Genomic DNA, 72,089 nt, shown 5'->3' on the forward strand with positions numbered 1-72,089 from the left:
TATATCTAATAAGTTCCAAACACTGTAGTAGGCATTGTGGAGCTATAATACTAAATCAGAGGTTACCCCACAATCTTATCAGTAAAGAGGTTAGGAAACATTTGCTACATAACGACATATGCAGGTTAGAACATCTAACGTCTTAAAAAGAAGTACAAATATGGGGCACCTGGGTGGCTCAGTTGGTTAAGCGACTGTCTTTGGCTCAGGTCATGATCCCAGAGTCCCGGGATCGAGTCCCACATCGGGCTTCCTGCTCAGCGGGGAGTCTGCTTCTCCCTCTGACCCTCTTCCCTCTTGTGCTCTCTCTCATTCTCTCTCTCTCAAATAAATAACATCTTTTAAAAAAAAAGAAGTACAAATAAAGTGGGAGAATTGAGACTTCATGGTCTTTGAGTTGGTCCTTGAAAAATAGATAGGTTTTTCGATATGCCCATATAAGAGCTAGCCCAAGAAAGGTGGCTTCGTGTGCTCGGGCCGCCATAACAAAATATCATAGACTGGGTAGCTTAAACAGAGAAATGTATTTTCTCACAGTTCTGGAAACCAGAAGTCCCAGATCGAGGTCATGTAGGGTTGGTTTCTGGTGAGAGCTCTCTTCTTGGCTTCCAGATGGCCTCTTTGTCCTCACATGGCTTTTCCTCTGAGTTTGAATGTGGAGAGAGAAAATGAGCTCCCTGGTATCTCTTATAAGGACACTAATACTATTAGATCAGGGCCCCATCTTTATGGCCTCATTTAACCCTAATTACTTCTTTGGAGGCCCCATCCCCAAACACAGCCACCTATGAGGGTTAGGGCATCAACATATGAATTGGAGGGGGGAGGCAGGGGGAAGAGACACAACTATTCAGTCCATGACCAAGGGACTGAGAGAGAAGAAGGAGAGAAAATGCACCCTAATGGGGAGAAAAGCATCAAGTAAGACAGCAAAGGGGGCAGCATTTTTGGAACACTGTGCAGTCAGATTTGCTTCTAAAGCCCATAAAGAACAATAAGAATAATGTTGGAAAGATGATCAGGCCAGTTTGTGGTGGGCTGGATGCCAAGTTTAGAGATTTAGATTTCATTCTGTAGGCACTCGGAGCTATAAAAAGTTATAAGTAGAAGAGCTGTATTACCGGAAGATTAACTGACAGCACCAGTGTAGTGATGCTGGGACCCTGCCAATGTAGGAATTCGGGGAACTCCTGCCACTCCAAGTAGGAAAAAACCTCCATGGTTTACAAAGCACTTTCCCATCTGCTACCTTGACTGACCTGCACAATTAGAACTAAAAGTACACCATTTTTCCAGGCACATGTAGGACAAAAAAAAAACAAAAAAAACAAAACAGATGTAACTACCTGGTGCCACAGGGAGTCCCCAGAATATGGGACACACCACCCCCTCTGTTTTGGAAGTCCACACCTAAATCACAGCTGTTACCACGGGGGTTCATGCGGTAATTATGAATCGTAGAGCAAACATGAGTTTTCCCAGGCTGGCCTAGATTCTTGATCATAGGTGAGATTTCCTGATACATTTTTCAATCTTCTAAAAAAAAGGCTGACATACAACAAACCTACAGAGAAGTGCATAAAACATAAATGTAAAGGAGCGGACCCTAGAATTTATCGTCCAAAACAGAACCTGTTGGAGACTGAAAAAAGGGTACTATTAATAATTCACCTAGTTTGAGGCTTAAACTGGGACAGTCCCAGGCAAAGATTATGTTCATCCTGTAATAAAAGGAACCACCCCTAGTTGAGAAAGACCCTCTAGCTCCCTTCTAGATCACACCCCTCTCCTCCAGCCTAGATGTAACCATTATTCTTACTTTTATAGCAGTCATTGTCCCTTTTTCATTGCTATATTTTTTTAATTTGGGAATGCCCAAAAGGAGAGCAAGGACAGACCCTAGAATATGACAGGATTATACTAGATCTCATTCTAGCATCGGTTCCAACACTTTTTAGGCTCTACTCCCATCATGCAAGTCATTTAAATATCCTCAGCCTCGGTTTTCTCTTGTGTAAAATTAGAAAAATCAGCATTGTAAAAGAGGTAAAAGGGAATTATTTTCAGTAAAGACACAACTTGGGGCATTTGGCATGGTTTATAGCCACAGTGACTCTTCCTCATTATCTCAAGAAATCACCATTTTTAAAGGGCTGCATCAGCTTTATGGGCTTCTCTTCCATTATTTAGAAGCAAAAAGAAAAATACCTCCCTCACAACATTTCCTTAGTTAGATCCAAATGAAAGAAATAAGAAGGTTAATAAGAAAAAGAAAATAAGGACAGTTAATAAAAGATTAACTACTAAGCCTAGAAGCTGCACAGATCCTTCTGTGCTTGCTGTGCAAACCTTTCCTCCCTAGCAACTTGACATTTTGAGGTTTTAGCTTTCCAAGGGATGTTCATTTAACATTCACAAAGAAAGTTATGTGATGGAGGCTTGTTAACTCTGGGAACGGAGAATAAACTGTCCAGATCACCTCACCTGACACAATTAGGCTCTGAGTTATATGTCAAATTACCATAAGCAGCCCCGGCACCCTGGTTCCCTCCTGCGAGCATCCCTGCGAAGCTCCACGTGCCCTTCTTGGCTTCTGCTTGTAATGAATTAAATATATAAGTCAGATTCCTAGATGAGGCCATAGACCGGCCGTCGTTTGAATGATCATGGGGATAAAGCCCTCACTGGTAACTTTTGTTGAAAATGTGCGCATCCTAGTCCTAAAACAGGCCACAAACTCAAAAGCCTACAGGGGTCGGTAAAGCAGATGGGACAGGGATGGCAGCAGACAGAAGGGGCACACTCTGGCTGGAGGGGAAGCCTCTACACTCTGGCCATGGCACCTGGGCAGAAATGCCAGGCTCGTGGGGCCAACATTTCTACTTCTCTGAGAGAAGTAGAAATTCATATTTTATGTAAAACTTCTGATTTATAAATGCGGGCAACAAATTCAAACAATTTCAAAAGCACTGTGACCTCTCCAGATTCTAGGTCCATAAATCTGTTTCCCAGCCTGGCAGGGAATGTAGAGTATACCAAATTCAACTCCCTTCTTTCACGGACGGGGAAAGTGAACCGCAAAGTGGACACACGATTTTCCTACAGCCAAGTAGCTAGTTTGGCAGTGGAGCCAGATCGAGAACGAATACCTGCTTCTGGTCTCCTGCATCAATTCTCATTCCACAAATGAGAAGAGAGTTAATGGCTGTAGGCCTAGTTAAAAAGTCAGTAGAGCCAAGTCTGGCTTACAGTGCCCCGCAACGGCATCGATATACTGTTCTCTTTTACTCTCTCGGGCGTCTAGACAACATATAGGAGGCAGGGTGCTATTACTATGAAGCAGTGGAGTAACATTAGAGCAGAACGTTTTTGTCCCAAATTGATTTTCCCCTCACCTGGAGCATACCACGGCTACAAGGCTCTGCTCCATGAAAGGAGGGGCTAGCATGTTCCCATTGGGGAAGGGGATTGGTACGGTCATCAGTCCAAGACAAGCAAGGCTCACGCAGCAGGAGAAGATTAAGTACAAAACTTACATTCACAGAACACTCCCATTAACCTCAGTGGGAGCTGTGCTTGCAGAAATTGCAGGGTCAGCAGCTGACCAGAGACAGGAATGAGGCAGTAAAGCTCAAGTCATAGGTTACTATTAGGATTGTATAATTCCAGCCCCATATTTGCAAAAGAGTTAATTTTTATCATCTAGTGAGATCTCCCTCTACTGACTCTCCCGGCAGAGTCTTCGAAAGAACCCTTGTTAAGACCTCATCTGTGCTATCTGTGTGGTTGAAGAAACTTGGCAAATCGCAGAAGTTAGGACAGGTGCCAACAACATTTAGAAAACAGGCTTAGCTGTTTTGGTCCTGCTGGCCCATGGGATTCATCATCTTTGATTATTAGTGATCTGGGCCTAGGACAGTGCCTGGTACGGAGTAGGTAGTTGTTAGTGAATAAATGAAAGACTGGATGGATAGCTTCACATTCCTTGCCAGGCTCCCTTAGGAGACCTCCCAATCTAATAAGGCAGAATTAGTCATCCCTTTGCTGCTTCCTAGGAGCCATCCAAGGCAAGGCCAAGAATCAATAAGAGAAGCAGGCTCTGCTGCTGTCTTGGCACAGAGCCATGCCCTTTTCAGCCATGTGTGGCTGGAGGTGGGGGTGGGGGTGGGATCCTGTTTAAGCTACTGCTGTGCTCCCTCCAGTAGGTAAGCAGAAAAGCCTCTGCAGGCTTACCTGATTTTTTTTTAAATAAAGATTTGTTTATTTATTTATCTATTTATTTATTTAAGAGAGATAAAGAGAGTGTGAGCAAGGGGAGGGGCAGAGGGAGAGAGAGAATCCAAAAGCAGACTCCCCGGCTGAGCGCGGAGCCCAGCTCAGGGCCCCCAGGCGCCCCTTAGCTGATTTTTAAATAAATTCTCTCCCTATGATAACGAAGGACTGAAAATACTATATTTGGTACAATAATCAATTAAGAGAAAATCTCCTCAAACCCTTTAAGGCCACTAACTTTTTTTTTTTAATGTAAACTCTACACCCAATGTTGGACTCCAACTCACAACCCCAAGCCTAGGAGCTGCACGTTCTACCCACTGAGCCAGCCAGGCACCCCATAAGTCCAGTATCTTCTGAAAAGTGTTTGTAACTACAGAAGAATCAGGCACTTGTTTCTCTGGCTCTGCTGTTTTTAAGTATAAAATGTATGAAATGAAAGTTAACAGGTAACCTAGGTGGTAGGTAAACAGGCAAGTCACTCCAATGTTTCAAACTTTTCTGCGTATTTGAAAAGGTGGTAATACAATGTTGAGGGGAAAGTTGTCTGCTGTCCAAAGAGCTACAGGCAGCTTCTTAAACCATGCTCTGGCAGCAAGTTGGTCTTCAGCTGGTCCTGCCATCACATGCTGGTGGCAACCATATAGATCCAAACTAATAACAATGTAAACCATGTGCCACCCACCCTTTCAAAGAACTTCATGCAGACGAGGGAACAAAGGCACAGAGATGTTAAATAATTTTCTCAAGGCCAAAATGCCAAGTGGGAAAAGAACCATCAAGTTTGCCATCAGACTTCTGCTCCTCCTCCTCCTCATTCCACACTGCTTCCCACGCTTAAAGGAGAGGCATCCTCTGTGAGAAGGGATGTCTGCTCCTAGTTGTCTCTCACCTATTTTGAATATTTAAATAACCACGTATGGCATTTTTTTTATGAACAGAACATGTCTACTTTATTTTATATTATGTAGTTAATATTTTGTCTAGATTCTAGATCACATACAGTTCTTACGATGTATATTTTGTTGGAAGATAATGTATAAAGTAGGTTATTCTTAGGAAAAGCCCAACACGAGTTTCCACATTCCAGTTCACACTCATCCCTCATCATCTTTTGGGGGAACTGAGAATTCAGAATGACAAGTAATTGCCTAAAACCTCCTCTCTCTAAATTTAGAAAAGCCTAATAAACCAATAACCAGAATGTCCTCTCTTTTCATCCTTTCCCCCTATAGTAGGACCACCTTGGGCTCATGGATGGTGAAGTATGCTTAATCCCACCTGTACTGGTCTAACTAATGCTGTCACTGAAGTAGGTTACGGCTGAGTAGATACTGAACTCTAGAACCATGAAAACACTGTTTTGAATCAAGGTCACAGAGATGAATAGATCTTAAAAGATATGACCCAGTCCTCTTCTTATTCTGTAGTAGTAAGTTAGTTCCTATGGCTGAACCCACTCAGAAATCTGAGAATTTCTCCATTTTTAACAGCTTTATTAAAAGAGGGGTCTGGAATATAGAATCCATTCCAATGTTTTACAAATATTCTCATAACCCTAATAAAAAATCTCTTGGGTCATGCCATTCCCCCCTTGTTATTTTGCACTGAAGTCAGAGCAACTGGCTGAGCTTTTTCTCATTAAAACTCTTCATGCTTAAAGGCTGTTATTAAAGAACTGATAAGCTCCTGATGACAAGGACCATGGCTTATATATGACTTACACCTTTCTGTGTCCCCTGACAAAGTCTTCAAGTGCAACTGGATTTAATTAAATAACGTTCTCGTTTCTAATGATGACATCATCCTGAAATAGTCCTCAACCTCATTCTTTAACTATGGAAGCTAGAACTAAATCTAATAGTTTCCTAAAAGTTTAACAGGGACACATTATAAAGGAAAAGAAAACCCACTGTTTTTATATCTCCTACCTCTCTTTTTAAAAATTATCACTCTTTTCCTGATCCGGTTAAGATTTACTACAGATAGTCACAATGTTGTCATTCTTTAGGATCTAATGAGGTCAAAGAGATTCATTATTCAATTGTTTTCTTCATTCAATTACAAAAAAAAGTGTTTGATTTAGAAGATATCTTAAGAGCACTCCTACCAAATTTGATTTTGCAATTTTTTTGGCATGATTAGCATGATTTCAGTTGGAGCTTTGTTTTATGAGCAAACACGGTGAAAGTCCAAAAGGTGCTATGCAGGTCAGAAGAAAGATGTTTTTCCTGAGACTCCTGAAGCCCTTCTTGCTCATTGGCCAAGCCCGAAGACTGTGTCTCAGTTCCAAATCTGACCACTAGGTGGCACCAGAACTTTGAATTAGCAAAGAGAGGAAAACCCGCCTTTATGTCATTTGCTACGAACCTTCAATTAATATCTTCCAAAAAATAATTCATTATTTTTAGCAATGATCTAGAACATAGTGGCTTTTCACCATTTATTCTTTCTTATGGTCTGTGCTATGGGTAAGAGGAGATTAAAGGACACGTAAGTCCTTCACCGCCTGCCCCTTTCTTCTGGTCAGCTGTAAATTACAGACAGCAGCCTCCAGCAACATCAGAAGAACATCCGGGATTTGCATTGTTGGACTCTCCTGCAAGCTTGAAAGGATCTGTGATTACACCCTGTCAAAAGGCAAACCAAAACGAAAGGACAAGTTAAAGGTGTTTTGATGTACCCCAATACTCATATTTCAGTTTGACTGAGGTTGGCTTACCTAGGAGGTAGATAAAATTTTATAATTCCACAGGATCCTTGGGATTCATCTATAAAGGTGACTGTCTCGTCCAGAAGCTTCTAATCAAATGTTTACTACTTTCTTTCCCTTTTCAAAAAATATTTTATTTATTTATTTATTTGCCAGAGAGAAAGAGAGCACAAGCAGGGGGAGTGGCAGGCAGAGGGAGAAGCAGACTCCCCGCTGAGCAGGGAGTCCGATGTGGTACTCGATCCCAGGATCCCGGGATCGTGACCTGAACCGAAGACAGACGCTTAACCGACTGAGCCGCCCAGGTGTCCCAAGTTTTTACCACTTTCAAGGTAAACTTCACTTAAAGGTTCGTAGAGGTGGTCCCTAGGGAAAAGTTGGAAAGTTGATTTTGTTTCATTTTGTTTTATGGGAGTCCCATTTTACGTGCCTTTTACCCTTCTGGAACTGAATACCAAAATGCTGACACTTCTTTCCTTCCCTTACTCTCATCTCTAGAAACGTGTGCAAGACAAGAAGGCAAGTCCTACACACCAGGGCCGTCATTAGCCACTGCTGATGTTCAGATACTGAGATTGCCAACAACAGCCAGCAAGATTTCAGGGCAGAGTGAGTGGAATTTTCAGAAGACAAGATGGCAGTCTTTATTTTTCTTCCTTTCACTTCCAAATGAGATACCTCCAACAGCAGCACCAGTGAGGCCAGAGAAAAACCAGGCACAAAGGCAAGAAATCAAGAGCATGAACAATCCACCTCAAATAATGATAATGAATTCACTGAACTTATAAATGTACACTCTTACTATTGATCATTGGTCACTGCAAATAGAAGGAAGGACAAGACAGGCGTGGACCCTACATTCATGAAGGACAGTCTTACAGACCACTCCCCTTACTGAAATACCCACTGGGGGCCTGGGCCTCCCTGACCTGCAGTTCATGAAGGACAGTCTTACGGACCACTCCCCTTACTGAAATACCCACTGGGGGCCTGGGCCTCCCTGACCCGCAGTTCATGAAGGACAGTCTTATGGACCACTCCCCTTACTGAAATACCCACTGGGGGCCTGGGCCTCCCTGACCCTACATTCATGAAGGCAGTGTTACGGACCACTTCCTTTACTGAAATACCCACTGGGGGTCTGGGCCTCCGTGACCTGCAGTTTCCACCTTTCTAGAATGAAGATGCCTGCCTGGATCTGGCTCCCTAACAGGTAAGCTAGCATCCAGCAGGGAGGATCTCCAAGCCTGGAAGAGGGCTAGCTATGCTAGTCACTGCTGCCAGGTCCTCCTGTCCACTGTTTATTTCCTGCTCTTGCTACACTGGAATTCCTGGTCATAAGAGTTAGCCTCTCCTCCTTTTCACCCAGGAAAATGATCTTCCACTCTTTTTCTTCCCATCCCATGTCCTCTCTACTAATAGGAGATAGTGATATCAATATCACTTCCTAATCCATGCTCCCACCCCTAAAAGATCCCAAGACTTAAAGGAAATAAAAGGTGAGACATGTTGAGAAACAGTCCTTTCCAGCACCAACATCCGGTGATTCTACGAAAAGTCTAGATACAGAGAGGTAGTACAGCAAATTGGGTAAGAATGTCAGCTCTAGAATCCAACATGGGTTCAAATTCACCCCTTCTAGCTCTGTGACCTTGGGTTAGTACATTAATCTACTCTGAGTCTTAGGTTCTTCATCTGTAAAATGAGAATAATAAGGGTTATTGTGAGGACAAAGTGACAGAGTACCTTGAACATGTGACCTGTTCAGTAAAGCCTAGGTCCTCTAACACTATTCCTAGTGTTGCTGATGTTGTTACTACCACTGCTATTAACTGTGGCAAGACACTGCATACCACAATTCTACATGCATCATTTCAGATCCTGCAGTGTTTTACTAATGTAATTCTCTTTTTTTTTCTGGAGGCTGCATGCCCAGTGTGGAGTCCAGTGTGGGGCCTGAACTCACGATCCTGAGATCAATCCCTGAGCCAAGATCAAGAGTCGGACACTCCAACCAACTGAGCCACCCAGGTGCCCCTAATGTAATTCCTTTAATAGCAAGACACCCGGGCGCCTGGGTGGCTCAGTCGGTTAAGCAACTGCCTTCGGCTCAGGTCATGATCCTGGAGTCCCGGGATCGAGTCCCGCATCGGGCTCCCTGCTCGGCGGGGAGTCTGCTTCTCCCTCTGACCCTCTTCCCTCTCGTGCTCTCTCTCTCTCATTCTCTCTCTCTCTCAAATAAATAAATACAATCTTTAAAAAAAAATAGCAAGATACCCTTTCCTTGTCAGGGTTAGAAGAGAAGTAGGAAGAGAAGAGGAAGGGGGGAGGGGGGAGGAGCAGGAAGGGCAGGAGGAAAGAGAAGAGGACAAAAGAAAGAAAAGAAGGGCTCTTGGAAACAGTCCTCACTGAGTCAATGCTCAGGAAGAAGCAGCAGTCCTCACCGGGGGCAGGTGTTGGGAAGATGCGAGCACCAGCAACCCCCACGTGCCACCTGCCTGCACTGTGCTCTCGGCCTTTATCGGACAGGAACGTCCCCCTCCAAGCACACAAGGTTATATTTCTAGGACACGCAGCTGTTTCATTCCTTAAATCTCCCTTCACTGTCAGTGATTGCCATTTCAAAACCTTGGAACTGATCTAAAGACAATGGCCCATCAGCACGCTGAAAGAACCAAGGTAGATGAGAGAGGAGGCAGGGGGGATAAACCAGTCCAAGTACGTGGCAAGTTATGATTGGTATGTGAGGTCAAGAGCCCTCCTGCACGCCCCGCGTGCACACTAAAAGGGAGGTCAAGGAGAGCCAGGCTGGAAGAAAGGGGTCTCTGCGGAAGCCAGCCCACTTAATGACTTTTTTTTTTTTTACAGCCAGAGTACACTGGAAGTGTTGTGGTTGGAGGAAACACTCCTTTTACTTATAACCGTAACCTGCTGACAGCTTTTCTAACTAGGATTCAGGAACCCAGGTTCCAGGAGAATTAGAATGATGAAAACATTTCAAAATACACATTGATTCTCACCAGCAAGGTTTGGTTATCAGTGAACTCCCAAGAATTTCAAACTACCAATAACACATTTGTGAAAGGTTTCAAGGACCGAAAGGTCCAAAGTCACATTTCTCTACTTTCCAAAAAGGCATCTGCTTAGAAAAACAGAAGAGTAACAAATAGCAGAGGGCTCAAGAATTTAATAAAGCAAAACCTAAATCACTCTTCAGCTCTAGAGGTGGCTCCTACATTTAGCTTGCACTTGATTCATGCTGGTAAGAGTGGCCAAACAAGAACACATTCGGTTTTTTGGCTCCAGAATTCCTGCCTCTTGTGTTCAATTAAACTTTCCCAACTATAAATTTACCATTTTGGAGAGTGATCTCTAAACAAGCTTTACACTTAAAGACTGCTTAAAATGTAACAGAAGGAGGAGAAAAAGGCATATGAGTTACTTGTGTCTCAATGTATGCTTGATGTATCCAAAGTTACTACAAAATACAAGCAAAAGAAAGGAAAAATTCATGGCAAAAGATTAGAGAATCTCTGGGCCCAGGAGAAAGGGTGTGTCAGGAAGAATGAGAAATCCTAGAACACGGTTCCAAGTGACCAAGAATCTTAATTAGTACAAATCCATAACTGTAACTACTTCTATTTCTTGAGTGTGTATTATGTGCCAGGCATCAGGCTAACATTCTCCATAGATCATCCCCATTGATCCTCACACCCCGAGTAGAAAAAGTGATTATTACCTTCCTGTTACACATGGAGAGACAGAGGGTGTAGGGAGGTTAGGTAATGTACCTGAGATCACACATGCCTGGTAGAGCCAAGATCTGAACCTAGCCTATCTGACTGCAAGGCCTGTATACATAAACCCCACGCTCTGCTGCTATCCTGGCGCAGCAATATCAGTATCTTATTTCCCGGGGCTTCCAACATTCAGTGCCTCAAGACACATCATTGGTATGACTTTGGTGAATGTTGTAAGTTCTGTCAGCCCAAAGAGACTTGAAATCCATCACTCAGCCTGTTCTAAATACAATATTATAAATTAATGAATGGATCAATAAAATAATTGACACCATGAATGGGAGAAAGGATTAAATATGTAAGAAAGAGGGGCGCCTGGGTGGCTCAGTCGTTAAGTGTCTGCCTTCAGCTCAGGTCATGATCCCAGAATCCTGGGATTGAGCCCTGCATTGGGCTCCCTGCTCAGTGGGAAGCCTGCTTCTCCCTCTCCCACTCCCCCTGCTTGTGTTCCTTCTCTCGCTGTGTCTCTCTCTGTCAAATAAATAAATAAAATCTTTAAAATATATATATATATATATATATATATATATATATATATATATATATATCTAAGAGAGAAAGAGAAAGAGGGATGCTAACCTCTATTATAACTACCCATCTGCCTTCTTCATTGGGTAGCTGTGGAGATGGCATGAGATAAACTGCGATAAAATGCTTTAGAAAATGCTATACCAATATTTCAGATACTAGAATAATTCCAAAAATGAATCTAAAATATTTTAGAAAATGATCACTTTAGAATATAATGGTATCCTGGCTCTGGTATACTTTCAAGAAATTAAGATATGATCAAAATTAGCTTTTCAAAACAGTGGGGAATTGATATAATAAATGAACAGGAAAATTTGAACTAGTTAATATTTGGAGAAATAGTCACACTGTACCTCAACATTTATGCTAAAATAAATTCCAGATGGTTTAAAAATTTTAATGTGAAACGCAAAACCATGAAAGCACTAGAAGAATCTGCATGACCTTGGATTAAGCAATGGATTTTTAGCTATGACACCCAAAGCACAAGCAAGCAAAAAAGAAAAAAGAAAAATTCAACTTCACCAAAATTAACTTTTGTGCATCAAAGGACACTATCCAGAGTGAAACGACAACACACAGAATGTGAGAAAGTTTTGCAAATCATATATCTGATAAGGGTCCAGTAGTATCCAGAATATATAAAGAGCTCTTACATCTCAACAATAAAAAGACAACCCAATTTAAAAATGGGCAAAGGATCCTAGGTGGCTCAGTGAGTTAAGTGTCCAACTCTTGATTTCATCTGAGGTCATGATCTCAGGGTTGTAAAATTGAGCCCAATGTGGGGCTCCATCTTAGGACCCTGGGATCACGACCTGAGCCGAAGGCAGAGGCTTAACCGAATGAGCCACCCAGGCACTTTTAAATTGAATTCTGTTTAAAAACAAGGTTTAGGGGCACCTGGGTGGCTCAGTTGGTTAAGCATCTGCCTTTGGCTCACGTCATGATTCCAGGATCTTGGGATCGAGCCCCGCGTTGGGTAGGAAAATTGAGTCCCATGTCGGACTCTGTCCTGGGCATGGAGCCTGCTTAAGTTCTCTCTTTCCCTCTCGCCCTGCCCCTCCTCCCTCTCTCTCCCTCTCTTAAAAAAAAAAAAATGGGCAAAGGATCTGAAATGACATTTCCCCAAAGAAAACATATAGATGATCAACAAACATGTGAGAAGATGGTTAGCATCACTAGTCATTAGAGAAATGCAAATCCAAACCACAGTGAGGTACTTCACACTGACTAGGATGACTACAATAAAAACTAAACAGAAAATAACACAGTGTTGACAAAGATGTAGAGAAATTGGAAATCTATACGTTGCCGGTAGGAATTTAAAATGGTGCAGCCACTGTGGAAAACAGTTTGGTGGGTCTTCAAAAAGTTGGATGTAGAATTACTATATGACTCAACAACCCCACGACTAGGTATAGACCCAAAAGAATTGAAAACCAGTACTCAAATAAGGACATGAAATACACATACATGCATGTTCACAACAATACTACTCAGAACAGCCAGGAATAGAAAGAACCTAATCATCTATCAAGCGATGAGTGGATAAACAAAATGTGGTATATCCATGCAATGGAATATTATTCAGACATAAAAAGGAATGAAGTACTGACATACGGATAAACCTTGAAAACATTATATTAAGTAAAAGAATCCAGACACAAAAGGCCTTATAGTATATGATTCCACTTATATAATAATGTCCACCATAGGCAAATCCAGAGACAGAAAGCAGATTAGTTTATTGCCAGAGGCCAGGAGGAGGGGAGATAGCAGAATGACTGCTTAATAAGTATGGGATTTCTTTTGAGGGTAATGAAAGTTTTCTGAAACTAGATACTAGTGATGACTGCACAACCTTGTAAACATACTCAAAATCACTAAATTGTACACATTAAAATGGTTAAAATAGTGAATTTTATGTTATATGAATTTTATCCCAGAATGTCTAAAGTATTAAAAGAAAATATAGGTGGGGCCCCTGGCTGGCTCAGTCAGTGCAGGATGCAACTCCTGGTCTTGGGGTTGTGAGTTCAAGCCCCACCTTGGGTGTAGAGATTACTTAAAAATAAAATCTTAAAAAATTTTTAAAGAAAATATAGGTAAATTCATAACATTCACCATGGAGAAGGTCTTTCTAATCATAACATAAGAGGCAGAAACCATAAAGGAATTGACTACATAAAAACTGAAAATGTCTACTCAGGAAAAATAAGCAAATAAAAAGATGGATGACATGCTGAGAAAAAATATTCACAACATATAACAGATAATTGTTTATAGGGCAATAAAAAAAAGGCAAATCCCACTCTAATAGCAAATGGTTAAAGGAATTATACAGGAAGTTCACATTGGATGAAATATAACCGGCCAATAAATATGCAAATGGTTCAATATATACAAAATAAAACAACAAATTATTTTCTGCCCATCAGACAAGCAAAGAGTTTTAAAAATAATACCCAGTATTAGTAAGACGGCAGGGAAAAGGTATACATTGCAGGTAGGCATGTAGACTTCTACAGTCTTTTTGTAGGGCAATTTGACTATCTCAATTAAGACTTACAAATGTTTGAGGGGCGCCTGGGTGGCTCAATCGTTAAGCATCTGCCTTCGGCTCAAGTCATGATCCCACGGTCCTGGGATCGAGCCCCGCATCGGGCTCCCTGCTCAGCAGAGACTCTGCTTCTCCCTCTGCCCCTCCCCCCCACCCCCAGCTTGTGCTCTCTCTCTTGCTCACTCTCTCTCACAAATAAATAAAATCTTTTAATGATGAAAGTAATAGATACTTTCTTGAGAAAATACACATACACGTATATAATTTTAAGGGATTCATGGATGCCCTGAAGTCCATTCATGGGTGCACCAAGTTAAGAGTCTCTGACTTACTATCCAGATTGGAAAATAAAGTTATGAAATTAATTCAAATCATTTTGTAGATACAAATATGGCTAGAAATTATTTATAGCGGCCAACTAAAAGAATAATGATTTGTTTCTTGTTTTAGCAGTCAGTGGCAAGGCAGGGATTGAAAGGCAAACAAACCTTTGATCCTAAAGCAGAACAGCCACTAGATGCTGGCAGCTTCTCTCCAATTGGTCTGATCAGAAAATTCTGGGTGAATCGGGAATTCTTCAAGATAGCTGCCATTTCTTCATCCACTTCAACAATTTCACCTTCCTGAAGGGTAGCAGAAAAAAAACACATTAAGAAATGCCACTTTAATCTTTTTTTTTAAGATTTTATTTATTTATTTGACAGAGAGAGACACAGTGAGAGAGGGAACACAAGCAGGGCGAGTGGGAGAGGGAGAAGCAGGCTTCCCGCGGAGCAGGGAGCCCAACACAGGGCTCGATCCCAGGACCCTGGGATCATGACCCGAGCCGAAGGTAGACGCCTAATGGCTGAGCCACCCAGGTGCCCCAAGATATGCCACTTTAATCTTAATAAAAGAAAAACATACAAAGGATTTACTAAGGAGTGACATTTCAGGATAAAAAGACTGTATCTTCAGAAACGATATTTCTGTTCAGACCCTGCCACTAGTTTCATGCTCATTTCAAAATGTAATTGACCAGTGTCATAATCAGTTTTTCTTTGGTGGCAAAGCAAAAAAAAAAAAAAAAAAAAAAAGGACACTCATTGCTCCAGTATCCCCTCTCTCCTCAGAGACAGATGTAGAAAACCACTGTTATCTGAGTTTCACCTTATTCATCATTAAAATGAGGGTTTAAATTAAAATAATAGTGTTAATGTGTATTTTTGTGAGTCCCAGGGTGCCTGGGGGGCTATATAAAAGGCTCATGCCATGGGAACCAGGAGTGAGTACAGGCGATTCTGGGTTATCTAACCCCTGCTCCCTTCAGATAAGCTCTGCATTCACCCCTTCATATACTGGGGTTACGTAAAGCAATGTCTGACACATAGTAAGTATTGGTTTTTTGTGGTTTTTTAAATTTTTTTTTTAAGATTTTATTTATTCATTTTGAGAGAGTGTGCGAACGAGAGAGCACAAGCAGGGGAAGCGGCAGGCAGAGGGAGAGGGAGAAGCAGGCTCCCCGATGAGCAGGGAGCCCAATGTGGGGCTCGATCCCAGGACCCCGAGATCATGACCTGAGCCAAAGGCAGACGCTTAACCGACTGAGCCACCCAGATGCCCCAAGTATTGTTTTTTTAAATAAGATCTCCCTTTAAAAAGGAATTCTGCTATTAAAGATGGGGGTTTTTTGAAAGCCACTATATCAGAGCGATGGGTTCAAAGGCCCTTCCCACTTTGATTCTGTGACCCTACAGAAGCAGGCAGTACACCAAGGGGCAGTGGATCAGTGAAAAAGCATCAAAAGCACCAGGGAGTAGTTAAGAACTTCGAAGATGCTATTCGGACCAAAAAAATCAGAGGTGGGAAACAGCTACCTTTGGAACAAATCATGATTATATCTTCTATTTACTGAGTTCCCAGTATGTACCAAGGTTCTGCTATATTATTGCTAATCTTTATTAAAATTTTATTTTTTAAGTAATCTCTACACCCAACATGGGGCTTGAACTTGCAACCTGGAGACGAAGAGTCGCAGGCTCTACTGACTCAACCAGACAGGGGCCCCTATATTACTGTTAATCTTTTTTTTTTTTCCTTATAGAAATTCTACACAGTAGGTATTATTACCCCTACTCTTGCAGTGGAGCAAACTATATCTCAAAGAAGGACTTATTCAAGTTTACCCAAGTAATAAATAATAGAACCAGAATTTGAACCAGAATAGAACCAGAATAAATAATAGAACCAGAATTTGAACCCAGAATTTGAACCCAGAATCTGATGCCAAAGCCTACACTTTTCCATTTTGAGGAAATAAAGAATGCCCTGCAAAGAGTAGTAGAAATATCAATATGTTGTCATTAAACAACAAGAGTTCCTTAATTCTATGATACAAGTGGAACCACTGAAATACTGTTGCACAATACTTCTATTCTTTTCCATACTGCTTCTCTGTAATTCCATTAATCTGATGTCTGATGGATACTTCCCATAAAAGATTTTCTTAGGTATGACAGTGATATTGTAGTTATGTACGAGAATATTTTATTCTTAGGAGATGCATGCTGAAATATTAAGGATAACATGTCACGATGTCTGCAACTTACTTTTAATGGTTCAGCAAAAGCATAAATATACACATGCACATGTCCCAACACCAGGAAAGGGAGAAGCAATGCAAGGTTAAGAAAAGGTACCTGGAGCAAATGTAAGAGTAGAAAGAATGTCCAAAATCATGGAAATTTTTATTTACCTTAAATGTGAAATTTGCATCAAATATTAGTTCTTTTTCGTGTCCCGTGATTCCTCCATTGTAAATCACTTGGCATCTTTTGGCTGGTCCTGTCTTAGGGAGTTTGAAGAGGCGAAATGTTGCAGAAACAAAACGACAGTCACCTAAAACAGAATTTACCCATGGTTCAGCTCCAGCTCCCAAATGGCTATTGGTTTGCTTAGTAGATGAAGAGCATAGAGATTATAATGGTGATTTCCTTCTTTGCATGCCACCAGTTATCTTTCTGGGCAGTTCACTTTATTTACCAAATAACTTTGAAGTGCTTTATTAAATACCAAACTTTGGGAGGTTGCTATTAAACAGAAGACAAGATGGAGGTTTCCAGATGACCCAAAGTCTCCTTCAATGAGACCCACTTAGTTACACTCTTGCTAAACACCACATTTGAACCACTCAAGGAGCAGTTTTAACATTCCCCACTGCTCTTTCTTACCTATCATTCTTTCTAATTCCTTGTTTTGAACTGTAATGAGATTGGCAGTGACCAAACGTGGAGTGCAGAAACCAATTTTTTGGGCAAGGATGGCAAGGTTCTTCCAGTATAAAGCACCACCCAGGCACTCACCTAAAAAAAGAAAAATCACAAACCAACCAAACAACTAGGTATTCAAGAAATTTCTCTTCTATAAAACTGATTAGGAATGGTATTAGTTGGGGCGCCTGGCTGCCTCAGTTGGAAGAGCATACGGCTCTTGACCTCAAGGTCGTGAGTTTGAGTCCCACGTTGGGTGAAGAGATTACTTAAATAAACAAACTTTAAAAAAAAAAAAAAGGATGTGGTGTTAGTTAAAACATATATCCTAGAAATAGAAAAAGGACCTGAGTGTCCCCCCAATATCTAGAAAGTCACAATTAAAATGCAATATGCTAGCTTAATGGCCTCTGGAAACCATTACTCAAGACAGTCACTAATGTACAGTCCTATCCAGCTGCAATCATATTTCTGGATGGATTAGGTCACATTCTGAAAAGCACTATGCTATGTGAGTAAAAACATATAAAGGATAATTTACAAAATTGCCTATTAGCTCCAGATTATCATAAATGATCTGCTACTAGAACAGTAACTACTAAGAGACTAACAGTTTTTAAATTTATTACATCAACAAATTAGAAACAACCCAAATGATTACCCATAGAGAAATGGTCAAATAAAGTATGGTACAGCTGTACAATACAGCTGTAGAATACACACACATTTTCAAAGATTTTAGGCTTAGAGGAGGAGGAGCAAGATGGCAGAGGAGTAGGAGACCTGGATTTCACCTGGTCCCAGGAATTCAGCTAGATAGGGATCAAACCATTCTGAACGCCTACGAACTCAACAGGAGATTGAAGAAATGAATAGCAGCAATTCTCTGAACAGAAAAGCAACTACTTTCTGGAAGGTAGGACGTGCGGAGAAGCGAGTCCGAGGCGATATTCAGGAGGATAGACAGCGGGGGAGGGGGCCTCCGTCAGCCGCTTCTGGCAAGTGATAGAGCCACGGAGCACAAAATCGGAACTTTTAGAAGTCGGCTCCGCGGAGGGACATCGCTCCAGTGGCTAAGCGGGGGGTGGAACCCTCGCAGGACAGTGGGGTCTCAGGACCCTCGGGGTCACAGAAAGACCAGGGGTGCCTGAGTGCGGCAGAGCTCCTGGGTATCAGAGCGGGGAAGCCGGCTGCAGAGACGGAGCTGAGGAGTGGACTCTCAGCTCAGGGTTGCCATAAACTGTGATCCACAGCAAGTCGGGCCACTGCTCCTCCAGCAGGGACCCAACAAGCGGCAGATCCAGGGAGACTCCCCTTCCTCCCCTGGGAAGAGTGGCACAGGAGTGCACCACAGGGATCTGCTGGGTTTGGAGACTCCACACCGTGTTGGGTGCCTGAGATAGAAACGCTCGGTCACAGGCCGGGTGAGCACGGAGTGCGGGCCGAAGACCGGGGAGACGGGAGTGACTGACTGCTTTTCTCTGGGGGCGCACTGAGGAGCGGGGCCCCGAGTTCTCAGCTCCTCCAGGGCACAGATTGAGAGGCCACCATCTCACTCTCGTCCTCCAAAGCTGTACAGAAAGCTTGCAGGGAACAAAAGCTCCTGAGAGCAAACCCGAGCAGATTACTTAGCCTGGACTGGCAAGGGCAGGGCAATTCCACCTCCGGCAAAGACATTTGGGAACCACAGCAACAGGCCCCTCCTCCAGAAGATCAGCAAGAACAGCCAGCCAAGACCAAGTTTACTGATCAATGAGAACGACAGAACTCCAGCACTAGGGGAATACTGCACATAGAATTCATGGCTTTCTTCCCATGATTCTTTAGTCTTTCAAAGTTAATTTTTTTTATTTTCTTTCTTTCTTTTTTTTTTGCACTTTTCTTTTCCTTTTTCAACCAACATCTTATCTTACCAATTCCTTTTTAAAAATCTTTTTTAATTTTCATCTTTAGTCATAGTCCATCCCTTCATCATATTTACCCTTATTTTTGTATATATATGTTTTTCTTTCTTTAAAATTTTGGGAGGCAGTTTCTTCTAACAGACCAAAATACACCCAAAATCTAGCCTGTGGCTCTGTTCTATTCACCAGCCTGGTCATATTCTTTTTTTTTTCCCTTTCTTCCCCTCCCTCCCCCCCCCCCCCGGGTTTTTAGTCTTTTCTGATTGGTTTAGCGTATATTTTTCTGGGGGCATTGTTACCTTTTAGCATTTTGTTCTCTCATTCATCTATTCTTCTCTGGCAAAATGACAAGACGGAAAACTCACCTCAAAAAAAAAAAGAACAAGAGGCAGTACCAACTGCCAGGGACCTAATTAATACAGACGTTAGTAAGATGTCAGAAGTAGAGTTCAGAATGACGATTATAAAGATACTAGCTGGGCTTGAAAAAACATAGAAGATACTAGAGAATCCCTTTCTGGAGAAATAAAAGAACTAAAATCTAACCAAGTCGAAATCAAAAAGGCTATTAATGAGGTGCAATAAAAAATGGAGGCTCTAACTGCTAGGATAAATGAGGCAGAAGGGAGAATTAGTGATATAGAAGACCAAATGATGGAGAATCAAGAAGCTGAGAAAAAGAGAGATAAACAACTACTGGATCACAAGAGAAGAATTCAAGAGATAAGTGATAAGATGAAGCAATATCAGAATAATTGAGATCCCAGAAGAAGAGAGAGGGGGGCAGAAGGTATATTGGAGCAAATTATAGCAGAGAACTTCCCTGATTTGGGGAAGGAAACAGGCATCAAAATCCAGGAGGTACAGAGAACCCCCCTCAAAATCAATAAAAATAGGTCAACACACCGACACCTAATAGTAAAACTTAAAAGTCTCAGAGACAAAGAAAAAGACCTGAAAGCAGCTCGGGACAAGAGGTCTGTAACCTACAACAGTAGAAACATTAGATTGGCAGCAGACCTATCCACAGAAACCCGGCAGGCCAGAAAGGACTGGCATGTTATATTCAGAGCACTAAACGAGAAAAATATGCAGCCAAGAATGCTATATCCAGCTAGGTTGTCATTGAAAATAGAAGGAAAGATAAAAAGCTTCCAGGACGAAAAAAAAACTAAAAGAATTTGCAAACACCAAACCAGCCCTAAAAGAAATATTGAAAGGGGTCTTCTAAGCAAAGAGAGAGCCTAAAAGTAACATAGACCAGAAAGGAACAGAGACAATATACAGTAACAGTCACCTTACAGGCAATACAATGGCACTAAATTCATATCTTTCAGTAGTTACCCTGAATGTAAATGGGCTAAATGCCCCAACCAAAAGACACAGGGTATCAGATTGGATAAAAAAAAACAAGACCCACTGATATGCTATCTGCAAGAGACTCATTTTAGATGCAAAGACACCTCCAGATTTAAAGTGAGGGGGTGGAAAACAATTTACCATGCTAATGGACATCAAAAGAAAGCTGGGGTGGCAATCCTTATATCAGACAAATTAGATTTTAAACCAAAGACTATAGTAAGAGATGAGGAAAGACACTATATCATACTTAAAGTGTCTATCCAACAAGGAGATGTAACAATTTTAAATATCTATGCCCCTAACATGGGAGCAGCCAATTATATAAGTCAATTAATAACAAAATCAAAGAAAGACATCGACAATAATACAATAATAGTAGGGGAATTTAACACCCCCCTCACTGAAATGGACAGATTATCTCAGCAAAAGATCAACAAGGAAATAAAGGCTTTAAATGACACACAGGACCAGATGGGACTTCCCAGATAAATTCAGAACATTCCATCCCAAAGCAACAGAATACACATTCTTCTCTAGTGCACATGGAACATTCTCCAGAATAGATCACATTCTGGGTCACAAATCAGGTCTCAACTGGTACCAAAAGACTGGAATCATTCCCTGCATATTTTTGGACCACAGTGCTTTGAAACTAGAACTCAATCACAAGAGTGCTCGCTTTGGCAGCACATATACTAGAACTCAATCACAAGAGGAAAGTTGGAAAGAATTCACATACATGGAGACTAAAGAGCACCCTACTAAAGAATGAATGGGTCAACCAGGAAATTTAAAAAGAATTAAACAAATTCATGGAAACAAATGAAAATGAAAACACAACTGTTCAAAAATCTTTGGGATGCAGCAAAGGTGGTCCTAAGAGGAAAGTATATAGCAATACAAGCCTTTCTCAAGAAACAAGAAAGGTCTCAAATACACAACCTAATCCTAAACCTAAAGAAGCTGGAGAAAGAACAGCAAATAAAGCCTAAACCCAGCAGGAGAAGAAAAATAATAAAGATCAGAGCAGAAATCAATGAAATAGAAACCAAAGAACAGTAGAACAGATCAATGAAACTAGGAGCTTGTTCTTTGAAAGAATTAATAAGATTGATAAACCCCTGATAAGTCCTGGCCAGACTTATCAAAAAGAAAAGAGAAAGGACCCAAATAAATAAAATCATGAATGAAAGAGGAGAGATCACAACCAACACCAAAGAAATACAAATAATTACAGTAACATATTATGAGCAACTATATGCCAGCAAATTAGACAATCTGGAAGAAATGGATGCCTTCTTAGAGACGTATAAACTACCAAAACCAAACCAGGAAGGACTAGAAAACCTGAACAAACCCATAACCAGTAAGGAAATTGAAGCTATAATCCAAAATCTCCCAACAAACAACAGCCCAGGGCCAGATGACTTCCCAGGGGAATTCTACCAAACATTTAAAGAAGAATTAATACCTATTCTTCTGAAACTGTTCCAAAAAATAGAAATGGAAGGAAAACTTCCAAACTCATTTAATGAGGCCAGCATTACCTTGATCCCAAAACCAGACAAAGACCCCATTAAAAAAGAATTACAGACTAATATCCCTGATGAACATGGATGCAAAAATTCTCACCAAAATACTAGCCAATAGGATCCAACAGTACATTAAAAGGATTATTCACCACGACCAAGTGGGATTTATCCCTGGGCTGCAAGGTTGGTTCAACATCCACAAATCAATCAATGTAATACAATACATTTATAAAAGAAAGAACAAGAACCATATGATACTCTCAATAGATGCAGAAAAAGCACTTGACAAAGTACAGCATCCTTTCTTTTTTTTTTAAAGATTTTATTTATTTATTTGAGAGAGAGAGAATGAGAGAGAGAGAGAGCACGAGAGGGAAGAGAGTCAGAGGGAGAAGCAGACTCCCTGCTGAGCAGGGAGCCCGATGTGGGACTTGATCCCGGGACTCCAGGATCATGACCTGAGCCAAAGGCAGTCGCTTAACCAACTGAGCCACCCAGGCACCCCAGTACAGCATCCTTTCTTGATTAAAACTCTTCACAGTTTAGGGATAGAGGGTACCTACCTCAATATCATAAAAGCCATCTATGAAAAACCCACAGCAAATATCATGCTCAATGGGGAAAAACCGAGAGCTTTTCCCCTAAGGTCAGGAACACGGCAGGGATGTCCACTATCACCACTGCTATTCAACATAGTAGTAGAAGTCCTAGCCACAGCAATCAGATAACAAAAAGAAAGAAAAGGCATCTGAAGTGGCAAAGAAGAAGTCAAACTCTCACTCTTTGCAGATGATATGATACTTTATGTGGAAAACCCAAAAGACTCCACCCCAAAACTGTTAGAACTCATACAGGAATTCAGTAAAGTGGCAAAATATAAAATCGATGCACAGAAATCAGTTGCAGTTCTATACACCAACAACAAGACAGAAGAAAGAGAAATTAAGGAGCTGATCCCATTTACATTTGCACCCCAAACCATAAGATACCTAGGAATAAATCTAACCAAAGAGGCAAAGGATCTATACTCAGAAAACTATAGAATACTCATGAAAGAAATTGAGGAAGGCACAAAGAAATGGAAAAACATTCCATGCTCATAGATTAGAAGAACAAATATTGTGAAAATGTCTATGCTACCTAGAGCAATCTACACATTTAGTGCAATCCCTATCAAAATACCACCAACTTTTTCCAAAGAAATGGAACAAATAATCCTAAAATTTGTATGGAACCAGAAAAGACCCCGAATAGCCAAAGGAATGTCGAAAAAGAGAAGCAAAGCTGGTGGGATCACAATTCCAGACTCCCAGCTCTATTACAAAGCTGTCATCATCAAGACAGTATGGTACCAGCAAAAAAACAAACACAGAGATCAATGGAACAGAATAGAGGGCCCAGAAATGGACCCTCAACTCTATGGTCAACTAATCTTCAACAAAGCAGGAAAGAATGTCCAATGGAGGCGTGCACTGCCCTGGCATTAGGGCCAGCTCGCTTTAAAAACTTTCTGGTTGACTTTAACAGCAATAGCACCAGCTCTTCGCAGATGGAAGTAACCTGACAGAACCTGCCCTTTGAATTGTATTTCCAGCTGAAGCAGTGATCCAGGGATCTCAACCACAGTTGCTCATTAGAGTCAGAATGTCTGGAGTTGGAATGTGGGTGTTAAAATAAAAATGGCTAGGACCTCTATTATTAAGATGAATAGAAGTAGTAAGAGCAGATATCCTCACCTTGTTCCTGAAGTTACAGGGAGGAGCAAGATGATGGAGGAGGAGACCTAAATTTCGTTTGGTCCCAGGAATTCAGCTAGATGGGGATCAAACCATTCTCAACACCTACGAACTCAACAGGAGATCGAAGAAAAGAATAGCAGCAACTCTCTGAACAGAAAAACGACCATTTTCTGGAAGAATTTGCAGGTTCACTTCAGATTAATCAAACCAAGCCAAGTGGATTACATCATACTTTGTGAGCAGAATTTAAGCCAAAATTTAGTACAAGCTATTGACATATTACCAAATTTTATTCATTTATGGAGAGAGAGAGAGAGAGAGAGAGTACAGAGGGAGAAACAGACTTCCCACCGAGCAGAGAGCCTAATGTGGGGCTTGATCCTAGGACTCTGAGATCATGACCTGAGCCGAAGGCAGACGCTTAACCAACTGAGCCACCGAGAGAGAGAGAAAGCGCGTGCCCAGGACCCTGGGATCATGACCTGAGCTGAAGGCAGACACTTAACCGACTGAGCCACCCAGGCACCCCTGCATTTATTTTTTACTGAAGAAACCAGGTGGCATATCCTTAGGAAGTTTTAATCTGAATTTTGCTGATTACATTCCCATATGTCTATTAACATGTTTCTGTCTTTTATCTACTCTTTCCCTTCTGAATTGGGAAGTAGACTTAGACGTTTGATCAAAATCAGGTATAAAGTTTCAGCAAAACCACTTCATAGATAGTGTTTCATACTTATATCTAGAAGTAAATAATCTATCTCTGTGATGTTAGAGCAATTGATGTGTATTGCCAGTATCTTTCACTTCATTAGGAGTTACAAAGAAATGATAGTCTAATAATCCTTTTTAGCTGTGATGCTTCTGCAAAGAGGAAACTTCCTCATGAACAATTGAGTTATCATGGTGAACAGTTTTTATATAAAAGAGAAAAGATACTAGATTAATTACTTTTATTTACCATTTTTCAAAATACTCGTTGGTTCACTTACACCCTTCAAAGGTGACAGGATTTTTGTTATGGTTGTTTTTATCATTAAAAACTTGGAAGGTTTAAATATTTTTGATTTGTTAAAAAGGTTCCATTTATTTTTATTTCAGTTAAATTTTTATTCCAGAGTTCTTGTTTAATTTTATTGTGATCAGATCAGGTGACATTATTGTGTTTGTGATTTAAGAATAGTATGTTGTATGAGGAGAATGAGAAATGAACAATAGAAGATAGTAAAATAAAATATATATGGTAAGCAAGACGCTTCTGAAACATGTTAGATACAGATAAAGTAAATAGATCATTTGTGTGCTGACACAAGAGAGGAGGAGATAGAATGAACAAGTATTACATATTCAAGAAGCACCAAATTTTATGACAGTTATATCACCTTTAAATCAAGAACCCATTTATGTCACCCATGTGGCCCTATGTAGCCTCTATCAAAGACATGTAGAAACAAGCCATAGCTGCATAGCAAGTTAAATGAGCTACAGCTCCTGGCCAGGAGTCTGGACCTTGCATCCTTTCCATAAAATAAGCTGTGTGTTATTTCCAGACATCTTCCTTCTGCTAAGCCACTTTGACTACATTCAACTCTGGTCCTTATAGCCATATTATAGCGGGGAACGCTGATGTAGGAGAGCAAATGGTAGAAAAGGAAGGAGGGAGAGAGGGAGGGATTGAGTAGTATGATCTATCCCACTGGTACCCTGCCATAAATGTGTTAACCTACACTGCTTCCTGTATATTTGAAATTCATTCAATAAACTACGTCATAGAGTAAAAAAAAAAAAAAAATCCAATGGAAAAAAGACAGTCTCTTCAACAAATTGTGTTGGGAAAATTGGACTGCCACATGCAGAAGAATGAAACTGGATCATTCTTTCCACCACACACAAAAATAGACTCAAATGGATGAACGACCTCAATGTGAGACAGGAATCCATCAAAATCCTTGAGGAGAATACAGGCAGGCAGCAACCTCTTCGACCTCAGCTGCAGCAACTTCTTCCTAGAAACATCGCCAAAGGCAAGCGAAGCAAGGGCAAAAATGAACTATTGGGACTTCATCAAGATAAAAAGCTTTTGCACAGCAAAAGAAACAGTCAACAAAATCAAAAGACAACTGACAGAATGGGAGAAAATATCTGCAAATGACATATCAGATAAAGGGCTAATATAAAAAATCTATAAAGAACTTATCAAACTCAACACCCAAAAAACAAATAATCCAATCAAGAAATGAGCAGATGACATGAACAGACATTTCTGCAAAGAAGACATCCAAATGGCTAACAGACACATGAAAAAGTGCTCAACATCGCTCGGCATCAGAGAAATACAAATCAAAACCTCAGTGAGATACCACCTCACACCATCAGAATGGCTAAAATTAACAAGTCAGGAAACAACAGATGTTAGCAAGGATATGGAGAAAGGGGAACCCTCCTACACTGTTGGTGGGAATGCAAGCTGGTGCAGCCACTCTGGAAAACAGTATGGAGGTTCCTCAAAAAGTTGAAAATAGAGCTACCATACAACCCAGCAATCGCACTACTGGGTATTTACCCCAAAGATACAAATGTAGGGATCCGAAGGGGCATGTGCTCCCCAATGTTTATAGCAGCAATGTCCACAATAGCCAAACTATGGAAAGAGCCTAGATGTCCATCAACAGATGAATGGATAAAGAAGATGTGGTATATATACACAATGGAATATTATGCAGCCATCAAAAAATGAAATCTTGCCATTTGCAATGACATGGATAGAACTAGAGGATATTATGCTAAGCGAAATAAGTCAATCAGGGAAAGACAATTATCATATGATCTCACTGATATGAGGAATTAGAGAAATAAAACAGAGGATGATAGGAGAAGGGAGGGAAAAATGAAACAAGACGAAACCGGAGGGGGAGACAAAGCATAAGAAACTCTTAATCTCAGGAAACAAACTGAGGGTTGTTGGAGCGGTAGGGGGTGGAAGGGATGGGGTGGCTGGGTGACGGACACTGGGTCAGGTATATACTATGGTGAGTGCTGTGAATTGTGTAAGACTGATGAATCACAGACCTGTACCCCTGAAACAAATGATACATTATGTTAATATGATAATAATAATAATAAAGATTTTAGGCTTAGGAAACATGCCAAATGAAATTAGGATACTAAATTCTACATACAGCATGCTCCAAATTTTATTATACACACACACACATACCCTACAAGGATATATGCTAAAATGTTAAAGAAGTTATTGCCAGGTTACACGATAAGTAATTTTTTTTCTTTTTGTATTTTCCAACATTTTAACAATATTCATTTGTTATTGTATGACAGAAAAAAGTTAACAGATCTTATTTTAAAAGAACTGTTTTTTTTTAAATAGGATTTTTTTTTTTTTTTTTTTTTTTTTTTTTTTTTTTTAGTAATCTCTATACCTACTGTGGGGCTTGAACTCACAACCCTAAGATCAAGAGTCACACACTCTACTGACTGAGCCGACCAGGTGCCCCTAATAATAAGAACTTTTGATTTCATAATCAGACTGACCACGGGCATACATTCATCTCCTCAACTTCCAGAGACTCCATTTAAATGACAATAAGGGAATAAACAACACAATAACACTGAGGACAGAAGGAGATGAAGGGGCTTCAGTCCCCAAAGGGTTATCATGCTACAGTTTTCAAAGCATTTTTCATATCCACTATCTCATTTAATCTTCATAACAGCCCAATAAGTTAGATTGTATTATTATCTGCATTTTACAATGTGGAAAACAATGACTCAAAGAGACTAATTAAACTCTAAGGTCATACTACTCTTGAGCGGCAGAGGAGAAGGGAGACAGAAGCCACCCCACCTAGTGCCATGTGTTCCCACATCACAAAGCCTCTTCCTGGATATTAGCAGATTGGAGCTCTGTACGTGAACAAGTATCTGCCGTAAAACAAAACAAAGCAACACTTACCCCATAAAATTCTGTGTGTCCTGATTTCTTCTGGCAATTCAAGGCTAGCATAGACGTCACTGAAATACAGCTCCCCCCCGTGCTGAAACAGCATTATTAGTCCAAACAAGGTTAAAGATGACATTAGTCCCAGATAGCAAAGAAAGGAATGAGGAGATAAAATCAATTTTAAAAACCAACAGAAGTACTGAGGTGACTCTTGGTGAACAAAGCAGAGCTGCCTTACTGGTTACAAGCAATAGCTGCATATGCCAAGATTTCTTTCCAGTGCCCTACAGACAATAAAATGGCTTTCCAAGAGTGTTTCTCTCCTAAATAAAGATACTCAAGTGCTTAAAATTTTAGCCAGTCTGAACCAAATGCAGTCCCAGGTGGCTGTATAACTAATAGAAGTAAATAGTATTCCTGAATTCTTCTCCCTTAAAAATCATATAACTTTTGCAATGTTATTTATTTTTATAATAATAATTATATTTTTTAAATGTCCTTAAAATCTCAGACATACGAGTGATCAGGAATTTTACGATTGTATTTAGCTAGTTTCAAGGGCTCAGAGTCCAGATCGTACTGTAAAGTCTCTTTTAGAAGTACATCTTGATGAAGATAGTATGCTGGCCCATAAGATGACATATTAAGTAAGACATTATTAAATCATTCCTACATATTCTTATATTTCATCTCTATGACAAGCCCTGTAAACCAAAAATCTCAGAATCTTCTATCTTCTATCACGAAGATACACATCTCATGATATATGTGGAGGGTAAGGAGCTCCAGCAAGTCTTCCTTTTAGAAAGTAGTTAGTGTAAAAGTTCCATCTTTTTTAACTTCCCAAAGATCTGAAATCCTGACAGAAACGAAATAAGCAGGGCGCCTGGGTGGCTCAGTTGGTTGAGCAACTGCCTTCGGCTCAGGTCATGATCCTGGAGTCCCTGGATCGAGTCCCACATCGGGCTCCCTGTTCGGCGGGGAGTCTGCTTCGCCCTCTAACCCTCCCCCCTCTCATGTGCTGTCTCTCTCTCTCATTCTCTCTCTCTCAAATAAATAAATAAAATCTTAAAAAAAAAAAAAAGAAACGAAATAAGCAGCCCTCAGAAACACTACACAAGCTGGAAGTCTATCCATAGCAATCTTTCGGAGTCAGTCCAAAAGTCCCTGAAGTTCTACAGATGCTATCCCAGGACCATGGGCAGCAGGGAACAGGAGAAGAGACCACAATAAAGCAGCTATTTTACAGCATCCAATGACAATCATGACTCTCGGATTTACTACCTTTTATGACATGAGAGGAAAAAGAATCCATGTCTGGGGCATTCTTGCCATGCCCCTTTTTGCCGACCCTTTTTAACGTGAATAAATGGCAAGAGTTGGAGCTGTCAGCTCAAGGGGGCAAGAACAGGACAGATCCCATCTGCTCTTACTGACATGTAAAGACCAGTTGTCTCCTCCTTCCCTCACCTTTAGCACTCGGTACGCCTCCTGCAGCACGGGTTCCTTATCGGGCACAAGGTTAATGACACCATTTGATCTAAAAAAGAGGTGGAATGTCAGGCAAATTCACACACTACTCAGAATGCTTCAAATCCTTTAGTCCCTAAAGACGTCTTCCACCATTTCTCAAAGCTACACCATTCTTTCTGCCTCCCTCTTCTCTTCCCCATGCTCAGTTTTTTCCCAAGAAAAAGGAGATGGATGGAGTGTTTAAAATCACAATAAAATCACAATAAATTGTTAGTCAATTTGAGTGGGCAGGAAAAAAAAATCAGGCACGCTCCTGATTTGTGTCTGTGCTGATGGTCACCAGGCTGGTTCCCCATGCCTCCTGCACCACGTGTTTCTTAGGCCACATGTAAATAGGCGAAATTCACCAAAGGCAGCTTCATTAAGGCTGTCACCTGGGCATGACTTGACAACAATTCAAAAGAAAAGGAGAAACAGACTCCTACACTTTGCTGTGACAATAATACTGAAGATAACAGGTCGGTGTGTGTTGTATGAGCAGACTCAGTGGTCCTACTGTTGTTCTTTTGGGCTCATCCATTTATGTTTAAGTTTACAGTTGGTTCTCTCCTGGGCTAGTGTGTTCTGAAACCAGTGGGCTACAAGCACCTGAGAACCGCTCCGTCCCTTTATTAAGTCAGGCTTAACACCCTAAATGAGAGTCAGTTCTGCAAAGAGTGGTGACATTTGTATTCGACAGGAAATGGGCTATCTATATTTACAGAAATAAGGGTATAGACCTACATAACAATATCGTAACTCTCATTCTTTATTCCAGTCTCCTCCAGATTCTCTATGTAGCCATGAAGAAAAGTCACATTGGGGGTCTGGAAGCCATATTTTTCCATGTGATACTCAATATACTTCTTAGCCACTTCTACCTAAAAAAACAAAAAACAAAAACATATATAAATATATATATGGATTTGATAATCATTTTTTAAAATATGCTGCTCTTTTACCAAAAATTTCCTATTATGAATGGAATATGCATAATATATTTTTGGTAAGTGTTTAAGGTTCCTCTGAGCATGTAGGATAAATTACAGTCTGGGACAACTCAGTGAGGGATAAACCCTCTGCTGGGTTTTTTGTTTTGTTTTGTTTTGTTTTTTTAATCAGGTAGGCTCCACACCCAATGTGCGGCTTGAACTCATGACCCTGAGAGCAAGAGTCACATATTCTATTGCCTGAGCTTGCCAGGTGCCCCTTGATACATGGATTTTGCTTGAGTAAACTCTTCACTCAACAACAAAATTCTTCAGGATAGATGGCAGAAGCAAGCGAAAAATCAGACTCCACTGGGTCATCATGATACTCATTTATCAGGTCAAACCTCTGACTCTGTCCTCCCAGAAGAGCCCCTAACTGTCAAAGTTCTCAGCCTTCAGGGCAGGAAGAAGTAGTGGAGCAAATGAGCTTTGCATTTAGCAGCCTTCTTAGATTATCCTTGAAGAGAATCACAAAGGAAACAACTTTGTCTTTAAAAGAATGCCTTTGAGAATTCTTTCCTCCTTGTCCTCCAAATCTCTGCCTCACCTGACTTTCCGTCATGTCTATCCCAGTGACATGTCCTGTCTCACCGACCAGCTGACTCAGTACATAGCAATCTCTGCCACTTCCACTGCCCAGGTCCAAAATCCAGCAGTTTTCCAGACACTCAGGGATGACCAGACCACAGCCATAATACCTGGGAAATAGAAAATACATCCATGTATACAGATTTTTCCCCTAGAGACTAGAATATGTGGAATCACTAAATCTTACAAACCCTTTCTTCCTACCTCTCTCCTTCCTTTCTGTCCCTCCTTGCTTCCATCATTCACTGGATTTCTATTTAGGTGTTTCGTTTCCCCCACTAAACTGGAAGCTCCATGAAAACTGGAACTCTTGTCTGCTTTGTTTACCATTGTTATCATTGTTGGACACTGTACCAGGTACTAAGACAAACAAGCCATTTACAATATTTGTTGAGTAAATACATTTAGTTAGGTATTATAGCTGAACATCTACTAAAGGTCCAGAACTGTGCTCGTTATTGGAGAAAAAAATGTAACACAAGATTTCTGTCCCCGGCGGGTATTTAACTGGGGAGGTAAACCATGAGCACAGAAAACATTTCCCATGATTTACTGCACAGGCACTGTCTTGAAAAAGCTGCTGCCTAGAGTCTTCATGGTGGGGGGAGGGGGGCAGCACAGGGAACTCTACCTCAAGGCTACTTCTTCATGTATATTCGTCAAAGCTTCCCGGATGTGCTTGGGGACCAGCCTGGCTGCAGTGACACAGGCACTGGTCTGGAGATCTGCTGATTTCTTCAGCACCTGCCCATAGTAGGTCTGACCAGAGGCCAAGGGCAGGGTTGGGGTGGGGAAGAGAGAAGAGCTGGAACTGGTATCCACAGGGTGAAGTCTCCCATGTCCACCACCACCCCCATCCCCACCCATCTAGGCCTGGCTAGGCTTTCCCCATGCAAAGCTCTAAGCCCAGACTTTGCCCTGCACCCCCCTCCCGTCCCCTCCTTGATTCTGGGGGACAAGGGCACAGGCAGGCTGGGCTAACAACGGCCTAGTGCTCCCACTCAGTCGAGGCTCCTCTTTGGCCATTCCAGGCCCTTCTGCTGGCACCTGCACGTCCTTCCGTATCTCAGCGTCTCGGGGGGCCGCCACTGCCAGGAGAAGAAAAAAGGAAGCTGAAAGGCAAAGGTGCTGAGCACCTGCAAGGGGAAAGGAGCGCGCTACGGTAGAGGGGTGGTTAAAAGGCAGGCTGCGAGCGCATTTGGTGGTTGACTGGTAGGGGTGGTGATTGCAGGGCCTGCCTCGAGGGTCCGCACTGGGGGTGGGGCAGGGAGGCGAGGGGCGGCATACTCACTGTCTCCTGGGCCTCTGGACTCCAGGACTTGGGCACTCCCACAACCAGCTCCCCAGGCCAGCTCTCCCAAGGCCCCACCCCGGGGCAAGCAGGCCTGATCTCCGGAGGGGCGGGCTTCCCGAGCCTGCACCAGGTGGTGCCAGCCAACTCCACCCGCTGGGGGATGCAGGAACCCGCCACTGCTGCCTGGAGCTTCCAACGCAGTCTGATCAGGCCTCACATGGCGCTCTGGCCCTACTGGGCCCAGTGTCATCTCGGTTGTCTTTAGTCTCTCCAACCAGGAAGAGGCTATTACTATTCATTAGTATCTTCCTTTATTGCTCCACTGTGGTTTTCATTTTACAAACCTCGTATTGAGACTTAAATGAACACCCATATGATTTTTGCCCCTTTGGGGAATGAAATTATCTTTTCTCAATCTTTTTTTTTTTTTTATTGAAGTCTAGTTGACATACAATGTTACCTAAGTCTCAGGTGTACAAAATAGTGATTCCACAATTCCATACATTCCACAATGCTCACCACAAGCATAGTTGCCATCTGCCACCTTATTACTGACTACATTCCCTATACTGTACTTTTCATCCCCATGACTTATTCATTTTATAACTGTAAGTTTGTACCTCTTAATCCCCTTCACCAATTTTGCCCATCCCTGCCCCTGCAACCACCAATTTGTATTTATTAGTCTGTTTTTTTAGATCCCACACATAAGTGAATTATGTGATATTTGTCTTTCTCTGCCTGGCTTATTTCACTTGGCATAATACCCCCTGGGTCCATCATGTTGTCCCAAATAGCAAGATCTCATTCTTGTCTATGGCTGTGTAATATTCTATTATATAAATATGAAATTGTATATTATTGTGTGTGTGTATACACATACATATACACCACCTCTTCTTTATCCATCATCTATTGATGGACACTTAGGTTGCTTCCATATCTTTGCTACTGTAAATAATGCTGCAATAAACATAGGGGTACATGTACCTTTTCAAATTAGTTTTCATTTTGGGGGGGTAAATAACCAGTAATGGAATTACTAGATCACATGGTAGTTCTATTTTTAATTTTCTGAGGAACCCCCATACTGTTTTCCACAGTGACTGCACCAGTTTGTATTCTCACCAACAGGGTGAGGGTTTCCTTTTCTCCACATCCTTACCAACACTTGTTATTTCTTGTCCTTTTGATTTTATTTTAGTCATTCTGCCTGGTGTGAGGTGGTATCTCACTGTGGTTTTGATTTGCATTTTCCTGATGATGAGTGATCATGAGCATCTTTTCATGTGTCTGTTGGCCATCTGTACATCTTCTTTGGAGAAATGTCTGTTCAGGTCCTCTGCCCATTTTTTACACAAATTATTTACTCTCAATCGATTTTTAAAGTCAGGTTTAGGGCGCCTGGGTGGCTCAGACGGTTAAGCGTCTGCCTTCAGCTCAGGTCATGATCCCAGGTTTCTGGGATCAAGGCCCACATTGGGCTCCTGGCTGGGCGAGGAGCCTGCTTCTCCCTCTCCCTTTGCCTCTCTCCTCATGCTCTCTCTCTCTGTATCTCTGTGTCTCAAATGAATAAATAAAATCTTAAAAAAAAAAAGTTAGGTTTATTGAGATATAATTTACATTCAGGAAAATTCAACTTTCTCTAGTGTATAGTACATGAATTTTGACAAACGAATATATGACAATCGAGACTCTCTCATGCTGAAGTTTCTTTGTGCCCCTTCGTAATAAATCCCCATCCCCTCCCTCACCATCTCCTAAACAACCACCGATCTATTCTCCCTCCTTACCCAGAATGCCATGGAATCATACGGTATGCATGTAGCAGTTCTGTCTGTTTTGAATTATATTTAGAAAAGCAACTCTGCTAAATTCATTTTTAACATCTAGTAATTTCTAGTCAATTCACTTGTGTTTCCTAAGTATTGTCATTTCATTACACAGAAAATTTTTTCTTCCACCCCTATATTGAAAAACATGGGTTTGAACTGCACGGTCCACTTCTATGTAGATTTTTTTCAGTAAGTACAGTACTATAAATATATTTTCTTTCCCTTGTAATCTTCTTAATAACATTTTGTTTTTTCTCCAGCTTGCTTTACTGTAAATACAGCATATAATACATATAACATATAAAATATGTATTTATTGACTGTTTATGTTATTGATAAAGCTTCCAGTCAATAAGAGGCTATTAGTAGTTAAGTTTTTGGGGAGTCAAAAGTTATACACATATACACACAGATTTTCAACTGTGCAGGTGTCAGTACCTCAACCCCGTGTTATATAAGGGTTCACTGTATTTGTCTATCTTATTTCCTTCTGTGGTTGTAACAAGCATTTCTATTCACTAGGATAGCAAGGAGATATGGATATCTAAATGGGACATTTACTGTATTACACTCATTTTTCAATCTCATCTGCTAATAACAATCTTCTCTGATGTCAATTAATTGTTAAATATTAATAGAAGGTGTTATATTTTAATATTTTTAACAAGTTAAACCCATGAAAACAATCCTTGTTGGAATATTTTTATAGCTTAGAATATTTCCAACTATTAAGTATGTAAAAATGTGTGTTTCTATAGCTATCAGTTTCTTGGCAATTGTATAATGGCAAAAACACTCTTAAATATTAGTTTTCAAAATACGGTCTCCATAAATTAGTTCCTTTAGGAAAGCAGTCACTTTCTCACTTATTGGTAAAATGCTATCTTTATCTGGAAGGCACAGATTAATGGGAGTTAAGGAAAGGGCTTTAATGTTTTCCACTTGTTCAGTATACTTGCTTAATATATTATCTTCAATTTATGGGTATTCACAAGAATCATCTGATAAACCTAAAATCCACATAACCACACATGGATAAACCACAATAAAGCAAACCACCATCAACTTTAATTGAGTGATTTCCAGTTTTCCATCAGGTATCTAGTGTACAGAGCTGATTCTGGACCAGATTGCCTGTAGCCATCATTCATTCTGATTGATCAGTGCACCAGCCACAGGGGTTTTTGTGCTTTTAAGATCACCCATTCTAAATGACAGGCATGCTGTATAGATCAGTATGCTATGTAGACCAAATTAGAGCTCTCATATCAAGTCATATTTTAACTATTAGCAAAAGCTAAGTAAACATACACAGATATTTTCATTATTTTCTTCCCTTACCTCCAAGGGTGGCCTTGTGCATACCTCCACATATCCCACCTTGAAAGCTACAATTACAGAATGGTCCAGAAAGGCAGATTGTGGTTCAGTACACAGACAATCTTTAAAGAAGTAGAGCTTTCCAAAATGGCCAGCATCTCTAAGTAAAGGATTCCCCAACTGGAAGCATTCAAGCAGAAGCCAGATGACCAGCTAGATGTTTACTTGCTAGAGATGCAGTGGCAGGGGTAAATACATTGGATTCAGTTACTTCCAAGATCCTTTTTTTTGTATTGCATTAAATACTAGAAATGACAAGTAGCACCCATGTTTCTATTTATAAGTAAAGTAACAGATTAAATAGAGAGCTAGACTAGTACTCAAAAGACCTATCACCAAACTCAGTAACTTTGGGTAAGTTATGTGATGTCCCTCACTATGTTTTCTCATCTGTAAAACATGGGGCCAGAATTCAGTCATTTTTGAGGCCCGATACAGAGCTAAGATTCTGGGATTCTATGATTCTTTCTTCTTCACCAAATATTCTATGTTGGTTCTTTAGAAAGAACTCTTCAGAAAGAAAATTTTTTCTTTTCCTTTTTTTTTAGTTTTAATTAGAAATTGAAGTTAATTTTTTCAAATGTCTTTTTGGTGTATGTTACAGTGATATATGATTTAATGTTTCTTATTAATGTAAGATAATGTGTTTTGCAGCTGTTACATCAACTTTGCAATTCTGGAATTATTTTAGCAATTCTTCAAAAATATTTCTCTATTCAATTTTTCTGAGATTTTATTAGGATTTTTCATCTATGTTAATGAATAAGAATCTCCTAAATTTTCTTATGTTATTTCGCTTTTAATTTTTAAAAATGATAAATAAAATCTTTAAAAGATTTTAAAAATGGGGCACCTGGGTGGCTCAGTCGGCTAAGCATCTACCTCTGGCTAAGGTCATGATCTCAGGATCCTGGGATTGAGTGTGCTCCCTGCTCAGCAAGGAGTCTGCTTCTCCCTCTGTCCCTACCCCCAACTCACTCGCATGCATGTGCTATCATGCTCTCTTGCTCTCAAATGAATAAATAAATATTCAAAAAAAAAAATGAAAGTCATAGGTGCACCTGGCTGGCCCAGTCAGTAGAGCATGTAACTCTTAACCTCGGGGTTGTAAGTTTAAGCCCCATGTTGGGTGTAGTGATTACTTAAAAATAAAATCTTTAAATAAATAAAAATAAAAATGAAAGTCATATTTACTTCAGCAAATGAACTGGGTATCTTACCACTGTTTTCTATACTTTGGGAGTATATGGAAGTTCTCTGACAGTTTAGAAAATTCTCAGGAAAGCTATCACAGGCAAATGACTTTTTTTTTTAATTTTTAAGTAAGCTCTAGGCCCAACATGGGGCTCAAACTCACAACCCCAAGATCAAGAGTCGCATGCTCTTCCGACTGAGCCAGCCAGGTCCCCCTGGACATATTGTCTTTTAAATATCAGTTTTGTGATATTATATCTTCAAAGGAGGCGGACATTTTGATACTTGTAATTAAATTTTTAGAATTAAGCTGACAGATCATGCTTTTAAAATCTAAGTGATTTATTATCTCCATTTCAATTATAAATTTACTAATCTGTACTTTTAGATTGAGCTGACACTTTACCAATTTAACTTCTTTTTTAAGATTTTATTTTTAAGTAATCTCCACACCCAACGTGGGGCTTGAACTTACAACCCCAAGATCAAGAGTCACATGCTTCACCAACTGAGCCAGCCAAGTGACCCAATACTTTACCAATTTAATCTGTAAGAACCAATTAATGATATCACATATTTTTTCAAATTTTTATCACTCATGCTTGGCTTTCTTATTCTATTTTGATTTCTTCCCTAAGTTCTAACCACAAACCCCTTAAAAAAAGAAAACACCCTTTTCCCTATAGAGATTTAAAGCACGATTTTTTTTCTTTATAGTACTGCTTTAAAATATTGCTGTATTATCACATAAATTTTCTTGCACAGAATTTGAATTTTCACTATTTTAAAAATATTATCCTTCAACATATTCTCTACAACCCAGATGTTATTTAAAGAAGTATTTTTTATTTCCATGTTTGATCACCATTTAATTCTATCTAGCCCATTTATTTCTACAAGAGATATAGTATCAAATTATGTATACATTTCTGACTATTCATGCATTTCTGACTATTTTTCTTCCATGTTTTTTGGCATTCTATTCTTTAAAATGACTAAATTTAGTACTACTAGGTTTTCATTATTTAATGTAAATTTTATATTTACCATTAAAATTTTGTGGTGAAATTTATCAGTTATAACGTAAGCAATCACTGCTACTTTAATATTTGTTCCAGCATGATGAGGAAAACTTAGACAATACCTTTATTTTAATTTTTAATTTTTTTACAAATGTCATGTTAGGTATTTCTTTGCATCTTGTATACTTGGATGATTGAACTTTTTGTTTTCTAAATTGATGACCCTTTTAAAAAAATCAGTCCTTGGATTTTCTAAGCAGATAATCCTACAATATGATAATAATTTTGTCTCTTTGTTGCTAATAGCTATACTTATTTTTTTTTAAGATTTTATTTATTTATTCATTTGACAGAAAGAGAGCACAAGCAGGGTGAGCCACAGACAGGCGGAAAGGGAGAAGCAGGCTTCCCCACTGAGCAGGGAGCCTGACACGGGGCTCGATCCCAGGACCCTGGGATTGTGACCAGCGCCAAGGCAGATGCTTAACTGACTGAGCCACCCAGGCGCCCCATTAGCTATACTTATTTTTAACTTCTGCACTAGACATGGCCTCCAGCAAAATGCTGAACAGCAACAGTGATAGTAATGTTTGCTAACATTTGCTGTCAATTGCTAACATGTGCTGTCAATTTGCTAACATTTGCTGTCAATATTGGTCCACTACAGTTCCAGAAGTTTCCAGACCCTTCTTTTTGAAGGTGAATTGAGCCCATTTACATTTAATAAGTGTAATGAGAGTTTATAAAAGGAATGCATAACTGAATTCCTTCATACCTAGTTTTTTCTTTTACCTTAAGTTAATGTGTATAGGCATAATTAGGTTGTATTTATCTACAATACAATCTAATATGATTAGTCGACTTGATGATATACAATATGAATTAAATTGGACTCTTATTTGCTTTTTTCTTTCACTGAAAACACCATTTTCTTATGTCAGCTTTCTCCTAATTCTTTAGTGATAAGAAATGACCTAGAACACAATGGAGTCCCATTTAAAATTCAAACAAAAACATTCAAAGGTAATGTCTTTTAGCAAGATAAATTAAATGAACATGGGCAAATAACTGAAAACATAAGGTTTTCACCATGGCACAACCCTACACTGCAATCATTCCTGGTAATTCAACTGCCTTTGCATTTGGCAATAATGTTCTACAAGTGAATCTGCTGATGACTAGCAAAATTACAAAATGAACCCAAGGCCAACTAATCAAGAGTCACAACAAAGAAACTAGGAATGCAGGTCAAGGCAGGAGGTTGCAGCAGGCCAGATATGATACCATTTGCCTAATTTTCATTTAGGAATTTGCTACAATGAATAAAATAAATATCTCCTCTGAGTTAATAGAAAAGAACAGATATTACCTATCACCATTCTGTGACCATGAAATTTCCTGAATGTATGATTAAAAGAAAAAAAGTCTTTAAAAAGAATATTAATCATTCCTGTTTTCACAATAGAAGCCGTATTTCTGAATTTAAAACATTATTCAGCATTTGCTTAAGAATCACAGTTAGATGATATAGCTCTTGACATATATAAAAGTTCTATGGAAAAAACTAAGACCTCTTTAATTTTGCTTTTACATCAAACTAAACAGAGCATTTAAAAATTCACTAAGAGCATGGGTTAGTCTGCTTCGAGAAGTACTTCCAAAATTCAACCACCTAGCTTCTCTTCAGGAGAAACTGCACACCATCATAAATCTTTTCTAACTTAACTTTTGGAGAAGAAAATGGAAAATCAAACCCATAGGACAGTAGCTGAATAAAATATTTCCTTCTCAGTGTCAGGCAAAGAAGTGCTTTTCCCTCTTACAAGCTGCTCTATTTCAACAGATGATTCAACTGGTCCTGTAGATCAGAAGACTGTTCAACACTAGAAATTAGAACAGAGGTAAAGTTTATCTGACATGAGCAATAAAAATCTCTTGGTACAATTTGTACTTTAATGCATAAATACTTCTGAAGCTAAATCAAAATTTATATTGGTCCACTACAGTTCCAGAAGTTTAAACTATGAAAAAAAGGTTTGTAAAGCCAATTAGTGTACCCAATATTGTAAGGGACAGATTTAATCCACTCAAAAAAACAAGACTGCTTAACGACTTTAGCACATTTGCTTAATGAATATTACCAACATGTAAGGTTTTTCTATTCCTTAAGTTAGGCATCTACACCCTATAATTTTTAGAAAGCCTTTACTAGCAGTGAATTAACTTACTGCATGCCTTTGAAATATACAGTTGACCCTTGTACAACATGAAGGTTACAGGCGCTGACGCCCCACACAGTCAAAATCTGTGTATAACCTAACTCCCCCAAAACTTTACTAATAGCCTACTGTTGACCAGAAGCCTTACTGATAACAGAAACAGTCAATTCACACATATTTACATAATTTGTATGTTATATGTATTATATACTACACTCTTAAACTAAGCTAGAGGAAAAAATGTTAAGAAAATCATAAGGAAGAGAAAATACATTTGCAATACTATACTGCATTTATAAAAAAAAAAAAATCTGTGTATAAGTGGAACCGTGTAGTTCAAACTTTTATTGTTCAAGGGTCAACTGTACTGTTTTCTTTATATCCCAAATGAGCTATCCCAGAGTATATGTCAATTTAAGGGCATATATCAGCTACAGTTTCACATTGATTCTAGGCCCAAAAGTATAATTCCCTGTAGCCTGCTTCAGTTGGTCCCCCGACTCCCCTACCTTTGGGGTTACTTACTTCTTCTGAATAGCTTCTTGCCTAAATCAGAAAGGGAAAGAGGAAAATAAAGATAAAAAATCTCAGAAAACTAGTGCGACTTATGGTTAGAAATTTGCAGGCAGAACAAATTTCCGGCTTATGTCACGTTCTGTATTTCTGTCCATTCTAGCTTAAGACTGTGCTCTTGAAGCTCTGTTCACTATCTGAGTGCAGAGTTGCTAAGAAGATGGACTCTAAACCTGAAGAACTAATGATACTCTATCAGACTGAGGGAGGCAGTACCATAAACTGTATGCATGGCTCACATTCAGCTTGGGTACGTGGAATCTAATGGTCACACACCTGATATGCACACACCCCAAGAATGAACATTTAGCTGTTTAAATATCAAGAGTTAAATTCTCAATCATACATTTCCAATAGGTACATAAGTCATATCAACTATATAAGATATAAAGCAAAATGAAATACAATGAAAAGCTAATTATAATTGTATTCAAAATTATAACAGAGAAAGGGTTCTCTGTATTTCAGAATCTCCTGGATCATTTCTACGTAGCTAGGGCTGGGTTAAATGGGGGAACTAGAGGATGCAGGTCACAGTTACACTTGATTCCCTAGTGAAAGCGCAGACTCCCCAGGAGAGACCTTGGGCACAGGTTGTCAACAAATATTGATTAAGTGTCTACTCAGTGCCGAGCACTGTGCGAGCATGGTCCTGGCATGGGCCCTGCCCTCCTGCGGCTCATAGTCTCTCCCTGTAAGGAGCCCCCAAATGAACACAGAGAGGCTCACAAAAGGCAGTCCCTGCTCTTGATCTCACCCATACTTCAGCTTCTGCAGTCACCGCCATCTTTTCCAGAAGGAGCTCCTTCTTGACTAACCCCACCTTTACTCCCAACTCCTGCCTTCACAGGAAAGTGTGCTGAAGCACAAAGGCAAGAGGGGGCAGCCTGCGGAATGTGACTTTGCAGCAAGCCGGCACTGCAGAAGGCATACTCACTGGTATTGAAGGTGTGTTGTTATTATCGCCATTTTCCTTAAACTCTGCATTAAAACAAAACAAAACAAAAAAACAGACAAAGAGAACATTCCACTTCCCTGTAGCCACACAAATTATGTAAATAAAACCCAAATCACAAAAGAAATTGTTTCTTACATCTTCTGAGTGCAAGATGGCATCTTCCTGCAGGACCATGTTTCGAGCTGCCTGACCTAGCAGCTGGAAGACAAAAATAAAGTGGTAATGATCAAAATCTGCAAACTTCCTGTAATCTCTCTGCAGCTGTTATACCACCACCCTCTCTCCTCCCCTCCCCCATACAACCACAAATGCTCCAAATTTAACAGAGGATAATCTCCTATTTGTTCACGTTGAAAATCCAAATTCAGTGTCACTGTGGCGGTGCTGGCATGGGCTCAACATCTGCTCCAAAGGCTACTTTTTGAGAAATCAAGGGCTCTGGAACTGCAGAGTTAGGAGGCAAGAGGAGATCGAGAGAGGTTTCTGGCCTACGGTCACACCCGGCTCCTGGCAGACATTAAAGTCCAACCATGGAAGGGGAGTTACTGTGTGTCCTACCCATTGTCCCTGTTCCCTTGGGTCAGAGAGATTCTGATGAAAAGGGGACCGATGACCTCATATTTACCAGGAATACCGTCACTGCTACAGCCCCCAGATAATCTCCCCTGCGGCAACTATTTTCATTTATAAACCTTTATGTGCTTCTAATGTTGAGACAGTAAAATAAGACCTTCCATCCCTGTCCCTTCCCTTCCCCATTCTCTCTCCCCTATGCATAAATATTTTTTTAGGGGCACCTGATTGGCTCAGGCAGTACAGCATGTGACTCTTGATCTCACGGTCTTGAGTTCAAGCCCCACGTTGGGCATGGAACCTACTTAATTAAAAATAAATAAATAACTTACCTTTCTATTGTGTCTTTTTAAAAGTGGCCATACATAATCTGCCCCCCCTTACTTAAAATGTAAGCTACTACCTGCACTCTTCCACACCACACACTGCTATTTTCACTTGACAAGATATGCTGAAATAGATTGCAGTAAATACTGAATCTGCACATTGCTGTCTTATGGCTGCAGAGCACTGTGTGTATAGATGTCCCTGTAAGATAATTCAACCAGACTTTGGGGCTATTTGCAGTCTTTGCTATTAGAGGTAGTGCTACAAAAAAATACCTTATATATCTTTGTGTCTTTTTGCTAGCATATCTTTGGGATAGACTCATAGAATTATGACTATGATTGCTGGATGAGAGGGTCTTACTGGGGTTATACCATTCCATATTCCCACCCACAATGTATCAGAGTGCCTATTTCCTCCTTGTGGCCACTTTTAAGTGGCAAACTCCAAAGTCCTATAGATGGGAGATGGTGACTGACAAACTGATGGTAGAAAGAAAAGGTTCCAAAAGAATCTTCCTCATGCATTAATTCAGTTAACAAATATTTATTCAGTGCTGACAATATGCCAGGAAGAGACACAACCCCTGTCTTCACAGAGCTCACAATCTGGTGTTACAAAGAGGACACAGGCACTACAATCCTTGTGGTAACTGCCGATGGGGAAGCACCAGATAACCAGGCAGCATGGGGAGTCGGGTGTCTGCCCCATTACAGGGGCAGGTGTTCAGGGAGGGCTTCCGAAAAGAAGTGACTTCTAGCAGAGACCTAAAGATTGGGCATGATCAGATTTACTGTTTTAGAAGCGTGGCAAGCAGAATGGACTGGAGCAGGAACTGAAGGCAGAGATTGGTTGGGAGAACACTGCCATAGTCTAGGCAAGCAATGAAAGTGGCCTGAGCCACAGGAGTGGCCGTTAAAAAGGGGGGTAGGGGTGGGTGATCATTTCAAAGATAGACTCAAGGAGACTCGTGATTCCTGGAATGCAGGAGCTGTTGCAATGCTGGGCCAAGGCCCTGCTTTGATGACAGATGTATCCATTGGCATTTTGCATCATTTTCTTGCATAAACCAACCACACACATCACATATCATCTAAGATGTCTGGGTTGGGTTTCTTTAAAGCAGAACAACATCTTGAGTATTTCCCCCTAGGCTTTTACTATTGCTTTGCTCATAAGTAAGTCAATAGCAATCTTAGCTCCTCATCTTCAACAGGTACTGTTACTACGTTGTTATTTGTTCGCTCCTCATCTTCAACAAGATTTTTCAACTTTGTTTTCATAGCAATACCAACCCTCTTTGTGTTTTCATTCTAGTTCATCATTGTCCATATTATTGCATTAAGTAATGTAGTTAAAATAGCAAGCATAAACACAGGTGTAAGGTAAAACACAATGGACCCTAAAAAAAAAAAAAAAACCCACACACAACAGACCCTTTACTCAGCACACAACTCGACTGGAGGTGCATGGGGGTCACATGCATTCATTGTGCTGTGGGCACAAGGTTGGCATGCTCTTCCCCACTTGGTGCTCCAGCCATACTGGCCTCCTTGCACACCCTGTCCACATTCCCATCTCAAGGCCTGTGCATTTGCCATTTCTTCTACTTGGAGCACTCTGCCTCCAGACGTCCATGTGGCCTGCTCTCTCACTTCATTCAAGTGTCTGCCTCAATGTCCCCTCATTAGAGGGCCCTTCCCTGACCACCCTATTTAAGGAAAACCCTTTCATCACTCTCTACTCCCAGCTTAGTTTTTCTTCATGATATTTACTACCACCTGATTTTTTGTTTCATTTGTTTGTCTGTCTCTTCACTAAAATGTAAGCTCCCTAAGTACGGGGACCTAGTTTTGTGTACCATCCTCTCCCTTATACCTAGAATAGTTCATGGCACATAGCAGACAATAATATTTGTTAAATGAATCCCATGGAAGGAGAGCTTTACACATGGAAATTGTCAGCTAATCAAACAAAACAGCCACATGGAGACTGGTGAAAAGAGAAGCAATGTTCTACGGACTAAGAAGGATTCAAACTAAAAATCAGGCTCCCTGTCCACAATGAGACCAAGAGCTTCCTTTCCTTCAGGACTAACCCCAGGGAGGTGCCCTGTGGCTTTGGGACAATTTGGGTCACACCAATAACAACTCAAAAAGCTGGAGAAGAGGAAGCCTGTGTGGCTCAGTCAGTTAAGTGTCTGCCTTTAGCTCGGGTCATGATCCCAGGGTCCTGGAATCAAGCCCCAGGTTGGGCTCCCTGCTCAGCAGGAGCCTGCTTCCCCCTCTGCCTGCCACTCCCCCTCCTTGTGCGTGCGCGCAGCTCTCTCTCTCTCTCTCTCTCTGACAAATAAATAAATAAAATCTTTAAAAAAAGAAAAGCTTGAACAAAGATTATTTGACCATAGAGTTGAGGGTCCGTATCTGGGCTCTCTCTTCTGTTCCATTAGTCTATATGTCTGTTTTTGTGCCAGTACCATGCTGTCTTAGTGATCACTTCTTTGTAATATAGCTTGAAATCAGGCAACGTGATGCCCCCAACTTTGATTTTCTTTTTCAACATTTCCTTGGCAATTCAGGGTCTTTTCTGATCCCATACAAATTTTAGGATTGTTTTTCCAGCACTTTGAAAAATGTCATTGAAAAATTTTCATCATCATTAGCCATCAGGGAAATTCAAATCAAAACCACATTGAGATACCACCTTACACCAGTTAGAATGGCAAAAATTGACAAGGCAAGAAACAACAAATGTTGGAAAGGTTGTGGAGAAAAGGGAACCCTCTTACACTATTGGTAGGAATGCAAGTTGGTACAGCCACTTTGGAAAACAGTGTGGAGGATCCTCAAAAAATTAAAAATAGAACTACCCTATGACCCAGCAATTGCACTACTGGGTATTTACCCCAAAGACACAGATGTAGTGAAAAGAAGGGCCATAGGCACCCCAATGTTCATAGCAGCAATGTCCGCAATAGCCAAACTGTGGAAAGAGCCGAGATGCCCTTCAACAGACGAATGGATAAAGAAGATGTGGTCCATATATACAATGGAATAGTACTCAGCCATCAGAAAGGATGAATACCCAACTTTTACATCAACATGGATGGGACTGGAGGAGATTATGCTAAGTGAAATAAGTCAAGCAGAGAAAGTCAATTATCACATGGTTTCACTTATCTGTGGAACATAAGGAATAACATGGAGGACATTAGGAGAAGGAAAGGAAAAATGAAGCGGGGGGAATCGGAGGAAGAGATGAACCATGAGAGACTGTGGACTCTGAGAAGCAAACTGAGGGTTTTAGAGGGGAGGGGGGGTGGAAGTATGGGTTAGCTGGGTGATGGGAATTAAGGAGGGCACGTACTGCATGGAGCACCGCGTGTTATATGAAAACAATGAATCATGGATCACTACATCAAAAACTAATGATGTATTGTATGGTGACTAACATAATAAAATTAAATTGAATTAAAAATAAATAAAAGAAAAAAAGAAAAGCTTGGGGCACCTGGGTGGCTCAGCCTGTTAAGTGTCTGCCTTTACCTCAGATTATGATCCTGGGGTCCCGGGATCGAGCCCCATGTCAGGCTCCCTGCTCAGGTGGGGAGCCTGCTTCTCCCTCACTCTCTGCCCCCCGCAAATAAATAAATTTTTTTTAAAAAGCTGGAGAAGAAAGTCTAAGGAATAGAAAGAAAGTATACCCTCCTGGAGAAGACAATTGCCACTAGACCCCAAAAAACCAGAAGCAGACACTGTTGTGTGAAATAAACTGTTAACACTTGAGACATTTTTTCTCTAGGAGATTCAGCTCTCTGAACTCAGAACACTATCAAGAAAATGAAAGGGAAACTCACAGAATGGGAGAAAATATGTGCAAATAATATCTGATAACAGATTAACATTCAGAATATGTGAAGAACTCCTACAACAACAAAAGAACTCAACAACAAAAAGTCCAATTTGGACATGGACAATGGACCTTCATAGACATATCTCCAAAGATATACAAATGGCCAGTAAGAACAAGAACAATGCTCAACATCACTAGTGTCTGGGGAAATGCAAATCAAAACCACTTGGAGGTACCAGTTTATACCTATCAGGATGGCTATGATTAAAATGGAAAATGACAAATGTTGTCCATGATGTGAAGTATCTGGGACGCTGGTGCATTTGCTGGCAACGTAAAATGGTACACCCATTGTGCTAAACAGTACAGTGGTTCCTCAAAAAATTAAACATAGACTTACTGCAATTGCAACTGCAATTGCAATTCAGCAATTACCCAAAATAACTGGAAGCAGGGTCCCAAATAGGTATTTATATATAAATGTCTACTGCAGCATATTCACAAAGTCAAAAGGTGGAAACAACACAAATCTCCATCACCAAATGAATGGATAAACAAAATGTCGTATATACATACAATGGAATATTATTCAGTCTTAAAAAGGAATAAAGTACAGTACTGATATATGCTACAAAAAAAAAAAAAGAAAATCAAAAAGACACTCCAAATAATCTAAAGTCTAGTAAAGGAAATGGCAAAAATACATAAGTAACTACAGGAAAAGTCAATATGGTATGTGATAAGTACCATGTAAGAGATCCAATAAAAAGACAAAAGTCAGAGAACTGAGAGATCATGTGTCAACCCTCCCAGAAAGGTGGAACAATTTCAGTTTAACTCAATCCACACCATTTACTGAACAGCCAATCTAAATCTACTCCAGAAGAATCTCATGTGAAAAATACACAAGGAGGAAGAGAAAGGAACAAGTGACATTAGGGCAGTCAACGGTGACACCATGGCTTTTGGGTCACTAAACCAGTTAGTATGAGAGGTGGTGCCCAAGATTATGAGCCTAGAACCAGTCTGCCTAGGTTTGAATCCTCGTTCTACCCCTTCCTTGCTACATTGTAACCTTGGAAAAATTAAATTCCCTCTTCGTATCTTCTATGTAAGAAACATACCTCCTCTATTAGTAAGTGCAAAGATTTAACAAATTAAGCTACATAAAACACAGCAGTGTCCCGCACGTAGTAGATGCTCAACAAAAGTTAAGTTTATTAGAATGAATATGAATGTTCAATACATACTGGTGGTTAACTATGAACACTATTTTTTTAAATTTATATATTTATACGTTGTTTCTCCTACAAAAAGACTGAAGGCAATTTATACCACACATTTTTTTTAAAAAAATAGAAACAGAATCTAAAAGTCATTAAAAGGAGAAGGAAGTAAATGTGTCTACCACTAAAACTGATGTAAGGGGAACTTCTGTGCAACCAAGACAAAAAGTGAAACACTTGCATTTGCATAATTCTTTTTTTTTAAGATTTTATTTATTTATTTGTCAGAGAGGGTGTGTGTGCACAGGCAGAAGGAGTGGCAGGCAGAGGGAGAAGCAGGCTCCCCGTTTGGCAAGGAGCCCTAAAGGGGACTCAATCCCATGACTCCAGCATCATGACCTGAGTGGAAGGCAGACGCTTAACTGATTGAGCCACCCAGGTGCCCCTCATTTGCATAATTCTTTTTTGTTTATTAACATATAACATATTATTTGTTTCAGGGTATTTGCAGAATTCTTATTTGGTAAAAGGCAACATAACAATTCCTCAAAAAGAGAAGAACTTTCCTCTGATACTGAATCCTAAAATGAGTATATCATGTGTGACCTCACACAAAACATACTTGGGATCACCAAATCGGTGACTTCAACAATAGTGTTATGGTAAATGCAAACACCTTCTTCATATGGTTATTTCTTGTAGTCACTACCAATACAAGCTAAGGACATAACATAAAAGATGATTCTGTAAAGACAATTCTACTGGATCCTAAACTAATCTGAATGAAGCTGCTATGAATACCCATATACAAGTCCAAAAGCTTGTGGCCATATTATGCTTGTTACTGCAATTACATAGAGACTGATGAAATATGAGTTAAAAGAGAGAGTTGATATTATTATGAAAACTAAGTTGAAAATAAGCAATACTTGTTGAAGATGAGCACTAAGTCACACTGCCATTGAGTTAATTATGAGCAAGATAATGATCAAGTTCTACAGAAGTTCACAAAGATCTAAAAAGACTTTGTATTCAGATTGTTTCTCAGGTGTATTCAAGATGTTGTTCCACTTTAAAGAAACCAAAACAGGAACTCTTAGATAATATGTTATGTATGTGGTCGGCTTACTAACAAAATGAGAGGCATGTTACCATTTCTCTTGGGTAAAAACCTAGGAGTGGAATGGCTCAGTCATCAGAACCATTTTGTTTGTCCATTCATTTGTCAACGGACATTTGGGTCGTTTCCAGGTTGACCCTATCACGGATAATGGGGTTATGCACATGTACAAGTCTTTGTGTGGACATATATTTTCATTTCTCGTGGGTGAATATCTAAGAGTACAATAAATACGACTTTTTTTGGAGACACGTTGTACATACATAAAGCTTTCTGGTGTGAAAAGCCATCCTATAACTCCATTCACGGAACCAGCTACAGAATGAAGGGGAAATCGAGGCAAAGGAGAAAGCTAATCTAATAAACAGAAAACCAAGATGTGACCAGAAAGACAAATCAGAAAAGAACAAATCCAAAGACGATGCACAAAAGTGTGAAAGGAATCTGGGATGTTGAGGGCAAAACCATGCGGAATTTGGGGGCCAGAAAAAAGGAACGCCATGAAACAAATTATGAACTGGCTAGGACCACTATCTTATCCGCCGTCCTGCAGCAATCTCTGCTTTAAAGCAGATTCCCACAATCCCGTTTTTACCCCCCTCCCTATATCGCTAATCCCCCAGAGACTACACATCCCAGAATGCAACACGCGCCCTTCGCAAACGAGCTCTTCTCTCAGGGAGCGGCTCACAGCCTACAATTCCCAGGAGGTAATGCGATCCCCCTCTCACAGCTATGGAGGACTCGGGGCCCCGGGATATTGGGCCATAAAGTCCACTCCCAGCTCACCTCGGAGCTCCGGGAGCCTTTCAGCACCTGCTTGGTGAGCGCGATCACGTCCGTACCACAGGTGTTCACCTTCTCTGTAAGGAGCCCCTTCACAGACTGACCGAATCGCGCTTGCGAATCTGGTGTCCCAGTCGCCATCACCTCAACTAGTGAACGCTGCAGCCTGGGCAACGGCGAGTCGCTGGTGCCAAAAGGCGTCAAGGCGGAAGGAAGCGAGGTGGTGTCTCTTTACACCGTGGGAAAAGGAAGGGACGCATGCGCCCAGCGGAGGTTGACCCTTAGCTAACTTTAAATTCATTTAAAATAATCAGTTGATATCCTGAGGAAGATAGGGCCCAGGCAGACATCCCTGGAGCGGACAGAGGACAATTTCAGTAAATCTATGGGTTAGAATCAGAAAGCCTGGATTATAGTCCTACTTCTGCCATTTAGTTTTGTGACTGCAAATTACTCAAGCTTTGCGTCTTGCGTTCATCAGTAAGAAGTAATAATATTCACGTCTCCAAAGGGTTATGAGAACGAATTAAGACCATTCACTTCAATTTTAATAAAATTCCATTTAGTAAATATCAAACTGTGCTAGGCTGGGGGTAGAGAAAGAAAAGATACCGGCCTTGTCTCTGAGGAGCTCCCAGGCCATGTGATGAGCCATGTAAACAGCTAATAAATGGAGGAAATGCTCAACATCATTAGTAATTGTTTATGATAAATGATCTCTTTTTTCTATTAAAAGCAACCTGATCATCACCTTGGAAATGAATTAATACCGAAATGTTTCAGGTAGCTCTATTTCTTTTTTAGCTAATGCACAAGAGATGAGGATGGTGTTATATTGTAAATTTTGTTCAGAATAACATGTACTCAGCATCAACATTACTTTCTCTCCAAGTGTCTAGATTCATGTCTCTTGCTTCTTTCATTTAATTCTTGTTCTTAATTTTATTGAGGTATAATTTATGTGCAATAACTATCTTCTTTTATAGTGTACACTTTGATTGGTGGGACAGATGCACACACCTGTGAACCACCACAATTAAGATACAGAACATTTTTATCATAAGTTTCTAAAGTGCCTATTTGCAGTCCATCTCTCCCTCACTCTAGGCAACAATCAACCGATCTGCTTCCTAACACTATAAACTAATTTGCATTTCTACAATGTTATATAATTGGAATAATACAGGAAGTATCCTTTTTGTCTAGCTTCTTTCAGCATAATGATTTTGAGAGTTATCCACATTGTAGTGTGTATCACTAGTCTGTTCCTTTTTATTGCTAAGAAATATACCATCATTTGTATATCTCATTTTGTTTATCCGTTCACCTGTGGATAGACATTTGGGTTGTTTCTACTTTGGGGCTACTATAAATAAAGCTGCTATGGCATTCATATGCAAGTCCTTATGTGGGTTGTTTTCATTTATCTTGGATAATATCTAGGAGTGGAATGGCTGGGTCGTATAAGTGTTTAATTTTTCAAGAAACTGACAGAGATACCTGGGTGGCTCAGTTCGTTGGGCCTCCGGACTCTGGGTTTCAGCTCAAGTCATGATCTCGGAATCATGATCTCAGAGTCTTGGGATCAAGCCCTGTGTTGGGCTCCTGGCTCAGTGGGTTGTCTGCTGAAGATTCTCTCCCTCTCCCTCTGCCCTTCCCCCTTCTCAGTCTCTCTCTCTCTCTAAAATAATAAATAAATACATCTTTAAAAAAATAATAACTGCTGGGGCACCTGGGTGGCTCAGTCAGTTGAATGTCTGCCTTTAGCTCAGGTCATGATCCCAGAGTCCTAGGATCAGGCCCTGTGTTGGGCTCCCTGCTCAGTGGGGAGTCTGCTTCTCCCTCTCCCTCTGCCCCTCCCCCAGCTTGTGCTCTCTCTCTCTCTCTCAAATAAATAAATACAATCTTTTAAAAAAAACTGCCAAATCATTTACCAAAATTTTTACCATTTTATGTTCCCAATAGCAGTGTGGGAGACTCCAGTTGCTCCACACCCACAAATTTAGGAAGAGATTGCTATGTAGCCATGGTAACAAGTAGCCATCTGTGGTAGACAGACTGGCCACTGACAGGTAGCTCTGATGAGCCCCATCTTGTGGTGTTCATGTGCCTGTGTGATCCCCTTCTCTTACATGTGGGCAGGACCTGTGTCTTGCTTCTAACCAATAGAATATGCATAGTTGTTGGGAGATACGTGATTGTGTATACATGATTATGTGATTACAAAGACCATAAGGCCCATCTTGCTGAAGTCTCTTTCCCTTTTGCTGGCTGCAAGGAAGCAAGTGGCCATGCTGGAGAACTCCACATAGCAAGGAACTGCTTCTAGTCACTGAGAAATGAGCCTCCAGCTGACAACCAGCAAAAATAAATTAATTAATTAAATAAATAAAAATGAAGCACTCAATTAAACATCCTAAAGGAACTGAATACTAGTAACAACCAGGCAAGTGGGGAAATAGATCCTTACCCAGTTGAGCCTCCAGATGAGAACCCAGCCCCAGTTCACACCTTGATTACAGCAGCCTTGTGACCCTGAGTAGATGGCCCAGAAAAGTTGTACTTGGATTCCTGACCCACAGGAACCATAAGATAATAAACATGTGTTGTTTTAAGCCACTGTTTGTGGTAATATTGTTATACAGAAATAGAAGACTAATATACCACCAGAACTTGTTTGAAATCTGTTCAATCAGTTAATGACAACTAACCTCAGTTAATCCCTTTTGCAAATCAAGCAATCAGGGTCACTTCTGAAAGTCAGTCATCCAGGAACTAATTCATGCCAATAATTACCCCTGAGAGTGCCAATCAATCAACAATAGTCTTACCCAAGTAACACTTCTATAGATAATATCAACCTTCTTATGTCCATCAATCCCTGAAGTCTATGCTTCCCCAAAACTCTATTATGATCAGCAGTCTACTCTGCTTAGAGAGACTCCCTGTTCTCCTTTATTATAATAATTATAATACAAATTCATTTTTATCTTTCTATGTCATATATTGAGCTATTGTCTTATCATTTTTGATAATTCTAGAGGTTCCAGCAACATCATTTTGAAGACCCTCACTTGGCAGCATTCCAGGGACCCTCAGTTCTACAGGTGCACTTACTGGACTTGTATAAGATCACTAGGCCTGGATCTTTGTATTAAGTAATTAGACCTTTGGGTCTGGCAATGCACCATTTAGTTATGAAACCTAGGTCTTTGTATAAGGTTATAAGACCTTTTGTTTGGTGGTATATTGTTTGATAAATATTTTTGCCATTAATATGATAATTCTGCTGCTTGCCTTGCTTTTGTTGTTGTTTATCTCTCTGTGCAAAGCTATTTCACAAGGGATTTTGCCTTTTCCAGGATTATCTTGTTTCTTTTGAATGTATAAGGGAGTGTTCCACAGAGAATGGATGGAATCACAGGCACAATAGTCTCCCACCCAACCAAAGCTGGCCTTTGAGGGTTAATGGTTGAGGTCTTTTAGACTGGAGACTGGCTGATATTATCACATCCCTTTTGCTAATTGAAACCACCCAATCTTTTTCCACTAACTGATTAACTAATTATGAATTATCGTTACTCTCTCTTTCTCATATTATCATCTTCTGGTGTAACTTTCTTAATCCAGAAACTCTATAATCTTTACCCAGTGAAGGAGAATCCTAGATTGTGTTCCTACAGTTCAAGAAGTGTCCATGACCAGAAAAGAACTTTTGGACATGCTAATACTAAATATTGATCCAATGTCATTTGTTGATTGACCTCTTAGTAAATATAAAAAATGACAGCACTAGGTTTGATATAGGTAGTCTAGTAACTCTTGTAAAATCCAATTCCTTACCAGAAGTCAAAGGTCTAAATGGGTAAACTATGGCTCTTTCTAGGGCATATCAAATAACTCAAATAAAACGGTAGATATGTAACCTAATAGTTGCCATGCCTTTAAAAGGATAAACTTTGGGCACCTGGGTGGCTCAGTCGTTAAGCATCTGCCTTCGGCTCAGGTCATGATCCCAGGGTCCTGGGATCAAGCCCCGCATCGGGCTCCCTGCTCAGTGGGGAGCCTGTTTCTCCCTCTCCCACTCCCCCTGCTTGTGTTCCCTCTCTCGGTATGTCTCTATCTGTCAAATAAATAAATAAAATCCTTAAAAATAAATAAAAGAATAAACTTCTTTAAAATGCTACTAAAGAGTTTTCTTTTAACCTCCTCAGAAAGGGTGCCTGGGTGGCTCAGTCAGTTAAGCGTCTGCCTTTGGCTCGGGTCATGATCCTAGGGTCCTGGGATCAAGCCCCGCATAGGGCTCCCTGCTCAGTGGGGAGTCTGCTTCTCCCTTGCCCCTCCCCTTGCTCTTGCTTTCTCAAATAAATAAAATCTTTTTTAAAAAATAAACTTCCTCAGAAAAAAATTTTTTTTACTTTTTAAAAAAGATTTTATTTATTTATTTGACAGAGAGAGCACAAGCAAGGGGAGTGGCAGGCAGAGGGAGAGGGAGAAGCAGCCTCCCCACTAAGCAGGGAGCCCAGGACCCTGGGATCATGACCAGAGCCCAAGGCAGACACTAAACCAACTGAGCCACCCAGGTGCCCCCAGAAAACTTTTTTAAAGTAAATGACAAATGTGAATTACTTGATGCCTTGATATTACCTAAAATAATTGCTGGTTCTAAAGGTAGAAAGTCACAGTATTATACTATAGAAACTATAATCCTGCATACATACATTAAAGATAACCATGTTAAACAGGCTGCTGTGATTATAAGTTTGTTTACAAGAACCTCATATAAGACAATAAAAATAATGATAAATTCATGGAGAAGTTAAAGGATTCAATCATAAATACACAAAATCTAGGGGCACCTTAGTGGCTCAGTCGGTTAAGCGTGTAACTCATGATTGCAGCTCAGGTCATAATCTCAGGTTAATGGGATCAAGCTCCATTTCAGGTTCGGTGCTGCAAGAGAGAAACTCTCTCCCTTTCTCTCTGCCCCCTGCCTCTGGCTCACACGCACACTCTCTCTCTTTATTTTTCTTAAAAGATTTTATTTGAAGGAGAGAGAGAGCAAGTATGAGCTGGGGAGAGGGAGAGAAGGACAGAGGGAGAGGGAGAAGAACACTCCCCACTGCACAAGGAGCCCGATGGGGGGCTCGATCCCAGGACCCTGGGACCATGACCTGGGCCGAAGGCACCCGGGCAGTGCCCGGCTTTAAAAAAAATTTTTTGAGGGCTCCTGGGTGGCTCAGTCGTTAAGCGGCTGCCTTCGGCTCAGGTCATGATCCCAGGGTCCTGGGATCGAGCCCCCCATCAGGCTCCCCGCTCCGCGGGAAGCCTGCTTCTCCCTCTCCCACTCCCCCTGCTTGTGTTCCTGCTCTCACTGTCTGTCTCTGTCAAATAAATAAAATCTTAAAAAAAAAAATTTTTTTTGAAATAATTTTAATTTTATTTAAAATTAAATAAATAAATAACAACACAAAATCTGGCCCACCAAATTCTGAAAAGAACCATGAAGAATGATTGAGTTTAAGACCTACAAAGGTAAGATCTTTCAAAACCAGAATCATCACCTTACAGCACCAGATAAAATCTCAAAAAGACACTAGATTAAATTCTCCATGAAACACCTCATTCCAGTAGGTACAAACTGGTCATGATACAGAACACTGACTGAAAATTTATTTTAGGCTAACAGAGGATGTGGCCCGTCCATGTCTCATCTATAACTAAATAATTCTGCAAAAGTTTGTAAAGGTACAATTCCAACTCTATCACATTCTGGAAAATTCAAAACTATAGAGGCAGTAAAAAGATTAGTGGTTGCCAGGGGCCCGGGGGAGTGAGATGAAGAGGCGGAGCACAGAAGATTTTGGGGTGAGTGAAACTATTCTAATGATATGATAATGATAGATAAATGTCATTACACATTTGTCCAAACCCATAGAGTATATACCACCAAGAGTAGCCCTAATATAAACCGTGGATTTGCAGTGATAATGATGTGTCAGCGTAGGTTCATGAGCTGTAACGAAGGTACCACTTTTGTGGGAAAGGCTCTGTGTGTGTGGAGGCAGGGAATATATGGGAACTCTCTGTACCTTCCCCTCAACTTTGAACTGCTCTAAAAAAAATAAAGTCTCAACTTAAAAAATTGTAAAGGTAAAGAATTGTAAAAAACTGAAAAGTTGTAAAGGACTGAAACCGTGCCTAAAGGCTATTTTGAACTTCTCCAAAATAGATTTTGTCAATTAACTTCTTCTATGTGCACTGGTAAGAGTCCATTTATTTTCTGAATGAGTTGAGACATTTCCATGTTGAAAAGCCACAAGTACAATGGCTAAAATTCTATTATATTTTGTATCTTGTACCTAATTTCTCCCTATGTTTTTTTTTTTTAAGATTTTATTTATTTATTTGACAGAGAGAGACACAGCGAGAGAGGGAACACAAGCACGGGGGGTGGGAGAGGGAGAAGCAGGCTTCCCACTGAGCGGGGAGCCCAATGCAGGGCTCGATCCCAGGACCCCGGGATCACGACCTGAGCCAAAGGCAGACGCTTAACAACTGAGCCACCCAGGCGCCCCTCTCCCTATGTTTTCTACATTCCAGCTGATTGATCCAGTGATAAGGTGACACATTTAACTGAAGCAATTATTTATTAATTTAAATTGTGCAAGACTTGGCCTTTACTCAAAAGTCTTTCTGTCTTCGTCCCTCCCCAGTCCTCTGGAAAAACACAACATATTTTAATAGAACTGAAAAGTTGACATGCAATAGAGACCCTAAATTAAGGTCACCAGAAAACTTTTGAAGCAGGTAGTTCAAAGACCTCAGAAGAAGCTGAAAACCACATGGACTAGACAGCTACCGCCCCAAACCCTTGGAACACGGCCCCTCCATGTGCCACTCTCTTCATAGTCTTGTTTTCATACTTAAAAAAAACTAATGTCAGGTTCTTTTTTTTTTTTAATTTTTCCTTTTTTATAAGATTTTTATTTATTTATTTATTTATTTGACAGAGAGAGAGAGAGCACAAGCAGGGGGAGTGGGAGAGGGAAAAGCAGATTCTCTGCTGAGCAGGGAGCCCGATGTGGGGCTTGATCCCAGGACCCTGAGATCACGACCTGAGCTGAAGGTAGATGCCCAACCAACTGAGCCACCCAGGTGCCCCTAATGTCAGGTTCTATCTTTATGACTTAGCATGTTCCCCTTACTAGTAATAATAACTTGCCTGAGTCTAGGCTTTTCTAGAGACAATCATCACTCTAACATTACAATTTCATTTACCCAAGCTATCACTAGTACAGTCAACTTGAAAAACAATATACCAATAATGGTACCCTTCCTAAAGTCCTAAAGAAGAAGTGCAAGATACAGCAATAAATAATTGTCACAACACCCAGAGATGCTATACTTCAGCTCCATCAAGGTTGATACATTTCTTGTGTAGCTTCTGAGTTCTGTTTCATATGTTGCAATTAGATTCTTTAGTGCCACCACAGATACAAGGTTAAGTATTCTGTAGGGCTATTCCAAGGATATGACTCCCCCACACCCTCAAAAGACTGTATCTCTTTACAGAGTCCAAAAGAATAGAGTCATTTTTGTGAAAAGGATCTTGTTTCTTCTCCCTTACTCAAAATTTCCTCTGTTAATAACATTTTGCATTCCTGTGGTATATTTGTTAAAATTGATGAACCAATATTGATGCATTATTATTAAACAATGCTCATACTTTCCATTAGGATTCACTTTTTGTGTTGTTTGGGTTTTATGGGTTCTGATAGATGCAAAATGTCATGTGTCCACCATTACAGCATCATACAGAATAGTTTTACTGCCCTAAAAATCCCCTGTACTCCACCTATTCAACCCTCCTCCCTCCCCTTGGGCCCCTGGCAACCACTGATATTTTTACTGTCCCTCTAGTTTGCCTTTCTGAAATTGTCAATTAGTTTGAATTATACAGTACATAGCCTTTTCAGACTAGCTTCTTTAAATAAACTCTGTGTGGGGCGCCTGGATGGCTCAGTCGGTTAAGCGGCTGCCTTCGGCTCAGGTCATGATCCTGGGGTCCTGGGATCAAGCCCCGCGTTGGGCTCCCTGCTCAGCGGAGAGCCTGCTTCTCCCTCTCTGCCTGCCTCTCTGCTTACTTGTGCTCTCTCTCTATCTCTCTGTCAAATAAATAAAATAAAATCTTAAAATAAATAAATAAACAAATAAACAAATAAACAAACTGTATATTTGAACTTCCCCATGTCTTTTTGTGGTTTGATAGTTCATTTCTTTTTATCACTGAATAATATTTCTTTGTATGGATGTACCACAGTTGGCTTATCCATTTGCCTACTAATGAATGGTTTCTTCCAGTGTTTTGCAATTATGAATAAAGTGGTTATAAATATTTGTGTGTAGGTTTTGTGTGGGTATAAATTTTTACTGATTTTCTTAAATACCTAGAAACACAATTGTTGGGTCATATTTTTTATGATGATAAAATAGAAATAACGTAAAATTTACCATCTTAACAATTTTTTTAGTGTACCATTCAGTATTAGGTACATTAAGAGTGTACTGATACACCCATGCGCCTATTTCCCAAACTTTTTCACTGTCCCAAACAGAAACTCTGTACCCCTTAAATAATTACTTCCTATTTCCCCCTCCCTTCCAGCCCTTGGTAACCACTCTTCTGATTTATGTCACTATGAATTTACCTATTCTAGATACCTCTTGCAAGTGGAATCATACATTTGTCCTTTTGTGTCTAGCTTATTTCACTTAGCAAAAGGTTTTCAAAGTTAATCCATATCGCAGAACGTTTTAGAACTTCATTCTTTTTATGGCTGAGTAATAGTCCATTGTGTGTCTATAACACATTTGTTCATCCATTCATGTTGGTGGACACTTGGGCTGATTCCATTTGGCTATTGTGAATAATGTTGCTGTGAACATTGGTGTACGAGTATCTATTTGAGTCCCTCTTGTCAATTCTTCTGGACACATATCTAGGTATAGAAATGCTGGCTCAGACGGTAATTCTATGTTTAACATTTTGAGGAACAACCATACTTTTCCACAGAAGCTGCACCATTTTACATCACCACCAGTAATGCATGAGGTTTCCAATTTCTCCACGCTTTCACCAACACTTGTTACTTTCTGGTTTTTTTTAAAATATAATAGCCATTCTAATGGGTATAAAATGATAAGAATGTTTAGTTTTGTGAGGAACTGCCAAACTGTCTTCCAAAGTGGTTGCATTCCCACCAGCTATGAATAAGAGTTCCTGTTGCTCCACATTGGTCAGCATCTGGTATTGTCAGTTTGGGGATTTTAGCCATTCTAATATGTGTGTAGTGGGTCTCTCATTGTTTTAATTTGCAATTCCCTAAGGACATAAAACATCCAGTGTCTTTTTATATGCTTATTTGCCATGTATATATCATCTATGGTGAGATGTCTGTCCAGATCTGTTGCCCATTTTTAAATTGGGTTGTTTTCTTATTGGTGGGTTTCAAAGTTCTTTGCATATTTTGGATACTAATCTTTTATCAAATATATGTTTTGTAAATATTATCTCCCAGTCTGTGGCTTGTTTCTTCATTTTTTTTAACAGTGACTTTCATGGTACAGTTTTAAATTTTAAGGGAGTCCAACTTATCTTTTTTTTTCTTTCATGGATTATGCTTATGGTGTGTATCTAAAGAGTCATCACCAAACTGAAGATCCCTGAATTTTCTCTGTTACCTTCTAGGAGTTTTATAGTTTTGTGATTTACATTTAGGTCTATGATCCATTTTTTCATAATAACTTCTTTGGAAGGTGTAAGGTCTATTGTGTAATCCTTCCTTCCTCCCTCCCTCCTTCCCTCCCTCCCTCCCTTCCTTCCTCCCTTCCTTCCTTCCTAAGGATGTCATTGTTCCAGCATCATTTATTAAGGAAACTATCCTTTCTCCATTCAGTAGCCTCTGCTACTTTGTCAAAGAGCAGTTAACTATTTCCATTTGTGTCTATTTCTGGGCTCTCTATTCTGTTCCATTGACCTATTTGTCTGTTCTTTCACCAGTAACACATTGTCTTGATTATTGTAGCTTTTACAGTAAGTCTTGAATCAGGTAGTGTCGGTCCTCCAACTTTGTTCTTCTGTATTGTGTTGGCAATTCTGGGTCTCTTGCCTTTCCTTTTTTTTTTTAAAGATTTTATTTATTTATTTGACAGAGAGAGAGACAGGTAGAGAGGAAACACAAGCAGGGGGAGTGGGAGAGAGAGAAGCAGGGAGCCCGATGCAGGGCTCAATCCCAGGACCCTGGGATCATGACCTGAGCCGAAGCCAGATGCTTAATGACGGAGCCACCCAGGTGCCCCTTGCCTTTCCATTTTTTTTAAGATTTTATTTTTAAGTAATCTCTACACCCAACGTGGGGCTCAAACTCACAACACCAAGATCAAGAGTCACACACTCTACCAACTGAGCCAGCCGGGTGCCCCTCTTTTACCTTGCTATATAAACTTGAGAATTAGTTTTTTAATACCCACAAAATAACTTGCTGTGATTTTGATTAGGATTGCACTGAATCTATAAATCAAATTGAGAAGAACTGATATCTTACAATACTGATCATTCCCATCCATGAACATGGCATCTCTCCATTTATTTAGATATTTTTAAATTTGTTTTGTCAGAGTTGTAGTTTTTATCAATAAAATATAATATTTTATTATATGTGCATAACACATTTTATTCCTAAATACTTCATTTTTGTTAATGTAAATGGTATTGTGCTTTAAATTTCAAATTTCAAATTTTTCATTGCTGATATATAGGGAAGCAATTGATTTTTTTATATTAAAATCTTGTATCCTGCAAACCTTGTTATAATCCCTTATTAGTCGCCAGAGGGGTTTTTTGTTGATTCTTTGGGATTTTCTACATAATGTCATCTGCTAACAAAGACAGTTTTATTTCTTCCTTCCCTATCTGTATACCTTTTATTTTCTTTGTTTTTTTGCATAGCTAGGACTTCCAGTACTATGTTGAATAGGAGTGGTAAGAGGGGACATCCTTGCCTTTTTCCCAACCTCAGGGGCAAATCATCTAGTTTCTCTCCACCAAATATTATATTAACAGTAGGGTTCTTGTAGTTGTTCTTTATGAACTTGGGGAAGTTCCTCTCCATTCCTAGTTTGCTGAGAGTTCTTATTGTGAATAGATGTTGGATTTTGTCAAATGCTTTTCTGCATATATGATTTTTCTTTTTTAGCCTGGTGATGTGATAGTTTACATTAACTGATTTTTTTACTCTTGAATCATCCTGAATACCTGAGATAAATCCCACTTGGTCTTGATACATAATTCTTCTAATATATTGTTAGATTTAAGCTGCTAATATTTTGTTGAGGATTTTTGTGTGTATGTTCACGAAAGATATTGGCCTGTAGCCTTCCTTACTTGTAATGTCTTTTTTTTAAAGATTTTATTTATTTGAGAGAGAGAGAGAGAGAGCATGCACGAGCAGGGGGGGGAGGGGCAGAGGGAGAGGGAGAAGCAGACTCCCCGCTAAGCAAGGAGCCTGATGCGGGGCTTGGTCCCAGGACCCCAAGATCATGACCCAAGCCGAAGTCAGACACTTAAACGACAGAGCCACCCAGGTACCCCTCTTGTAATGTCTTTATCTGGTTTTGGTATTAAGGAAATTCTGGCCACGTAGAATGAGTAAGGAAGTGTTCCCTCTGCTTCTATATTTTTTAAGAGATTGTTGAGAATTGGTATAATTTTTTTTCCTTACATGTTTGGTAGAATTCAACAATGAAGCCAACTGGCCTGATGCTTTCTGTTTTAAAGTATTGTTAATTATTGATTCAAGTACTTTAATAGATACAGACCTATTCAGACTATCTTGTGAGTTTTGGCAGATTATGTTTTCAAGGAATTGGTCCATTTCATCTAAATTATCAAAATTTGTGGGCATATAGTAGCTTACAGTATTCCTTTACTATTCTTTTAATGTCCATGGGATCAGGAGTGATGAAGCCTCTTTCATTTCTGATATTAGCTATTTGTGTCTTCTCTCTTAGAAAAAAAAGCCAGATTTGCCTGGCTTGAGGTTTGTCAATTTTATTGATCTATTGAAGAACCAACTTTGGGTTTTGTTAATTTCCTCTATTGTTTTCCTGTTTGAAATTTCATTGATTTCTGTTTTAATTTTTATAATTTATTTTCTATTTGCTTTAGGTTTAAGCTGCTTTTCCTTCTCTAGTCCTAATGTGGAAACTTATATTATTGATTTAACATTGTAGTCTATCCTTCCAGAGATATTTTATGCATATAAAGCAAAACAGTACATATATTCTTCTTCCTTTTTTTTGACACAAATGGAAGCATTCAATACATACTCTTCTTATTTCTGCTTCTTTTACCTAACAATATATTTTGGAAATCTTTCCATAATAAGCACATAAAGCCTTTCTTCTTCTTTCTGACTGCATTGTATTCTCATCTCCTATTGATGGGGGGTGTATTACTGGCAATTATAAACATGAAATGATTCGTTTTATACATTGAACTGTGTGACACTTTCAGGAGAAATTCCTAGAGTTGGAATTATTGATTCTAAAGGTATGTATATAGTTTCAGTTTATATTATGAGAAGCAGAATACCATGGCTAAGAGCAAAGAGCTTTAGACTGCTTAAATCCCAGCTTCTCCATGGGCAAGTCTTTGTGTCTGGTTCCTCATCTGTAAAATGGGAATGGTGATAATAATAGCTAGTACCTTACAGAGTCGTTATAAGAATTAAAAGAGATACTACATGTAATACATGGCAAATGCTCAATAAAGTTATTATTTTGCCAAATTGTCAGAGAGGTTGATTAGAAACAGGAGTAGTGATTCTTTCCCTCTAACAATAAAGTAGAAATTAAGGGAGATTGAACTTAATGGTCTCAGATTTCTTTTTTTTTTTTAAGATTTTATTTTTTTAAGTAACCTCTATACCCAACATGGGCTCAAATTTACAACCCTGAGATCAAGAGTCACATGCTCTGCCAACTGAGCCAGCGGGCACCCCAATGGTCTCAGATTTCTTTTTTTTTTTAAGATTTTATTTATTTATTTGACAGAGAGAGACACAGCGAGAGAGGGAACACAAGCAGGGAGAGTGGGAGAGGGAGAAGCAGGCTTCCCGCGGAGCAGAGAGCCCGATGCGGGGCTTGATCCCAGGACCCTGGGATCATGACCTGAGCCGAAGACAGACATTTAACGACTGAGCCACCCAGGCACCCCTGGTCTCAGATTTCTTAAGTAAAAGGTAATATTATCTGCTAAGCAGGAAAGAGATGGAGTTGAGGATGGGGCTTGATGTTTAGAGTAACTAAGGTGGAAGTAAGGGTCTGGATTTGAGGAGATAAAGGAACTATGAAATTGGGATGTTAGGATGATCATCCCGCATGGACTCTAAAGTCATGCAGGATGATGGTGCGATTGGAGAGGAAGGATGTGAGGTGCCCATATCTTAAATCTTAAATGAAAATGAGCAACAGGAGGTAAGTAATGGCAATAACAAAGGCTTGAAACTGCAAAAGGAGCAAGAATTTGCTCCACCCAAAAGTGGAGAATTGGTGGTCTGGAGGCCTTGGGGAGTGAAGAGAACATCAATTCCATTGCCTAACCTGGACATTAGGGGTCTTTATTCAAGAAAACAGCAGGGGAAGGTCTGTCCTCAGAGAAGGGTCCAGTTTAGGTAAGGCAGGAGGTAGAGAAAATATTCTACAGCTAAGTAAGGAAAACAAAGAAGTCTGTTTGTTTTAGAGAGGGACAATACCAGAGGGCTCCAGGGAAAGGTTTTAGAAAGAAGGAAAGACGCAACTAGAGGAGGGTAGAGTAGAAGAATCATAAAGCAAGATGGGGATGAGCATAAGGATAGAGGGAACCTCAAGCCGATGGTGAACTCACTGTCTTGAAAACTGGTGAAAGCTATGGATCCTCTCTCCAGAAAAATATGTATTTATACAAACATGCAGAATCTGTATGCAATTTCGGTAAGGTCCCAGACTCCACAGACACCCAATTTTTTTAAGTAAACTTTTTATTGAAGTATAGCATGCACACAAATAATTGGTGGTCCAGCTCAAAGTGAATATACCTGTGTTACCAGCACCCAGATCAAGAAACAGAATACTAGGGGCGCCTGGGTGGCTCAGTCGTTAAGCGTCTGCCTTCGGCTCAGGTCATGAGGATCAAGCCCCGCATCAGGCTTTCTGCTCGGCAGGAAGCCTGCTTCTCCCTCTCCCACTCCCCCTGCTTGTGCTCTCTCTCTTGCTGTGTCTTTCTCTGTCAAATGAATAAATAAAATCTTAAAAAAAAAAAAGAAACAGAATACTAGCTGAAGCCTCTCCCCAAAAGCCCCACCCTGAGTCCTCTTTCAGTCACTTAACCATTCGCCAGGGTAATCATCACCTGACTTCTAGAAACATAGTTTAGTTTTATCTGTTACTAAGATCTATATAAATAAAATCATACACTGCATTCTTAGGAGTTTGGTTTCTTCATTCAACCTTATGTTTGTGAGTTTCATCCATGTTGGTGCATGTGGCTGCAGTTCATCCATTGTCATCTCTGTATACTATTCCACTGTATGATGCATGACAACTTATCCATTCAACAACAGATAAATACTTGGGTTTCTTCCTAGTTTGGAATTATTACAAATAGTGCTGCTATGAACGTTTTCGAATGTGCCTTTGGTGAACATATGTACAAATGCTGTTGTTTAAATATCTAAGAATGGAGTTCCCTGGTCATAAATTCAGCTGTAGTAGACAATGGGGCTTATGTTTTAGACAAGGAACAAGGGAAAAAGGAAAACAGTGATTCAAAGGAAGTGGAATTCATATGAACTTTCAGTCTGAATTCTGGTATAAAGTTACACAGGATGTTTTGCATTGATCATTTATCAACATTGAAACCAAATTAAAATAACAGTCATCAAAGACCTGATGAATAAATCCAAAGGGAGATTCTTTAAAAAGATCAATAAAACCTTTCACAAATCAAGAAAAAATAGAAAATGCAAATTTTAAGAAATATTAATTGCCAAAATTGACTCAAGAAGACTCAGAAGAATTGAGGAGACCAACACCTCTGGAAGAAACTGGAAAATTATGTTAAGGAGTCATCTCTCTGAAAAAGGCACTGGAACCTGACACTTTCCACATTACCTTGCTTTAGAACTTCAAATAGGGGCGCCTGGGTGGCTTAGTCGGTTAAGCGGCTGCCTTCAGCTCAGGTCATGATCCCAGGGTCCTGGAATCGAGCCCCACATCAGGCTCCTTGCTCAGCGGAGAGCCTGCTTCTCCCTCTCCCTCTGCCTGCCTGCCGCTCCCCCTGCTTGGGCTCTCTATCTCTCTCTCTGTGTCAAATAAATAAGTAAAATCTTTAAAAATTTTTTTTAAGATTTTATTTATTTATTTACTTGAGAAAGTGAGAATGAGAGAGAGAGAGCACATGAGAGGAGGGAGGGTCAGAGGGAGAAACAGACTCCCTGCTGAGCAGGGAGCCCGATGCGGGACTCGATCCCAGGACTCCAGGATCATGACCCGAGCCGAAGGCAGTTGCCGAACCAACTGAGCCACCCAGGCGCCCATAAATAAAATCTTTTAAAATAATAATAAGAAGAAGAAGAAGAAGAAGAAGAATTTCAAAGAATAGATCACTTCCATGTTATTTAATCTGCTTAAGGACATAGAAAAAGGTTGAAAGTTTCTCCAATAACTTTATAAAATGAGTAAAATCATAATAACAAAACTTGACAATGCATAAGTAGGAAAACCACTCTTCAAAGTACAGACACTGGCAGACCACCCCCAGATATGAGCAGAAATTCCATCTCCCACCTCTGTGAGTCTCACTCAGTGGGTCCTGGATGCCTGTCCAAGGACTCGCCTCTTCTGTGATGACTGACACCAGGAATGTCCACCTCCCTGGGGCTGTGGCTTCACCTAGTGATTTCAAATCATTGATCAATACTGACAGAGCCACTGAAGGTTTCCAGCAGAAGATGAGAACTTTGTCTGTCAGGAAGACCTACTAATAAGAGCTCAGAGAAACCAGGAAGCCCATTTTGGTATAATGATGATAAGCATAAATACTAGATGAGTACTTACTTCCTGCCAGGCACACTTCTACCTGCATGATCTCACTGAGTCGCAACAACCCCAGAGAAGTAGATTCCATTCTTATTTCCATTTTACAGAGGAGGAAACTGAAACTTAATACATGACCATAAACTTAAGTTAATATAAAATGATCATATAACCTAGCAATTCCACTCCCTGGTATACCCCCCCAAAGAACTGAAAACAGGGACTCATAGCAGCACTTTTCACAAGAGCCAAAAGCTGTAAACAACCTGAGTGTCCATCAACTGATGAATGGATCAACAAGAGGCAGTATATCCATATAACGGAATATCATTCAGTCATAAAAGGCTATGGAGTTCTGATACAACATGGATGAACCTCAAAAACATTATGCTAGGTGAAATAAGCCAGACACACAAAAAACAATATTGCAAGATTCCACTTATGTGAGATAGGCATATTCATAGAGACAAAAGTAGATTAGGTGTTGCAAGGAGTGGGAGGGAGGGGGAGATGGGGAGTTATTTCTTAATGTGTAGTTTCTGTTTGGGGTATGAAAAAGTTTTGGAAGTAGATAGTGGTGATGGCCGTACAACATTGTGAGTATATTTAATGCTGAACTGTACACTTAAGATGGTTAAAATGGGGGACTCCTGGCTGGCTCAGTCAGTGGAGCATGTAACTCTTGATCTTGGGGTTGTGAGTTCAAGTCCCATGTTGGGCATAGAGCTTACTTTAAACATTTTTTTTAGTTAAAATGGTTAAAATGGTAAATTTTATGTGTTATATATATGTATATATATTATTTTTATAATATATTATAAAATATATCACATATATTATTATATAATATATAATTATATTATTTAATATTTATACAATTATATTTTGTTATTTGTTATTTTATATTAATTATATTTATATTTATAATATTATTTATTATTAATATTATATATATATATATTTTTTTTAAGTAGATTCCATGCCCAGTGTGGAGCCCAATGTGGGGCTCAAACTTATGACCCTGAGATCAAGACCTGAGCTATGATCAAGAGTCAGAAGCTTAACTGACTGAGCCACACAGGCGCTCCCTTGCAGTCACTATCTTGTGTGACCATATACAAGACTGACCTTCGAAGGCATCGCATTTTTTGGCTGTTAAGTAAGACTGGATAAAATATCTTTGACAGTCCCTGCTGGTTGTAACCCTCCTGACAACATCATCTATTCATGGATTTTTTATTTTATAACGTGGAAAGTCCCAAGCTTTGATTCCTGACCCAGATACCATTTGCTTCTGGTGCACTCTGTGGATATTGATGAATGGGGAGCTCCAGGGAGGGAGGACCAGCTGTCTTCCCCTTACCTAGCCCCCCCTCTTAGGGTTTGTCCTGGAGTTGAGCCAGCCCTTGAGGAGGCCTCCACTCCTTCTTCCTCTCCTGATTCTGGGAGAGGGCTTGGGCCTGGCTGTGCTCCAGGATAAATTTCCACAAGGCAAGAGATAACACTGAGCCAAGGTGAAGATCAGGGCAGCCCTTAAATAAGGCCTCCGTGCACCCTAGAGTTGGTTGCTGTTCTTCTATTCCATAGCTGTCTGCCCTGCTTGCCGGTGCCCAGCCACCATGTGGGAGCTCTTCGCTTTTTTGCTGTTCGCCCTCGTCTATTTCTTATGGCCCAAGCCAAAGTGCCCCAGTGCCAAGTATCCCAAGAGCCTCCCATCCCTGCCCTTGGTGGGCAGCCTGCCATTCCTCCCCAGAGGTGGCCATCCGCACGTGAACTTCTTCAAGCTGCAGAAAAAATACGGCCCCATCTATTCCTTTCGTATGGGTACCAAGACTACAGTGATGGTCGGCCACCACCAGCTGGCCAAGGAGGTGCTTGTCAAGAAGGGCAAGGAATTCTCTGGGCGGCCCCAAGGGGTAAGCAGTGCCCACTATCTCTCCTCTCTCACCAGCCCTGGGGGTTTTGCAGACCATGCCTGGAATGACCCTTCCAGCTCCTGTAATTCTTCCAACCTGTAATTCTTCCTAAAACAGACTAACAGGACCGTGGGTGGGGATCGACCCCTCGGACCCCACCCAGCCTCTAAACTAGGCAGGAAGAATCAAAGGAAGACTTCATTTTCTGGGCTGTCATCTCGCCTGGAACTGGATGGTGTTCTCTCTGAATCTTGACTTCCCTAATTAACTGAGGTAGTATATGCAAAGCACTGAGCCCAGTGCCCAGCGCAGTAAGTACTCCGTAAATAGCCTTTAGGAGTGCTGCTCTTCGTATGGAAAATGGGATTAAAATAACTACTGTCTTCTGTGGGAGAAGGTATGAGGGAGAAGTATCCTGGCTTTTGGAGGGAGGGGGTTGCTGTTTCTCTGGACCTGTCCCCAGCTGCTCTGGCTCACAGTAGGGCTGACACACGGTGGCGTTAAAATGGTAGATTTTATGTGTCATATATATGTATATATATTATTTTTATAATATATTATAAAATATATTACATATATTATTATATGATCTATGCTGCCAAGCCTTCTGTAATGCTCCTAGGGGAGGAAAGAGGCTAACCATCTGCGAATACTGCCAATGCCCCATCCCAGCACCTTGCTGCTGAGTACCCCCTTGGACACCCCAGGCAGGGCCCCCCAGCCACTTATCTCTGATCAGGCCAAGGGCTGATTCATTTTTCCTTGGACAAGTCAGCCAGGTCTGCTGGCCAGCAGCCTCACTCCCAACCTTCCTGAGCAAAGAGGAAGGAGGAGGCTGGTCAGATGGGGCTTGCAGGTCACAGGATGTAAGAGGGGAGGCTTTGAAGCCGGACGCTTTGAAGTCCCTCTGAGAGGAGGTGGAGTGGCCAAGTCCGGATTGCATTCTCCAGATGGGCCTTATGGTGGGCACACACCCTTGCAATAGAAGGCAGAAAGATGAGCAGGGGCTACACCTGCAGCATGCCCCAGAGGGCCCAGGGAAAGGCAGACGTCTGGGCAGTCCTGTATCTACAAGCCCACCTGCTCCTGCCCCCAGGACAGGCACTATTCAGAGAGCTTATCCCATCCACGGCTGCCTTCCCCTGGTCAGAAACTGATAAGAGAGGTCCGGAGGTCACCCTGTCATTGAACTGCCCCCCAGAACTGCATTGTAATTCGGGGTCCCTTTTTTCTCCTCAGTCTGTCTCTCTGATGGAATTAGGAGTAGAGGGGTCTCGGGCCCTGCCCTACCAAGGCCTAGCGGTCACGGCAGAGTAGAGCAGGGGTGTCCCACATGGGCGTCAGCATGGCAAGTAACTGCCTTCTACCGCAGGAAGGGTGCAGGAGGCCCAGGGCAAAGGCAGGTCATTGATGTCTGATTCTTACAGTCTTTCCTGCCCTCCAAAGGTGACTCTGGACATCCTGTCTGACAACCAAAAGGGCATCGCCTTCGCAGACCATGGTGCCAACTGGCAGCTGCATAGGAAGCTGGTACTGGCCACCTTTGCCCTGTTCAAGGATGGCGACCAGAGGCTGGAGAAGATCAGTGAGTGCAGGCCGTCCCCTTCAGCCGCTGGAGGGAGAAGGGGCTGGGGAGGGGGCAATGGAAGGCTCAATCTAGTGCCTTCTTGACTGCTGCTGCCCTCTGGTGGCCATCTGCTCTATGTCCCTGGCTAAGGTGGAACTGGGAAGAAGGGAGGGTGCTACTTAATTCCCCACCGTCTTACCCCTCTCTCCTCCCAGTTTGTCAGGAAAACAGTTTATTGTGTGATTTCCTGGCCACCCAGAATGGACAGTCTATAGATTTGTCCTTGCCCCTCTTCCTGGCGGTGACCAACATAATCTGCTTGATCTGCTTCAACTCCTCCTACAAGAATGGAGATCCTGCTCTGAAGATCATAAAGAATTATAATGACGGCATCTTGGATTCTTTGGGAACGGATAAAATGGTAGACATATTCCCCAGGTTGAAGGTGAGGATGAGGCCAGGCCCCACCTTCAGATTCCAGGGATCCCTGTCCCCAATTCTTCTTACTGCCCAGCTCCAGACCCACTTTTTTCCTGACCACCTCAGCCACAGTGACCTCCACCTCCTCTCATTTTAAAACCACCACTTCTCTACAAAAATAGGTTAAGCTTTTAACTATGCATTTTTAAAATCATGACAATGGCTTTCATTTATTTACCAGTTGCCATATGCTCACTAATAAGCACTCCACATGCATTAATCATGTTATTCCCCTTAAAGGTCAGTTTTATTATCCCCAGACAGATGAGAATACAGGCTTAGAGAAATTAAGGAACTTGCTCCAGGCTTCAGACTCAAGTCTATCTTACTCCTAAGGACTGGGCACACAGCAGAGTTTAATTAGTAGACCTTCCATCAGTGCCTGATGTTTGATTCGATGGGGAAGGGGAGGTGAAGACGATCCGTTTTCCCTTATTTGGAGTTGTCCTAGTTGTCATTAATAATCCCATTCTGCGTCCCCATCTTGCCTTCCATTTTGGCTGAAGGTCTGGGTTAGAGTGGAAACTCTCCAGACACCAAAAGCTAGGATCTGCCTCCAGGAGGGATTCTGGTAGCTGGAGAAACAAAATTGAAGATGGATGGCTTTGACACTTCTTTCTACTTTCCAGATTTTCCCCAACAAAACCGTGGAAAAAATGAAGAACTGTGTTAAAATGCGAGATGAATTACTGAATGAAATCCTTGAAAAACATAAGGTAGGTGATGGAGCAGAGGAGACCATGAGTTAGGTTGAAGTGTCACGAAAACAGGGCTGGAGTCCATTTTGGACACTGGAGTATCTCTAGCACCTAGCAGAGAGCCTGGAACACAGTAGGGGTTCAACAAAAAATGACTTAACCAATGAATAGGGGTGAGGAAGTAAGGAATTGCAGAGGATCAGAGAAGGGACCCACTCACTCCCAAAATTTAGAGAGAGCCCTCCTACCTCCACAAGCTCGTAGGTCCTGCCTAGTCTCTCCCCAGTCCCTCGTGTCCAAATGGAAGAAGCCTTTGTATCCCCAGGCTGGGATGGAAGTATGGAAGGGTTTTGCAGATGGGGCTCCTTCCTTATCACTGTCTCCCAACCTCACCCAACCAGGAGAACTTCAGCAGCGACTCTATCACCAACCTGCTGGACATACTGATCCAAGCCAGGATGAACTCAGACAATAACAATGCTGCCTCAGACCGGGATTCGAAACTCCTTTCAGATAAACATATTCTCACTACCATAGGGGATATTTTTGGGGCCGGCGTAGAGACCACCACGTCTGTGGTGAAGTGGACTGTGGCCTTCCTGCTACACAATCCTCAGGTGGGCTTCTCCCTACTCTGGTCTTCCCAACCACTCTTCACCCCAGCCAGATCCACCTATGGCCCCAGAAAGAGGTAGACGTAATGTCCTCTGACCTTCCATGCAAGGTGACTGGGCTGCCCCACTCCTAACCCAAGCAGTAGCTGGCTTTGGCCCTAGGGTGGAGCTGCCCCATCTTGTGGAAACAAAGCCACCACTGGGAAGAGTCTGAGCCAGCTCTCCTGGATGTAACAATGGGATTCTTCTAAGCCCGTGCTTCTCCTGGGCTTAAGCATGTTGGTCACATCTACCCCGCTCTGGCCCTCAGTTGCAGAAGAAGATCCAGGAGGAGATTGACCAGAATGTGGGTTTCAGCCGCACACCAACTATGAGTGACCGGAACCAACTCATCTTGCTAGAGGCCACCATCAGAGAGGTGCTTCGCATCCGGCCTGTGGCCCCTACACTCATCCCCCACAAGGCTATCATTGACTCCAGGTATGCCTTCCCTCCCAACAACACAACACTGCTTTCCAGTCCACCTGGTGCCTCCTCTACCGCCCCACCCCTCCGCTTGCTGGTCAATTTATACTCAACCATTGACCATCAATTGTCCTATCCATGCCCTACTGATCAATATATCTGCCACCCACTAACACCCACTGACTAATCCACAGATCTAACTGACCTGCCTCAGAAACTGCCTGCTACTCTGGAGACATGTGATCTGGAATGATAGACCAGGTGCTCTATGCTCCTACCCAATCCAATAGCCACCACACACACACACACACACACATATGCGCACTCACCAGCTCAAAATGCATACCCACATGCCCTGACAGACATGAATGTCCATGTACATAAGTATTGATACAGAAGAGCTAGTGAGGAAGAGGTCTGCAGAAGAGCTGGGTTCATATTTGATCTGGCAGAAGCTGAGGAAAAGATGAGGGAGTGGGCATGAGGACGTATAGGGCTTTTCCCCCCAGGGCGGGGGACTGTGGAGGCGTGGGGCTGAGCAGTTTGGGGAGGACAATATTTTAGACTCCCCTTTCCTCTCCCTCTTTGGGGCAGCATTGGTGAATTTGCCATTGACAAGGGCACAAATGTTATCATCAATTTGTGGGCACTGCATCACAATGAGAAGGAGTGGCACCGGCCTGACCAGTTCATGCCAGGTGAGTCCCTGTTCTGTCCTGCTCCCAAGCCACAGAGACAGCCTAGCCTCTGTGCTCCAGCATTCCAGCCCTGTGTTCCTTCTGCTAAGCTTTCTACTGGAAAACTCCTGGCTCCAACTACATGAACCTGTTGATAGCCCCATTCTACCCTAGATTTACCCAAACTCGTCACAGCCAGGTTTCTCACTTTCTCCTTCCACCAGCTGCAAATGTCCTCTAAGAAGCCCTCTAGGTATATGGCTCCCATGAAGTCAGTCCCTCGCCCCCTCGATGGTGGCATTTTCAGTCATCAGTACTGCCTCCTTTCCATCCTTCCTGAATATTGCATTTCTTCTGTGTGAGTAAGGGCTACCCAAGAGCTGGGCTCTATCTCTCCTCAGGCTAGGGTTCCCCCGTGTAAGGTTGTCCACCTCCTCAGACTGGGGATCCCTGGGCAAGGCC

At 40.9% G+C, this 72,089-nt stretch overlaps 3 protein-coding genes across 5 annotated transcripts in view; 1 reads left to right on the forward strand and 2 right to left on the reverse strand.

The window, feature by feature from the left end:
- Nucleotides 1-5,747: 5,747 nt before the first annotated feature.
- AS3MT (arsenite methyltransferase) lies at nt 5,748-40,204 on the reverse strand. Of its 3 annotated transcripts, none has more exons than XM_073904255.1 (11): nt 40,184-40,204; nt 31,762-31,802; nt 31,346-31,473; nt 30,674-30,824; nt 29,879-30,015; nt 29,093-29,162; nt 27,635-27,716; nt 17,089-17,220; nt 16,614-16,756; nt 14,368-14,502; nt 5,748-6,902 (listed from the first exon to the last, which is right to left on the reverse strand). In XM_073904255.1, coding segments are annotated over exons 1-11 (1,113 nt in total). In that variant the 5' UTR covers nt 40,185-40,204; the 3' UTR covers nt 5,748-6,809. The 3 variants fall into 3 exon arrangements, with proteins under 3 accessions (XP_073760356.1, XP_025736709.1, XP_073760355.1); XM_025880924.2 differs by lacking the exon at nt 40,184-40,204 and adding an exon at nt 32,006-34,738; XM_073904254.1 differs by lacking the exons at nt 17,089-17,220; nt 40,184-40,204 and adding an exon at nt 32,006-33,591.
- Nucleotides 34,890-49,256, reverse strand: BORCS7 (BLOC-1 related complex subunit 7). The gene is made up of 5 exons (XM_025881097.2): nt 49,077-49,256; nt 41,325-41,387; nt 41,169-41,212; nt 40,184-40,204; nt 34,890-39,322 (listed from the first exon to the last, which is right to left on the reverse strand). The coding sequence occupies exons 1-5, from the start codon at nt 49,212-49,214 to the stop codon at nt 39,271-39,273; spliced, it is 318 nt and encodes a 105-aa protein (XP_025736882.1). The 5' UTR covers nt 49,215-49,256; the 3' UTR covers nt 34,890-39,270.
- Nucleotides 49,257-66,829: 17,573 nt separating this feature from the next.
- Nucleotides 66,830-72,089, forward strand: part of CYP17A1 (cytochrome P450 family 17 subfamily A member 1) — a 5,947-nt gene continuing 687 nt past the window's right edge. Inside the window, exons 1-7 of the mRNA XM_025881092.2 lie at nt 66,830-67,126; nt 68,573-68,711; nt 68,909-69,138; nt 69,803-69,889; nt 70,273-70,488; nt 70,796-70,965; nt 71,545-71,648. Coding sequence (XP_025736877.1) covers nt 66,830-67,126; nt 68,573-68,711; nt 68,909-69,138; nt 69,803-69,889; nt 70,273-70,488; nt 70,796-70,965; nt 71,545-71,648 — 1,243 coding nt within the window. The remainder of the gene's footprint in view (nt 67,127-68,572; nt 68,712-68,908; nt 69,139-69,802; nt 69,890-70,272; nt 70,489-70,795; nt 70,966-71,544; nt 71,649-72,089) is intronic.

Source organism: Callorhinus ursinus, unplaced genomic scaffold (genome assembly GCF_003265705.2).
Source record: "Callorhinus ursinus isolate GAN/ISIS: 27379988/994484 unplaced genomic scaffold, GSC_fseal_2.0 scaffold20, whole genome shotgun sequence".
Taxonomy (NCBI): Eukaryota; Metazoa; Chordata; class Mammalia; order Carnivora; family Otariidae; genus Callorhinus; species Callorhinus ursinus.

Coding starts and splice junctions, on each gene's coding strand:
- AS3MT (XM_025880924.2), bottom strand. CDS start 32,258: ATGACACTGGGCCCAGTAGGGCCAGAGCGCCATGTGAGGCCTGATCAG. Junction 30,016..30,673: donor TAGACATGACGGAAAGTCAG/GTGAGGCAGAGA, acceptor TTGTTTTTTTAG/GTAGAAGTGGCTAAGAAGTA. Junction 6,903..14,367: donor GTTCTGCTTTAGGATCAAAG/GTTTGTTTGCCT, acceptor GCCTTTTGACAG/GGTGTAATCACAGATCCTTT.
- BORCS7 (XM_025881097.2), bottom strand. CDS start 49,214: ATGGCGACTGGGACACCAGATTCGCAAGCGCGATTCGGTCAGTCTGTG. Junction 41,213..41,324: donor CCATCTTGCACTCAGAAGAT/GTAAGAAACAAT, acceptor GTTTTAATGCAG/AGTTTAAGGAAAATGGCGAT. Junction 39,323..40,183: donor CAAGAAGCTATTCAGAAGAA/GTAAGTAACCCC, acceptor TCTAATTTCTAG/TGTTGAACAGTCTTCTGATC.